This window comes from Nuphar pumila, chromosome 5 (assembly GCF_984573655.1).
Source record: "Nuphar pumila chromosome 5, dmNupPumi1.hap1.1, whole genome shotgun sequence".
Lineage (NCBI taxonomy): Eukaryota > Viridiplantae > Streptophyta > Magnoliopsida > Nymphaeales > Nymphaeaceae > Nuphar > Nuphar pumila.
The window spans coordinates 113690748-113742316 of record NC_143253.1 but is presented as its reverse complement, the minus strand read 5'-3'; the positions used below and the strand labels follow the sequence as shown (position 1 = coordinate 113742316).

The window sequence follows — 51569 nt, the reverse complement described above, 5'->3', positions numbered from 1 at the left end:
CTAACAAGAATATGATTTTTCTTGTTCTTTTTTCTCTTAATTTTTAGGGTTTTATATTGAATCTCACTACGAGGGTTAACACACAGTAGATTTTTTTTTGGGATCAAGTTGAGCTAAAATTTGATGCTCTACCTTCTAATTTTAGGTCATTTTCATGAGATTTTGATCTATCCTTTGTAATATTTTCGTATTTAATATTGTTGTTGATGTGGTTTTCTTTATTAATTTACTTTATTTATTAAAATAAGAGAAGTTTATGAGATATTATTGTTTTTTAATTATATACCTCTTGCTTTCATGCCTTTGTGTGTAAATTTTCTTCCTTTCTGCTGTGTATGGTCGTGGTATTTCTTTCTGTCCTAGTTTGTGTGTGCTTCACTCATTTGCATCATTTTCTTATTGGAGCTGCTTTTGTTGCTATGATGACATTTTTACATCTTATTTGCATGTTGTCTTGTGTAATCCTTCTTTATTTTTTGGTAGTATATGATTATGGTGTCTGTAGCAATGAATGTAGTAAAAATTAGGGTTGTCAACGGTCGAGTTTGGTTCGGATCCAGTGAAACCAGATTTGGATCAGATTTTTGGGTATGGTATCAGGTTCAGATCTGGGTCTACAATAAGAGAAACCATACCCAGACCCGATTAAACTACATGAATCAGACTCGGATCATACCCGATTAAATAATAATTTTTATCATTTTTACATTGAAAATTTGCGGGTCTCAATCGAAACTCCGGTCGGACCTTAATCTGGTATAAAATTTCACAAACTATACCCGGGTCCGAGTAAAAAAAATATATAAACCCTTCCTCTCGCCTCTCGCAGGCCGCCGCCCTCGCCCACTCGCCGCCGCCGTCGTCGCCTTCCGCTTCCAGGTACGCCTTCTCACTCCCTTCCTCCGTCCTCTCTGTCTCTTTTTCTCTCTTCCCTTCCACTGCATCTTCTTCTCTCCCCATTCCTTCTTCTCTCCCCCTTCCTTCTTCTTCTTTTCTGTCTCTCTTTCTCTCTCCCTTCCTCTTCCTCTTCTCTCTCCCTTCCTCCGCTTCTTCTTCTGCTTATAGATCAAGTGTCACTGAGGCTTTTATCACCTTCTCTTTTGTGAGATTTCTTCTTTTATTCAATTTTGTATGTATAGTTGTTCCTGACAGGGGTTCTATTAAGCATACTGCTCTGCTTATTCCTAAATTATTGTTTAAGCACGCTCTGTTATGTGGAAAATTAATTGCTATTCTCTATTTCTTATATCTCTATATCAATGATAGTAATCAAATGCATAATTTTCTATAAGTCAGCTCCTATATGTACCTAATATTATATCATGAACCACATGTTAATGTGTTTCTTTCTCTCTGATGCATATGCAAATTTATTCTTCTTTTTATGTGAATATGCAGATGGATTCACCAATCTCAACTTGAGTTTTCCTAACGCAATACAAATGCAATATATATATATATATATAATTCTTTGATTCTAATATATTTTAGGTTCTTTGATTATTTCATTTCTGTACATTTTATTCTTTCGTTCTTTCATATATATACATTTATGGTAGACATTTTTTTTAATCTTTTGCTTATTGTTGATTGATTTTATTTTCCATACATGTTTGTTATTTCATTTGTATATTTTTTATTTTTTAATTAAGATACTGACTAGTCCGCCTAGTCTCTGACTAATCCTTTTAGGGGTCCACCGACTAGGCACCGCGTAGCGCTTTTGACTACATACCGAGTTAGCAGTTCTGCATCAATTTTCTAGAGCTGCTTTTGTTATTCTTGATTTAACATCTTCGTTTGTAACTTTGTATATCTTCTCCTTTTTCTATTGTGTTTCTTGCAACCTTAGTTGGGCTGTTTTTGGATTTTAAGGGGTTGGTTTCAGTTCAGATGTGGGTGTTACTGAGTCTAACGTAATGGGATATGCCATATTTAGATTCGGATATGGAAAAACATAAGCAGACTCCGAAGCTGATTCTTGAAATCTGAACCAAATCCTGCTTAAAGAGGTTATTTTCGGTCGCAGTCGTGTTTATCATAAATAACTTTCCATTTACTTAGAGCAAACTTCTACGCAGTCAGGTGGTTAGGTTGTACATTTAAGGCATATATGCTGGAACATCTCAGGGTCAACTTGTGTGGATAACTTTTTTGATGTATTAACAAGAACCCAATGGGATCATCTTGGCAACCTGAATCCGTCACCGAATCTGATCGGATTCTAAAGTGCAAAACCGAATCCAACCCTGCTATTGGATTAGATTTTTCTTACCAAACCTGAGTAAACGGATTCAGTCTGTCGGATATCTGTCCCAAATCATAATTTACATCCCTAGATGGATCCACTTAAACAACTCACATTTGCATCAATTCCTTAGTGCTGTTGGATCTTTGGGGTTTAGCTAACAGTCTTTTATGGTTTTTGTGTATACGTTTTGTATATCTCACAATATACTTTTGACGGAGAGATAAATGTCATTTTGATCCAGTTGATTGTATGCAGAGTGTGCTGCTGGCAATGGAATACGGATCAGTTGCTGAACCAAGATCATCCACGTTTTCTTTAACTAATGAAGATCATACTCTGGGGAATTCTATCAGATTTGTCCTGAATCAAGAGTAATTGCCTTCAACTTTTACCTAGTTGTTAGCTACACGTCACTTGTTTATTTTGTTGAGATTTGCTGCTGAAATCTGTGGTCTGTGTTTATTTTTTTTAACTTTGCATTTGTTCTGCAACCTCTATATTTTTTTCTATATGCTAAAATCGGTGCCACATGAATCTTCAGGCTACCCATGAATGCTGCTTCACATTTGTTTTGCTTTATATGTCTCTCGACTTTGTGCATATGGATGCCTATCTGATCAAAATTTTAAAATAATAAGTCTTTGGACTGTTTGCTTCATGGAAGTGAAAGCTGTGGAATTGAAGTTTTGTTTTAACCATGTCATGCACATTCATAAAGGAACTTTGAAATAGGCATTGCCAGCCATACCTTAAGAATGACCATCTGTTGTTTTCTGTGAACATGTTTCATATAGTTCTCATTTTCCTGGTCTGTGATTTCAATTTCACACCGAACATGCGATTTATTGATAGAAATTTGGAATTTGAACTGCTATCCATTTGTTGTTTCTATAATTGGAAATATTATAGGAAATTTTGGTCTAAGCCATATTTACTGCTGTGATTCTTTTGATAATATCAACAATGATTTTTATTTAGATAGTCTAAAAACAAGTGAATTTTATTAATTAAATATCAGTATTAAAAACCGAATAAGCTGTTTTTTTTTTAATTCTTAGGAAAGCAGTGTGATATTATTGCAATGGGTTAACTTGGGATTTCTTTTTTCCTATGGCATTTTGCAGTTTTTCTTAAGAACCCCCCTTAGAATGAAATGAATTAAAACAAAATCAGCTGATGTTGGTCACTATAGCCTAAACTCATGTGTCTTGTATTTTGTTAGCCGAAGAACTTCTCAATCATGGTGGATGACAATCTTAGAATCTGCTTGTGTTTAATGCACTGCACGCCATTTGTTTATTGTTATACCATTTTATGTTAATATCTGAAGTTTTTTTTTCTCTGTAAACTGAAACTGATGCATGGTTTTTGTTTTTCATGGTGTTCAGTAAGTTTGCATTTAATCATGAGGATGTTTATGTGCGGTCAGATTATCAAGTATCTCAAGAAGGGCCATTAATATTTTGCTTTGAGGAACAAATATATTTCAATGAAACTATGAAAGAATGTGTGCAAGTAGTAATTCATGATTCTACTATGTATGCAGTTTTCTTTCTCTATCAAGTTGGACTCCCAAACCCTTCTTCTATTTCTTTCATCATGGTTTAGTTTGTTGTTGTCAATCTTATGAACAAACGGCTCGAGTTCAATCATGGCAGGCTGACATAAGGTTTTTTGGTAGCCTGAACTAGTCTAGGCCTCGATCCAATTTTCCCAAGGATACTTTAGATTAGTAGTAGCCATGACTAAGGTTGAGTCATTAAACTGATTTGGTTGTGTAAGACCTGTTGACACTGTACTGAACTAATCTAACCATCAACTTTTCCTACTCTACTCGGGCCACTAAAATGCTGGACTAGTCTTTTTCAATAATGCTTTCTCCTACCAAGTGGATCTAATTTATAGAGTTGACACGATTAGCTGAGTTGAATGGAGAAGTGAATCTTTACTTGATCTTATGCAGAGATCCGCAAGTTACCACTTGATAAGTTGTTAGCCAGATTTTGGAGTAATAGTTCTGATTGCTTGCACTCTATGTCACACGGACTCTTCTAACAGGGCACTGCACCCACGTCGCACCTGCACCCATGTGGGTGCGACACTTGGACACAAGTTCCTTTGTGTTAGGTGAAGTCATCCACACTGAGGTCCACTTCTATCCAAAAGTAGATTCAGTTAACCCTAATCAATCTATATTATTTATATAAATACATAAATGCACATAAATACACGTAATGTTAACTTAAAACTGTTAAAAATTATATATATCCTCCCCACACCCCCGCACCCAAGTTTTTTTAAAGTGCCGCATCCGCACCCATGTGACATAGCTTGCACTCTGCTGCACTTGAATACATGGTAGCTTGCTGTTGTTGATACTTCACTTGGTTTGTATATGTGAGCTAATCCAAACATAAAATTAGTCTTAGTCACACAGGCTGCCAGCTAATTCTCTGGTTCTTCAAGAGGTCCTTAGGGTGGTGAGCCTTTATTGACATTCCCTTCTTGTCTGTATTTCTATTTGAGCTATCTCACCTTTTCTAGTGCCTTGGCTGAAGTGCCTTCAGATAGTATGTAATATGTACCCTTCTGTTTATTTGCTTTATGTTTCTAGTGCCTTCAGATAGTATGTAATATGTAACCTTGTGTTTATTTGATTTATGTTTCTAAATTTTTGTAATTTAGTCAAAGCAATCTATTTTATATGTGACCAGCGATCCTTGAAACTGAAGTGCATGTATTGTACTGTTTGTTAGATCTCTTTCTATAATTGTAAGTTTCTCTCCTTTTTGCTCTTTTTGCTTTTTGCAGTCCAAGGGTGGAATTTTGTGGTTACAGCATTCCTCATCCATCAGAAAACCGTGTGAATATAAGGGTTCAAACAACTGGTAGGCTTTATATTTTTAATCTCATTGGTCCAGGCTGAATCACTTATGTGAGGGCGTAATCGATTGGGAAGGACTTACACCAGCCATCTGTTCCAAACAGATCGGAGAGTCCTCTCTCTCTCTCTCTATATATATATATATATATATATATGGGTAATACATCCATGCTAAATGGGCATGGTGCTAAATGAAACATGCTATTGGATTTTTGAGTTTTTTTTCAAAATTCTGACCGTACAGATGTGATCTATATGATTGTTTTTATAGGAATCAGTTCTTGGAGCATTTGATTTCGATGCATGGATAGGTTTTCATAAAGTTTCAAAAATCAATGGCCTACAATTTTCATAAATTTCTGAGGCTCCAAATACCATTTTTTCCATCCAAAATGCATGATCCAAGTGTCAATTTCTAGTAAATCAATCATGTTGAACACATCTGTATGGTCAGAATTTCGAAAAAACACCAGAAATCCAATAAAATGATTTATTTAGCACCGTGCCATATTTAGCACGGATATATATATATATATATATATATATATATATATATATATATATATATATATATATATATATAGTGTGTGTGTGTGTGTGTGTGTGTGTGTGTGTGCACATTTGGGTACGTTTGGTTATCACATGAGATTCACTTCCTCATGCACTTTAGAAAGTGATTCTCATTTGCCTTTATAAATGAGAGTCGTTTTAGAAAGTGAATCTCATTTGTGTGAGAACTTGAATCTCATGATACCTCATGAGATTTAGAAAATGAATCTCATTTGCACAGTACCCCACAAGCAACCAAACTTACTTTTGAAAACACTAGCTATCTAAATCAATAATACATGTGGTCTTATTAAAACTAGAAATTCATGGAGAATAATTCTAACTGTTATGATTAATAAACATAAAAAAAACAGACAAAATTGAAAGTAAATATTACATAGTCATTTAACAATATATATATATATATATATATATATAACCAAAATCACTAAGAAAAAGTTATGAATGTGGTGTTTGTGTCCAATGTGTTTAATTTTGTCTGTGACATGTTTTGGCTTGTCTAGGGTTAGTTTGACATCATGTTGTTAAAATGTATACTCAAAAACATTATTGTAAGTATAAATATATATACTTATATACATAGAGATACGTATACATATATTATATGTATACGTATCTCTATATATAAGTATATATATTTATATATTTTCCCCTTTTTCTCTTACCCAAAAAGGATATTCCTGTCATTTCACATTTTGCGCATATTCCATTTGGAATACGCTGTATTTCTTTTTTATTTTTTTGTAATTCTTTCTTTAATTTTTATTTTTATTTTTATTTTATAAAAGGTGCATTGGGGGTCCCCCCAATAGAGTCGTTGGGGGGCCCCCAACGACTCCTTTGGGGAGCACCCCTTTGCTCTTGTATAAATAGGGGTGTTCCCCCTTGTTGTAAAACAAGCTTGAGAGTCTCAAGCATTTGCTGTTTTATGAAATACATGCCTTAGTGCATGTTTGCTACATTTATCCTTTTTTGCGTATTTTGTTCAAGTGCCTTCGTGCAAAGTATTTGTGCTTGTATGCGTATTGTCTCTTTGTAGACATTTTCACATGGTATCAGAGCTCGGTTGGTGATTGAGGATCGTGAGATTCTCCTTTTTTCGAGTGCCTCGAAAACCGTGCCTTCAGATCTTTAGAGGTTGAAATGGTGGATCTTGCTTCTCAAATATTTTAGAAGGATCTTGTGCAAGCTAGACGTTGAAACATTGTGTTGGTACGCCATTTTTCTCCTTTTCTTTACTCCTTAATGGGTGAGAAAGAGTCTCACTTTGCTCTTGGCTTCAAGTTAAATGGGTCCAACTATCATATTTGGGCCGGGAACATGGAGACTCACATAAAAGGAAAAGGATTATGGGGTTATGTGCAAGGCACAATTCCGGAACCGGAACTCAAAATAACCGTGATAGACGGAAGTGAAATCAAGATTCTTGAGGGAGAGGAAAGGATCAAAGCTCTTGAAGAATACTCCAAGAAGCACGACGAATGGGAAATGAAGAACTTCAAGATTCTTTCTTGGTTCTTCGCATCCGTTGAAACAAAGATTAATGCCAACATTGTCAAGTTCAAAAGAGCATCGGAAGCTTGGCATTATCTCGAGAAAATGTATACATCAAGAGATCTATCCCATAAGTATTACCTTCAAAAGAAGGCCCTCTCCCTTACTCAAGGTGAAATGTCTATTATCAAATATTTTGCCGACCTTTCCTCCATTTGGGATGAGTTTTCCATGCTTGAACCAAAATGGAGTGGAGAGACAATTGAACTCCGCCACAAGCAACTTAAAGAAGATCGGTTCTTCAATTTTTTGAATGGGTTAAGACCGAAATTTGAGCAAATAAGGTCATCACTTCTATCATCGTTTACTCCTCCCTCTCTTGAAGATGTTCTCACCAAATTAAGTGGTGAGGAGACTCGTATGAGTTTATGTAAACAAGGATCAAATGTTCTTGCAGTTCCTTGTAATTATGAAGAAAACAATGAGGTCAATGCCGTATCAAGACCCGGAAATAATGTAAAGACCTATCGTCCTCCTCATTTCAAATCACAAAATCAAGGAGGTGATGGTGGACAAAGAGGAAAGAGAGACTATAGCAAGATTATTTGTCATTTTTGTAAAGAACCGGGGCATATCAAGCCCATATGTCCCAAATGGAAGAAGTTTCTCGCCATGGCTACCACCGGTGTACCACAAAAGGAAGAGGCATCATCAAGTGGGTCACTGTCTTTAAATCAAATAATGGAAGCCCTTCAACCTCTCTCCTCAAGGGAGCTACCTCCGGTGCCGCCATGTCTACTTCTTCCTTTCCAGGTAAAGTCTCTTGGCTTTTGGACTCAGGTGCATCTTTTCATATGTCCCAAAACATGTTTTCGCTTTCCGATTATTCAAAAAATGTTTCTCCATCCTTTGTTTCCACTGCGGATGAAACCTCTCTTGAAATTAAAGGAATAGGTAATTTTGAAACTCAAGATTTTTTCATTCCAAAAATTAGATTTATACATAAACTAAACTTAAACCTTCTCTCTGTTTCTCAACTCTCGGACCATGGTTGCGATATTAAATTTTCGTGTGATAAATGTTTAATACAGGATCGCCGGTCTGGAAAATTGATTGGGGAAGACTTTAGAAAAGGAGACTTATACTATATGGAATCTCTTCAGGTTCCAAAATCTTTTTGTAATGTTGCTCGAAACAAAGATATAAATATATGGCACAAAAGACTTGGTCATCCTAATATCACCAAGTTATCTTATTTACATTTTGCGAAGGACCTATGTAAAAGTTTATTTTCTTGTAATGATTGTATTCTAGAAAAAAATGCAAAGTTTACCTTTTGAGCAAAGAACTATGTTCTCATCTAAAACCTTCGAAATTGTTCATTCCGATGTTTGGGGACCCGCACATGTTGTTTCAAAAGGAGGCTTTTCTTATTATGTCATTTTTGTGGATGATTTCTCCAGATATTCATGGATCTATTTTCTTAAGTTCAAACATGAAGTTTTTACGTGTTTTAAAACCTTTCATTCAATGATCAAGAATCAATTCAACAGTAATATAAAGATTTTTAGAAGTCATTCTGGAGGAGAATATCTCTCCAACCAATTTAAAGTATATCTTGAGGATCACAGAATTATTCACCAAAGGTCTTGTCCTAAAACCCCTCAACAGAATGGGTTGGCTGAAAGAAAACATAGACACATCATTGAGATCACTAGGACCCTTCTTATTTCCCAAAACATTCCTAAAATTTTTTGGGCTGAAGCAGCTCTTGCTTATGTTTATCTGATAAATCGCTTACCATCTAGGATATTAGGGAAAATATCCTCTTTTAAGATTTTATATAAGCTTGAACCTGATTATAATAGGTTACGAGTTTTTGGGTGTAAGTGTTTTATACTTACAGATAAAAATGACAAGCTCTCTCCCAAAGCTATCCCCTGCGCCTTTCTTGGATATTCTGAAACTCAAAAAGGGTTTCGTTGTTATGATCTTCGAGATGATAAGTTATATGTCTCTAGAAATGTAACTTTTTTAGAAAATGAAAGTGGATTTGAAAAAAATGTTTCTCAACAAGAAAATTTTGATTACTCCTTTTTTGACTTATTGTCTAGTAATGATGATATATCTAGTGATGACAAACCATGATGAGGAAATTGATGGTGATGTTGAAGAACATAACCCACTCAATGAACAAGAAAACAGAATTTCAAGTGATCCAACAACCTACTTAAGTAGAAATCAAGACACCTTTAGAAGTGCTATTGATCAATATAGTGAGCTTGTTCCTGCTCTCGATCACCGAAGATCTGAGAGGAATAGGAGACCTCCAACTCGTTTTGTCTCTTTTGATTCATTTTCACCCCGATATAGGGCTTGTCTTAGTGTCATTCACTATTATTTTGAACCAAGAAATTTTAAAGAAGCTAAAAAATGTATGATTTTCAAACTCTACCCATAGGAACGAAAACTATAGGTTGTCGATGGGTTTTTAAGGTTAAGACTAAGAGCGACGGATCTTTGGAAAGGTATAAAGCTCGCTTAGTCGCAAAAGGTTATGGGCAAGAATATGGAATTGATTATGAAGAAACCTTTGCTCCTGTAGCTCGAATGGTTACAGTTAGATGTCTTATTATTATTATATCTATTAAAAATTGGAACATTTTTCAAATGGATGTGAAAAATGTTTTTTTTAATGGTGATCTTAACGAAGAAGTGTACATGGATGCCCCACCAGGCATGAAGATTCCTAAAGACAAAGTTCTTCGCCTTCGCAAGGCCCTCTATGACTTGAAACAGGCCCTCAAAGCTTGGTATGACAGGTTTACAAGTGTAATGATGGAAAATGGTTTTTCCTCATGTTATACTGATACTGCTCTATTTACTATAAAATCTAATGCAGGAATTGTGATTCTATTACTCTATGTTGATGACATGCTAATTACAGGTGATGATGTTCAAAGAGTCAAGGGTATTAAGTCCGTCTTGACTTCAAAATTTGAGATGTCAGACTTGGGTTTTCTGACATATTTTCTTGGAATTGAGGTTGCCTATTCGCAACGTGGTTATTTTCTATCTCAATCTAAACTTGCTTGTGAGATTATTGACAGATCAGGAATTTCTGATGACAAAGTATGCGAAACTCCTGAAGTCGTGAGATAAAAAATGAAGATTGACGACGGAGTTCCTCTAACTGATCCTACTCCTTACAGGCAGTTGGTAGGTTCTTTAATGTACCTTAGCATTACTCGACCTGATTTGTCTCATGCTATACACATCGCCAACGAGTTTCAGCACGCTCCTACAACCGTTCATATGAGTGTTGTCCTTCGCATCATCAGATATCTGAAGGGAACAATGAACAAGGGAGTATTTCTATCCTCCTCCTCTGAATTAAAATTACTTGCTTATACTGACTCAGATTGGGGAGGTGACCCTAGTAACCGTGACTCCACCACTGGCTTTTGTGTTTTCTTAGGTGAGTCCTTGATCTCATGGCGATGTAAAAAGCAACAGAAGGTCTCTCTGTCATCCACCGAAGCCGAATACAGAGCCATGGCATCCACTACCATGGAAATTGTATGGATTCGACGCCTTTTGGAAGATATGGGAGGTGCTTATCAGAGAGCCAACAAAGCTATGCTGTGACAATAAAAGTGCAATCTATATTGCCAAAAATCACACCTTTCACGAGCGAACAAAGCATATAGAGATGGACTGCCATTATATCAGGGAAGAATACTTGAAGAAGGTCATTGATTTACCATACGTGACGTCTGAGTATCAACTTGCGGACTTCTTCACAAAAGCTCTTTGTTCGCCCAGATTTCATTTCCTTCTTGACAAACTTGTGGTTATCGCACCGTAAGTTTGAGGGGGGGTGTTAAAATGTATACTAAAAAACATTATTATAAGTATAAATATATATACTTATATACATAGAGATACATACACATATATTATATGTATACGTATCTCTATATATAAGTATATATATTTATATATTTTTCCCTTTTTCTCTTACCCAAAAAGGGTATTCATGTCATTTCATATTTTGAGCATATTCCATTTGGAATACGCTGTATTTCTTTTTTATTTTTTTGTAATTCTTTCTTTAATTTTTAATTTTTCCTTTTTGTAAAAGGTGCATTGGGGGTCCCCCCAATAGAGTCGTTGGGGGCTCCCCAACGACTCCTTTGGGGAGCCCCCCTTTGCACCCCTTTGCTCTTGTATAAATAGGGGTGTTCCCCCTTGTTGTAAAATAAGCTTGAGAGTTTCAAGCATTTGCTATTTTATGAAATACATGCCTTAGTGCAAAATATTTGTGCTTGTATGCGTATTGTCTCTTTGTAGACATTTTCACAGCCATAATATGCCAAGTTCAATAAACGCCTACGTGAACATTTGAAATAATGGGTATGATATATTGGGTTCATCAAAAGTCCTAAGTTCAAGATTTAATTCACTCTGAAACCTTGGTAAACTTTGATGTATTTACATTAAATGAATGTTCAAACTCACAAGGCACCTTCAATTATTTTTATTATTTCATGATTAACCTTGAATGATTTGTATATTTAGATTATTTTGAAACTATGGAGAATGTTGTAAAAATTAGTTTCAAAATAATTTATGGTTGTTTTGAAGTGAACTTTCCTTGTCTTTTTTGTGAACTTTATATGCTATGCAATTTTAACTTTTGCTTTGGTTAGTTGAAATCAACTATTACCTTTTCCATCTTGATTGAGTTTGGACACTCATGACTGTTGGAATCCATGAGAGGTGACTATTCTTAATGAGTGCAAGGTTGACCATTGAGGGTTGAGATCATCCTATTTTAATGATGAATTAGTTAGAGGGTTGATTGGTGTGTCAAAAAGGCTTCTCTTGTGACCATTTGAAAAGAGAACTATTGCCTTTTAAGGGGTGCATATAAAAGGTGATGTCTTTTGATAGTTATATCCTTACACATTTATAAAAAGGGTCATTCGAGTGCACAAATCTCATCTAATACAAAATCCTCTGCCTATAACTTATTTTATTATATTTTTTAAATATGATTTTTGCATCATGTTTTCAAGTACTCTGTCTCTCAAGTAAAGAGATACAATTATTGGTTGCAAATACTTATTCAAATTCAAGGCTAATCGAGTATTCCGTGGCGTATGCACTTAGTCTTCGAACAATCTTGCAAGCCAATTAGAAGTGCAACAAAGTTGTTGGCTCGTTGTATCCCTAAGGTAGGCGACATAACCCTTTGGATCTAAAAGTGGGTTTTGGGCGTCATCCAAACAATACCTAAGTGAGAGACATGCTACTTTGAAGAAAGTGACCAATGTAATACGCCTTGTACCATTATCTTTGTTGGTGAATTATCTCTCCATAATTCCACCTTTTATCAAGTACACGTGTATCTAGATTATGATCATCTATGAAGGTTATGAAATAATTATTACTTCCACATTATGGTGTACTTTGTGTTTTCATGATCAAAGTTACTGACATTACTAAGCAACAAACCATCATTTCCTAATTTATTAATAAATCCATAATTCACATGTCATAATCTTGTAATGAAATATGCGAAAATACAAAATGAGGGCCTTTAAGGGCTTACAAGATCATAAGCACAAAGTGCACATGCACATACATAAGTCCAACAAGGGGACAATACTAGAGCACAAAGGCACAACACAAGCACTAGGTGCATTCAAGACATTGAAGAATTAAAGGGAAGAACACAAAATATAAAAAATATTGATACTATTGAGCATGAAAGCTTAAGAGAAGCATTAACATAAATGGGGACAAGTAGTCCATTTATATACAAAAAGGCCCAAGGCTTAAAGCCATTGGGCATTCCCATAGGAGTCATTGAGAGTTCTCAGCGGTCATAAATGTGACCGTTGGGAGCCCCAACGGTCGACTCTATGGTCCCAATGGCCATAAAGCCCCTACAATATAAAAAAGGACAGAAAAATAAGAAAAACAAAAATACAAAGTTGTTCCTAGTGGACATCATCTATTACAATAAGAGGAGAAGATGAAAATACCCCTAGAGAGTATTTGCCTATTACAATGGTAAATAAGTATATATATATATATAATGTATTTATACATTATATATATACATACCTCTTAAACCCCTCCCCTCAAACTTATGGTGTGATATACCGAAAGTTTGAAAATACAAAAAAAAATCAATGGGAAGGGTCTGATTCTTCAAGTGTCGTTAATGAAAATCTCAATTTTTATGACATATTAGAGAATTTTGCAAATACAAGTCTTCAAATGTTGTTATTGGTGATCATTCCCAAACTCCTTCATCGGCTATCTCCATCTTCATGATGCATCAAAGATATTCCTTTCTCAATCCATCACATATTTAAGAACCTGTAGAGAGAAAAAAAACAAATGTCCCATCTACACAAAGAAAGTATTCTAACCAAATAGTTATGAAGTTTCAAAACAAATATATATATTTAGAACAAGAATATCAGTCAAGTAAAATTTTTCAAACAAGGTAGCTATAATTTTTAGAAACATTTAGACAATCATTAAGAAAGATAGAGGAGCATACCTCAAAGGAATTTGTTTTTATGAAATCAAATTTAAACAATCATAAACTCAAAACCACCATATTTTTTAAGAAAACATAAGTATTTATCATAAGGAAATTTAATCACTAAAGAACATATAAATTATCAATAAGCGATAAACAATCATGCATTAATAATGTTCCAAATGATTTTTGAAAAAACATTTCAAATGAAATAACAGATCATTTAATAACATGCAAATAAAATATAACAATTCAAAATAGCCCTCAAGAAAAGAGGAGCTAATTAATTCATGCATACAACAATGTGAACAAGATAATCAATATGAAACACATATATATCCAACATTCATTTAAAGCATATTTAATGCACATGAAATGATAATAAAAAAATAACTATTTTTTATCAATTCATGTACATAAAATGCATGAATATAATATAAAGAATCAAGTAGCCTTCAATTACTAACCAAAGTGTCCACCAATATCAAGTGGACAATACAAGTGTTCTCTTAAGGAGCACATTCACAAAACCCACAAAGGGGCACACACAAGTCTCACGATATGAAGAATAAGATTTTTATATCAATAACCGTTTTTCCATATAGGAAACACAAGTAGAAAAAAAATAGAATTTTCATGGAGATTCTTTTAAAAAATCCCACATAACAAAGGAAATGATATTTGCAAATAGAAAGTAATAAGCAACAATTAAAGTAGAAAAAAACATATATAAGAGTAGAAGAAATTTTACCTTTTTAACTGAAATACCTGTCATATATGCTTGGTTTAAGATGCAACTCTTTTTAATATTAAAGGCCATTTCCTACATTAAAAAAAAAGGGTTCAAAGTTGTATTAAGAGAAAACAAGCTTCAAAAGCGAGCTTGCAAGCATTCAAGGTTTTCCAGTGCGCCCAGTGGCTATGCTCTGTCTACCGACTGATTGTTTATGATGGTACTTATCTCTTGAAACCTGAACAGTTCTCAGGTGAATCAGATCAGGTCCAGCTGGCCCCTCTGTATTGCTTGGGCAACTTGCTTTGCCATAGTGGGGATTTTTAGGTGAATTTCCTTGGATTCCCAGGTCCTTTGAGCTTATATCTGTTGGAGCCGATTCCTGATGCATTGATTTCATACATGCTGTCTCATAATGGTTTATTTGTTGGTGATTTACTATTTACTACATATGGTTTCATAATTTGTCCTATTTCAGAATCAATTGTTTATCCACGCATCTTTCTGTAATTATTTGTTTCTTGCTGGATAATTTAATGAGGCTACTTACCATATATTAAAATTTCATGATTTGTCTTGTTTAAGATTTATCCTGAATTCACATTTGATTAGGTTGACGTTCATGTATTATTTGGCGTTTGCTTTTCATTGTTTTGCCAGGTGAGCCTGCTAAGGATGTCTTCAAGGACGCGTTACAGGATTTGATGATAATGTGTGAGCATGTAAGGAACACATTTGACAAGGCAGTTGCTGAGCACAAGATGAAATTGGATACTGATTAACTCTCTCTCTCTTTCTCCCTGATTGGAAAGTCCTTGGCAACGTTTGAAATTTAGAAAATAGTTCAGAGTTTAAATTAGGAAAAAAAATTCTGTTGGTTTTTTCAAGTATTGGAAAAAAAATCTCCATCTCTGTTTCTAAGGTTAAGGAACCTTTTAACGCAAAGCCTGATGCATCTCCCTGAGCCTTAAAAAAAGAAGATTCTTGAGAACCATTGTTCTTATGGAAAAAATTCTGACTTGTTCCAGTTGCATGAACTTTCGAGGATTGCGTTCTTATTTTTCCTTTTTCTTGATTTATTTTGGTCTTCACACTTTGCGGAAGACACTATTCAGACCTAGAAATCACTGAGCAAACCAAAGAACTTGACAACGCAATGTGGTTGCCCAACAGGTTGAGAGACATGATCGGATCTGTCGGCTCATGCATGTTTTATACCTATTAGTTTCTATTTGTTATTACATACATACATACAGGTATCTGTTGCGATACTGAACCATCATGGCTTATGGTGGTACACTCTTGATCGGCACAGATCTAATCTATAAAATCTAAAACTAACATTTGGATCATGTTTTGCATGTTTTATTGACTGGTTTCATGTGCTAAAGTTCAATCCAGCATGATGTTTTGGATCAAATTTAAATAATTCCCATCTTGGTGAATTGTGAGTTTATTGGTTTTTCATCATCTTGAAAACCGAATATTATCATATATTGGTGATGGTTAAACATACTTGGTAATATTGTACACATCTAAACAGTTGAATCCATATCCAACATTTGCTGGCTAGATCTACCTAAACCAGAGTGCGCATTGAGGATGTACTCTCTCTCTCTCTCTCTCTCTCTCTCTCTCTTTCTATATATATATACTGTACAAACCACCTTATAAAAATCAATTTTATAGGCTATTTTTTGGCAAATCTAAATGCACAGATTTTTTTTTTAAGGCCAGCAGGGATTAGGCAGACCCCCACCAGTTATACAATTATACCGTTAGGCTTTGAACCTGCAACGTCCCAACACAAGGTGACGTGCACTAGCTGCTCTTACCAGACAAGGAGAGCCCCGTTGGTTAAATGCACAGATGTTAATGTCATAGTTAGGAACCTAGGAATCGATTCTGGGATTAAAACTTTTTGGTGTAAAACTAAGATAATAATGTGAAAAATCAGGGGCTTGAAAATTTTCAAAATTTCTACATTAGAAAAATCCAATAGTGGCTTAGAAATGGGATGAGCTGCTGGTGGTTTGGCTCAAGTTACGGCTCTAAAAAGTTTTTTTTTTTTGAAAAAAGTGATGGAAAATAGTCTTCCTCCATGTATTAAAGAAGATCGAACTCTTAAAATAAGCTCGGCAAGCCAAACATGAAAAACTAGTGTTCGGATCATAGTATATATTTTTCATATATTTTATATCATAAAATATAGATGGTTGAAGTGTTCAGCTTTCAAGCAATAAGTATAGAGTTAAAATGTTATTGCTTACAGCATTTAAATATTGGTTTATTTTGTAAATAAACCATTTTAAGCTTCCTTCTATAGGTTTCAAGTTCAATTTCCACAATTTTAAAAACTTTTTGGTTAACAAGCCAGCTCAAGCTCGATTCATTTAACTCAGGCTAGCCATGAGCACAAGCTCGGTTTGGCTCGCCGTAAGAAACTTACCCAATTTTAACATGCTTTGTTCAGTTCATTTAACAAACCTACGAGAGACCAACGTTGAAAGGAGATGAAATAATTTAGGATCATTATTTTGTGAAAAAATGGAAACATTTTTCAGACTAAAAAGACTTTCAAAACGTCGACAGCAGGATTCGAACCTGCGCAGGCAAAGCCCAACAGATTTTGAGCCTTATCTCCTTAACCACTTGGACACATCGATGCTTGCGAAAAGCATTCCGGATCCTAAGCGTTTTCCAATTGGTAAAAGATTTGGTCGACAGAATAAAACATAGATCGAGTCCAGCCCTGATATATGGCTGACTCGGCTAGAATCGCCTCGAATACTATGATCAGGTCGGAAATGGCGCCAACAAGGTCTGATCAGTTTTATGGTTTTGAGAAATGGCCACATCATCAGTGATGTTGTAGGTGCTCATAAATGATCTTTGCCATGTTTGAGACCCATATAGATTCTCAACACTCTTAAGGTAAAAACCAGAAGTCATTCAGAGGTGTGTTGCACCTGAAAAAGCTCTTCAGTTGTCGGATTCCCTCGCAGTTGTGGGAAGAACATCAATGACAGTAATTTATCGGTATTAAAAGGATAATTTTCATTTTGGCATACTTGTTCTTATTAAAGAATTCAATAAAGGGTATGATGGATTTTGTGCCGCCTAAAGACCCAAGGGATTTGACAGGGTTTGACGTAGTGCGATGGGGCCTAGACCGTTTGACGGGCAGTCTAGGTTCAAATCCCATGGGTGTCAACCCCCTACATAAGCCAAAGCTTGGCAACTCCCTAAGGTCGAGGGGTAAGCCCTTGGAGTTTTACACCGGACTGAGCCAGAGCAGCTATGTTTCTGCGCCTGGGGCAGTTTCTCCGAGTAAAAATAAAAAAAAAACTCATGAGTAGCTGCTTTTATAAGCTGTTGTAATGAAACAAAAAGCCAACTTTAAAGTAAAAAAATTAAACCGACTCTGAATTGAAGCATGAAAGTTGCAAGGCTTTTGCAGGCACAACAATTGTTTGTGTGTCAGACAGAATCTGAAGTTTGAACCCTTTGGCCAGGTCCTGTAGAGACCCAAATAATAGTCTTGATACGAGGTTCACATCCGAATAAGAGTGACTGATCTGAATCCAATTATGTAATCCAATCAGCCATTCAGCTAGTGGGCTCGGATCACGAATGAACTTTTTCCATCTGATTCCAATCCCGTTTAGGCATTATATGAGTAGGTAGGGTTTCAGTAGGTACTATATCAGAATCAAACAGAACCTCTGCATTCAAAGGATCTAGGATTTTTCCTTTTAGACAAAAGGGGATACAAAATTGGGGATTCCACATGGAAGCAGCATGCCATTTTAACCAAAATCACTGAGTAAACCCATGCAACGTACAAATGCCATCTACAAAAGAATCCCTTGGCAAGACATCCCGATTCAAATCCCTATTTTAACATTGAGCAATTTGTTTTGAATTTTCCAGAAACCCACCAATCAAAAGCACCTCTAGCCAATCAGAATTTTAGTTGAAAACAAATTCCTAAAGTTATAAGAACTCCATCTCAGGCACCAACTACATGGTTCGATATCCATCGCAAGTTAACTCCACGTTCTTCCGGGTCAAATAAGATAGTTAGACCGACCACTGGGGGCTCCCCTTGTCTGGTAGGAGCAGCTAGTGCATGTCATCTTCTGTTTGGACGTTGCAAGTTCAAATCCCAATGGTATCGTTGTATAACTGGTAGTGGTCTGCCTAACCACAGCTTGTCTTACAAAAAGAAAAAGATATACTGGTTACAGCGGCACTCTCCTAACCAAAGGTTTTCAGGTTGGGACCCTATTGGGGAATAGATAGGTATAAAATGTATCAATACCACAACTCAAGACACCAACAACATTGTAATGCAGTTAGCCCACATCCCTGGGGCCTTGTCTACAAGATTGGAATAAAAACCTCCACATAAAACCTCCACTGAAGCTCTGGCAATGCAGACCATGCTCTACAGCGAATTCCTGCTCAGCTGCATCAACTCATAAAATTTCAAGCATATATTTCTCTACGACGAGTATTAGACTCCAAATTAGCCGTTCAAGATTGACAGTATATTTTGAGTCGTGAGTGTCTAACATCAAGCTTGTTGCCAACAGTTCTCTACACAAGCAAATAGAACAAAAAAAAAGAGTGTTTTTAGGTTCGATCCAGGCAAGAACTACCCTAAAATCACTCTCAAGTTCTCAACCAGTCTTGCTACATATTCCATCAGAATAGTTACATATCAAAACCCGCACATAGAGGCCAGCCTCACAATCCCATTCACCATGATCACACGTTTTAATACCGGAAGTCCCATTTTCTATATGGCGCCGTCTCAAAGGTTCTGTCATGAGAGAGACAGAGAGAGAGTTTGACTTACCTGTTGGACCATAGATCCATATTTAATTGGGCTTAGGGGAAGGGGAACCACTGCTGCTGCTGTTGCTACTGCTCTTTCCTCTGCCCAACCTTCACAACAAGAATGGTGAACAAACATCTCAAGCATTAGCTGATGTGGTGTTTCATTAAATGGTAATAGCAGTGATCAATCAAGCACATAACCAAGACCATAACAACCCCACATGGAAACCCATAGGAAGCAACTCATCAGGGTACAAGGCAATCACAGGAGAGTTCAACACAAAAATTCTGAATAGGCGACCAGAAATATAACCTCTGTACCACCGTACAGCACATCCCCCCCCATCTAGGGATGGCAGTGGGGCGGGGCGGGGCGGGGCGGGGTGGGGGACAAGGTCTCCACCCCCACCCCGCCTCAAGATTTTATCCTCCACCCCCACCTCCATCCCCAGCGGGGAATAGATTTTATCCTCCATCCCCGCCTTCATCCCCGTTTCATGTCCTCCATCCCCGGTTCAAACGGGGATGAGGCGGGGCGGGGATATTGCGGGGAAAAGTGGTCGGGGCGGGGTTGGGGTGGGGATGAGGCGGGGATGAGGCATAAAATGGTTGGAAAATCTGCTAAGCTACCAAGAACCATAGATTGGAAAACACTACCTTCTAGGACTCCGACTTCTTGATATCCTTCTGTTTCCCTGAAGTGGAAAATGATATTTAAGAAAAGTAGTTATGCCAGAGACAGGAAATGAAGCCAAGTAATTATGAACCAAGAAAAGAATACAGGTTGCAACAACCTTGCGAGGGCTTGGGGATCTGGAAGAGGATGAGTTGGACCTCCCACGTCTCGGAGGAGCAGCTCTGCCCCTGGTTATGTTTCATGAAAAAAAAAGGTTAGCAACGGTACAATGCAAAGCAACCAATAGAAAATCACCTTCATTTCTTTGCATGCTAGCCTTAATCACACACACACAGAGAACAGAGAGAGAGGTTGTATAGAAAAATCATATTAACAAAGCAGAAATTAACCTCAATAGAATGGACAAGAAATAAATGAATTGGGGTTGCAGAAGCAAGGAGATTCCTTGTATTCAGTAGCACATCCAAAATGCATGAAAATACAGGCATAAAATGGTTGCCTACACAATCAGAATCCATGAAAATATGCATTTTGCAACAATAACATTGCAGAAAACAAAATTGTCGGGCGGGGTCTAAAATACATGCGAGCACAGGACCTTGACAAGAGCAATATATTAATGCATATGTATTTGAAAGAAGTCGTCCAATACTACCTTAATCAACACCAAAATATTAACAATAATAAAAGGATGATAGTTGTTTGGTTGCCAGCAGGAATAGATTAATGAACACCGCTCTCTCTCTCTCTCTCACACACACACTGGCACACATGTAGGTGCTGTGGCACAGAACCAAATAATTCACGGTACTTTTAATTTGCATAGTTTTAATATCCAAAAGCTAAAAACTAGCCTTTATATCATGTTTGGCATGTTTTATTTACTATTTTCATGTGTTAAGATGTTGTGGGACATAATTACACAATCCTTATGTTAATTAATTGCGAGAAGCGATCTTTCAACATCTTAAATTTTGAATCTTATGGCACATTGGTGATTATTAACCCTGCTAACATAGTAAATAAACCATGCTACATAATTTTGTACAGTTAGATCTAACATTTGGTGGCTACACTCATGGAAACAATAGTATACCATCATATGATATCGTGGTTGAGAACCACAAATAGATATTCTCATATATAATGGTGAAAACAAGTAGGACATGATATAAAAGTATAGTAAAAAACTTGTGCTTTTGATTTTTAAAATGAATTTAAGCCTTTCCATCAAAATATTCTTTACTTGTATAGATTTATAATAAAAAATACATTTTTGAAAAGCACAAATCATTCAACATTAAAAGGGCTCCAATATAAGAAAGGTTTATTTACAATTTTACAAGATTTCCATTTTCCTGAAACAAGCTTCTCATAAAGATTAGGAAGTATCAAAGAAATGTTTAGCCTCATGCCTCCAGAGGTGAGCTTCTTAGGTAGCGAGCTTATGAGGTTTTAAAATGCCGCCAGTAACTATGGATTATATTCTCCAATCTGACTCTTCAAAAGAAAGGCCGTTAAATTCTTATGAACCCTTTTAGCAATGGTCCTATGCATCAAGAAGAGTGAAGATATGTTAATCAGCTGATAAGATGAATTTCACCAGAGGTTTTCCTGGACACCACAAATGACAGCACAAAAGGCTTAAACTGATCTCATTTATCTTTCACCAAAATCACCTAAGAATGCTCTCTCATAATGACTGAAAAAATAGACAAGCCAGGTTCTTGACTAGTAGCACACCAACTATCACGGGTATATTGGAACACTAGATGCCCATAATTGATTGGCTGACTTGGTTATAGGAGAGGAGTTAATAAACTACCACTGATTTTTAGCTCTGTTACATCAAAAACTTAAAGATCCAAATGAGTTCTCCATGATTGAGAAATAGAGCCATTACTAAAGATCAACATACCATCCACATACTGAACTCGGAAGGATTTGTGCACGTTAACACCCTTGATAAAGGAGAAAACATGGTACTCTTGAATAAGATAATTGATGATCACCCACCAATTCAGGTAGAAGTGGAGATAATGCGTCATGTTTGAAGCCACATGCTTTGTGAAAGAATTTCTTACAATTGATGCAAAGCCACAATCAAGGTCCATTTAGGATCCAAGCTTTACTGTTTCCAATAGCAATATGGGGTATCCTGAATATTTTGTAAAGCTTTTTTTCTGAATAACACTTCTGGCTTTGACGAGGTACACCATGTTATGGGCCAGCAAACTACTAATACAATTCTTCCAAAAGAAAAAAAATCAATTGTTGTTTCATAATAATGATGGCCGATCTTTTCTATGCCTTTGGGGCCAACACTTCTGACTCATGCAATAATTCATAAATTAGCCAAACTGAGGATATTGGTCTAAATCTTGTTTTTTTTTTGAAAGAAATGGCATTTCATTGATAATAAATAGCACAGAATCAGAAGGGGCAGTGACGAGTGATGATAGTCTAAATCTTGTTATGTCACCTCTTTTTCTAGGATAAGCGTGACGGGGCACATATTTGCAAGTCCCTTAGACCTTGATCGAAAAGGACAATGACAGACTTTCCCCCTTACTGAAGTGCCCTCCAACAAGTGAGGTGAAGTCAAAAGCAAAAACACTATCTTAGATTTGTTTAAACTTTAATCCCAAAAGGAACAAAAAACAGAGCATCAAGTTAGCTTCGGACTATATCAGAAGAAGACCTACTATCTAAGGTTTTACATTTTAGTATCTACAAGACATAACCTGCTCTATTTTAACCTCAAAAGCTAACACTGAATACATGTGTAGTGCAACAAAATTAATATGGAAACTGGAGAAAAAGTTTCCACACAGAAAAAAGGAAACTTTCCTTGTTGTCACTGTCCAAAAAAAAGTCCATAATGGTTGAAAGATACCCCCACATGAACGAAGTAGAAAACAACTAGAACAGCAAAATGAAGCTTCTTGCATATTGTCTATTGAGAATAAAAATAATTACACTGTTCAATTCTTTAGGTTTATTCATAAGCACTTCCAAAATCTTCACTAAGTTACAGCTTTGCAATATTTCTTTCTTTCATCACCTTAGTTATCAAAGGCACCGCCTAGGCGACCTAGGCGCAGCCCCACCGCTTGGGCGACCAGGTTTAGGCGGTGGGGCTCTATATTAAGGCGTGGGCACTGCCTAGGCTTCTTTTTTAAAGTTTTTTTTAAGACATCATTTGTTTTCTTCTTCGAGGAGGAGAAGAAGCAAAAGACATGTTATTTGTCTATTGCTTTTATTATGTCTATTGTTGAGAAAAAGAAGAAGACATATTATTTGTCTATTGCTTGTATTATGTCTATTGTTGTTAAATTTTTTTGTATAGATGATTTTATTTTTTGTGTATTGTTCATTCACATTGTTAGTTGTATGGTTTGTTTATTCAATTGTTAATTTATTCTTAATTTATTTGAGTAGGTTAATGTTATGTAATATAATTGTTTTGCAGTGTTCAACGACATTATTTGTCTACTGCTTATTGTTGATTGATTTTATATTGTATACATGTTTCTTATTATGTTTTTTATGTTTTTTCAACTTTTTTTTATTTGGGGTACCGCCTGGCTTTCTTAGGGGGCTCACCGCTTAGGATCCGCCTGGCACCTATGACAACTAAGTTCATCACCACTCTAACTTCCAAGTAATAGAAACTGTTTTAGCTACCTACTTAAATACGGGCTAGCATCAATATTAGGGCACTGTGCATTTCTTACTCAGATACCCAGTCCCCATGTGACAAAGTCAATGTTCACATTGTTTTGTTTTCATCATGTTTTACTTGAAGAATGAAAGTATGTATTCTGCTTGAAATTAACAAGCAACTAAAATATGAATTATTTCAGAAGTATACTACAAGTTTATTATATGCCAAAAAAACAGTGTGTAAAGAACAGCATAACAGAATACCTGCGAGGAAGAGAAGATGATCTTGAGCGAGAATGAAGAGGCCTGCGAATAGGGGAGCGGCTGCGACGACGTCCAACAGGTGATCTCCTTGGAGGACTTCGAGCTCGCCTAGGGGGTGAACTGCATGACAAGATACTTTCCCAAATTAAATGATATACTACAGGTATAATAAGAAAGCATAAATACCACGAATGAAGGACTGGATGCACAAATTGGAATCTAGATACATGAATATATGAGAAGCAAAATAACTTCAGGTGATAATAGCTAAGAAATTAGCACTTCTCACATGATTTCTAGTTTTCCGGATAAGTACTTAGAATAATAGTTTTCATGATTAACAAGCCATTTTTATTCAACCAGTATCAAATGGAATATGATCAAAACAAGAAAAAGATCATTCCCCCATTAGCCAGTGATGTCTATTTATGAAGCCAACATATTGCAGAACCTCAATAAAAAACAGATGTCCTCTGGGGTACAGTGTATGTCAATGATGAAGGATTTAAGGTCATTTGACTGTCAAGTGTCAACATTCGTAAAATAAACAATTGTTTCTTCAAAAAAGTTTGCTAAGCTCCACAATGCTCCTAAACCAGAAACCAAGTTGCTATTAGCGGCAAGATAGGACTTCAATTTTCAACAAAAGGCGAAGGAATAACAATTCGGTTAGGCTACAGTTTCTGTGTAACTGTCTACATAGGACTAACTACTAAGACCGGGCAGCCAATATAAGCACTCGCTATCAAAGCATCTCCCTGTTCCTTGCTGAATGCTGATATAGCCATAACACTTGTCCCTTTCACTGGTATACAATTAGCTGGATGGCAACAATCAAAGGTTAAGCCCCAAGAGAGACTGAAGGTCATCCATAAAAACATCAAAGGAGCAAATAAGATCAAAGCTAAAAATCACAGCCAGTACCAAGTACCAACAACCACAATGACCAAAAAGCTCTTCTCAAGTAAAAGCTCTCTGCTTTTAACACTTCTCTATCTTTCATTTCCTATCTTCTTTTTAACCAAAATCACGTGCATGCTCACACATGTGAGCGTGCAGACACAAATTTACGTCAAAACTCAAAAGTATTATGATGTAGAAGAAGCACATTCACCAATAACACTCACAATAATGTTGACAAGGGCTCCTTGTGGGGAAATTTGAAAACCAGCACTTTTCTCAAGGAGTTTTTTAAATAAACAAAATAAAATTGATTTATTTTAAGGCTTAAAATATCTAAATGTTATGGAACTGTGAGAACGAGCAAATATGACACAGAAACACTGCTTGGTCCCACCACACTGTTCATCACAGATATAACCGGCAAACACTTTATATTGTGAAATAAATATCATGCCATAAAAAAATTTTGTTGACATATCAGTGCTGCATTCCCCAATAATGTCGATCTCAAATATGGATGATATGCAGCTTGACCAACAGCCAAAAAATGCTAGCAGTGTCCATCTTTGAGATCCGAATATACATGGTATTAAACAAGGAGAGATGGTTTCAAACAAACAAATCAATTAAAGAATAGTGCACCCTAGTCAGAAAGAGGCCTCCTCACATCACATAAGACCCTACTAGATCCTATTCACCAACTAGTCACTGGAAGTGATTTTGATAAACATTTTCAGCTTTTAGCACATTTACACATTTGATTAAACCATTCAACTCCATATCATCTATGTCACATAAGTGCGGGTGCGACATGGCAGTTTCAAAAAACTTGGGTGTACATAATATATATATATATATGTGTGTGTGTGTGTGTGTGTGTGTGTGTGTGTGTGTGTGTATTTATCTACAGTACTACTAAAGTTGGATGCCCCCAGCATGGGACGTCTTTTTGGCGAATTCTGCACCAGGGCAGGAATGGATATCCAGATAAAAATTGTAATGTTTTAGTGAATCAGTGAATGACGATTCATCACCACCACAACCTCAATGTGTGACACACACTCTTTATAAATAGGGCACGCGGATCAAGTTTTTTTCGTAGTGATGATTCATCTGCCTTCACTGCCCCAAGTGTGCCAGGCACTCTCCCCATATATGTATCTATCTACAATACTACTAAGGTTGGATGCCCCCTACGTGGGATGCCTTTTTTGGTGTATTCTACGCCAGGGCAGGAATGGACATCCAGATAAAAATTGTAATGTTTTAGTGAATGACGATTTATCACCACCACAACCTCAATGTGTGCCACACACTCTTTATAAATATGGCACGTGGATCGAGTTTTTTAGTGATGATTCATCTGCCTTCACTGCCCTAAGTGTGCCACACACTCTCCCCATGTGGCCGTGTGCATCAGGCTCTCTTTTTCTTATAAGAGAAGTGGCCAGGGAACCATGACAATGAGCACAATGTATGAAACTCTTGTTGGTGTGGCTTTACCACCCCTGCAAATCCTCCATTCGGCACCATCACCTACATGAGCCTTGAGCGCATCAACATCGACCTCAACGAGGGAAACTACGACGACTACGCCGGCGATAAATGAAGCCTAGGATTCAGCATCCATGAGTGCTATGAGGGAAGGCTCCCGCTGGCCATGCAGAAAATCGACTGGGTGATGCTCATGAACGCCATCTGTCATGCACTGCCACTAGAGGCGCTGCTCGAGGCATCATCGGAGTTCCGGGACTTCATCCGAAGGTGCCTCCAGACTGATCCCACGCAGTGCTGGCCCGACAACAAGTTGTGACACCCCTTCATCAACCACCACCAGATGATGCCCTCTCACCCGCTCATGGCGGAGATATTGATGTCTTGTCCACCGCTCCTGGCAGAGGTGTTGATGCTCACTCCATGCTCATGAAAGCTATCAGGTGTTGATGCGCCGTTCCCGCACCCGCACCACCAGCGGTGAAGGCGATTACTAAATCAGTCTGAATTGTTGGTGGTGCTGATAAACGCCATGTATATGCCCAAAATCGAGGTGAAAGTATAGATGGTGTCCTTCTTTCTCTTGCTTTGTTCCTTTTTCCTTTTATTTTCCATTTTGGGGTTTTTGGTTTTGTTTTTTGGGTAGGGTTGATCGAGGAAAGACAATTTAACTCGACAATTGGATTCAATTTCTCTCTCTCTCTCTCTCTCTCTCTCTCTCTCTCTCTCTCTCTCTCTCTCTCTCTCTCTCTCTCTCTCTCCATGAAATTCAATAGATGTTCTACCTCATATCAATGAAATGAATCTATTCATGAAGAAAGAGTTTGTTTTTTTGTGTTTGTGATTTTTTTTGTGAGGTTGTTGCTTCTTATTCTAGCACACTGTGTTTCCCTTTCTAATTGGGGTTGTGCCTTGTGCTTTCATGGTGGCAACGCACAGCAGCCTTCATAACCTAGCCGAGTTTCTTGCCATGGTTAGACTTATAACCTTGAATCATGGTCCACTATGTCACACAAAATTTCCATTTTGATTGTTGTATTGTGCTCTCTTACATAATAATCATATTGAAAGATTCATAAAAATGGCCTTTGCTCATATTCACAGCCATTAGTTCAGTTCCATATTGAACTAGAGCACCATATGGTCCTTGGAAAGATAATGATCCTTTGCAAGAGAAGATAAAGTTTATGAGGACAATGTGGATATCATTCTAAACACCATAGTGTATATGGATGGATGAAATGAATGGTATTCCAATTTTTTCCAATTTTGAAGTAGATGGGGCTTAGTTGTTAAAAGTGGCGCCTAGGCGCAGCCCCACCGCCTGGGCGACTAGGCTTGGGTGGTGGGCCCTAATTTAGCGCCTAGGCTTGGACCGACTAGGCGTAGGCCTAAATAGATCCTATTTGTTTTTTTTTACCCACATGGGTCACATAAAAGGGGGCCCTACTTGCCCCCTTTTCGCACCGTCTCCCTCTCTCCTCTCTCGGCTGCCCCCTTTTCGCACCCTCTCCACCTCTCCTCTCTCGGTTTTTGCAAGAAGAAACGACGATCCGAACCCAGGTACGGCCCCCTCTCTATTTTTATCTCTCTCTTGTTCTCTCTATCTCATTTTCGTTCTCTTACTCTAGTTTATGTCTTTTTGGCACTCATTGAGTGTGTTTGAAGACCTAAATATAAAGGACCACATAAAGGCATTCATTGATCAGTCCATTCTTCCCTTATGGTTTTGTGTTTGATATGTTATTCATTGCTATGAAGGATCATTGGCTCTGGTCACTATATTTTCCAAAGGCTATCTTAAGTATTTTATTTTGCTTACATGCAGGACCAATGAGGGAGGCTCATCTGGGTTCTCACACCATAAGATCTCATGGGGTTCAAGTGGCTAGAGTTCATATGCATGACTGGCTTATACTTCTTATCATAACAAAGCCCATCTTAAATATTATACATCCATTTTACCGTTTTGTAGGGAAGGACATGATGTATGACCTTAAGTACCCACTGAAAAGCAATACTATTCCATTTTGGACCGTTCCAGTAAGTCCTTTCTTTCATTTTTGTATAACATTTATGGAATAGTGCTATTTGGATGGATTCATTCATTGATGTCTTTTGTTAACAATAATAATGTCAGATAATAGCAATTCTATTGCCCATGGACATCTTTCTTCTATACTATGTCTACCGGAAGGATGTTTATGATTTCCATCATGCCATTCTAGGTAACGGCTCATTTCTTGTTTATCTCGTTGTCTAGAAATATAAAGGGCTTCGTCTGTCAAATTGTTCAATGATTTCACGAATATAACTGATCTTTTGGTTCCATCTGCAAATAAATGCCTTCTGTTCTCAGTCTTAGTGACAGCAGTTATAACAGATGCAATCAAGGATGCAGTAGGCCGCCCTTGACCAGACTTTTTCTGGCATTGTTTCCCGGATGGAACGGATGTAAGTGTCTGAGGTCTCATTTTCTGATTCAACGTGCCTTTGAAATTATTAGTGTATGTAGTCGATTTCATTACTTTCCCTTAAATGTTAGTTGTTTATCACTTCTTCTCATACTTTTGTGGTCCTTTACGTTTAGGTCTATCATCTATGATTCTGTTTATCGCTTCCCATATTTTTGTGGTCCTTGATGTATTTTCCATTGGCAGCACTGATTAATATGTAGTGATTGTGGACATCATTGCTTTCTTCATCTTTCATTTTTTGTATATTGTTCATTCACATTGTTAGTTGTATGGTATGTTTATTCAATTGTTAATTTATTCTTAATTTGTTTGAGCAGGTTATGTAATATAATTGCTTTATAGTGTTCGACAACATATTATTTGTCTATTGCCTATTGCTGATTGATTTTATGTTGTATTCATGTTTCTTATAAATTTTGGTTGTTTGTTTACATATTTTGTATGTTTTTTTTTTGTTTTTTTATTTGAGGTAACGCCTAGTCCACCTAGGCCTTTTTAGGGGCTCACCACCTAGGCTCTGCCTAGCGCCAATGACAACTAAGAGATGGGGACAAATGGTTGATCATTGTGGACCTAAAGACTAGGAAGATTAGGTTCTTAAATTTTTTTACTTGTATCTTAATTTGAAGGGATTGTGGTTTAACAGGGTTATGGAATAAGATTTGCAATTACAGAGATAAGTTGTATCCATGCACAACAGGGGTAGTTTGGTAACTTTTTTAACTAATCTTTCCAAGACAGAATGTTTATCGTTATCTCAGAAGTGTTTGAAGTATTTGGATTGACTTGTTAAACCGCTGGTGTGTGTTTAAGGATACAAGTAAAATAGCCAAAAAATTGACCCCCCCCCCCCAAAAAAAAAAGAATCAGATTTAGCGGTTTATATGAAAGCCCAATTGGATAAGGGTATCATTTGGGTCAAATTGGATGATGTTGTTTCGATTCGGATATAGGACCTGATCCATATTAGGTCTTAATTCAAACTGCATTTTATGTATAACATACTTTGGAATGTACTGAAAGCGAAGGCGGATGTTTGAGACCTACAACCTCAAAAGTTGCCCTAAAACACTTTATATGAAGGATACAATTACCAGATCTTAACTACAAAACACTAACCACCATTACATATGAAAGAGCATCACCTACTTATAAACAAAGTGAGACCTGCACACACCTTCAAGCAATGCCAAGACGAAAAAAAAAAAAAGAAACAAGCAACCACCCTGTACAGATATTGTTCAGATAAATTTCATATATAGTTTTTTTCATGTAATAACTTTCTAATTGTTAATGACAATGTAGTTAAAATATATTTATTCAATATCTAAATGCAATCTTGAATTTAAATAAAATGAAAAGTCTAAACAAAAAAAAAAGGATCGTATGAACCTCAATCACATAAAAAAAAACAAATACCACATAAACAAAAAAATCATTTTCAATTACCCAACAGCCAAACAGCTATGTTTGGGAGCCTTGAATCAGCGGTTGTGTTGTGGTTTCCGCCATTCTCCTGTACTCTCTTGTTGTTTGAGAGCAGTGGCGTTGCTGAAACAATGCATTGGGACAGGTGTTGGCAGGCCCAACACCACATTTCAACACCTTTTATGAGAGGATGTCTTTGGCAACTCCTCTCTCAACATCACAGATTGGCAAAACAATATTTTGCCAACACACTGAAACCGTGTTTGCATCCCATTGCAAGGCTCCCAAACATGGCCTAAACAATCAAGTCTTCCCTTATCCATGCATGTGTAATTTTAATGCTTTTTTTATATTTTCTTCAGTTTGCATGCTGCTTTAAACTCTTTCTATATGGACTCTGCAGCAACTTCTTCATCTGAATCCATCCAATGTGAATTCACGCAATCTTTTTTCATCTTTATTGAATATGACCAAAAAGTGTTTGCACAGGATTGGTCGATCATCAAGCCATGTTAGATAAACCAAGTACTTTACCAAAATTTCATATTTTAGTTTCTGTTTAAATCATCAAATATAGACTTATATATAGCACTAAATACAATTAGCATTCTATCACAAACAGTGTTTGTCTCTATCGCTAATAGTGTTCGTCTTTATGTGCAAGTCAACGGTTATTTAAATGGGTAAAAATATGTTGCATCGTGTTCCATAGGCATGAACCCCGAATTAATTAGCTTGTGGATACACTACCATTCTATGCATGCATGGGAAGACTTTCCATGCACATCCTCAAAGTGAGAGAGTTATAAGGCCAGGCTTGCTTAAAAAAATAGTGAAGTGCAATTTCTCCTAAATTTTATGCAGTATATCCAAATTTGAGTCCATATTGAAGTACTTGTTAATTTCCCTTTTATTCATAAATTGCTTCTTTCTGCTCAGCCTTTTCCGTTCCTGCATCTGCGTGTGTTGGGTGTGGGCTCCACTAGTGTATATACTATAGATAAAACTGGACTTAGTTAGGGTTAACTGAATCCAGTTTTGGACAGAAATGGTCCCCGGTGCAGTTGACTGCACCTGACGCTGCAGAAGCCCTGTCCAAGTGTCGCACCCGTGCAGACGCAGGTGCGAATGGGTGTGTTGGCCTTTTAGAAGAGTCCGTGTTACATAGCATATCATCTATTTTCAGATTCAATTCAAGTAAAATGTCATTATGCACTAACAGATCTGGAAATAGTTGCTTCCTCAACTTGGTGAATAAAAAACGATCTTCCAAAAAACTTATATAGAAAATAAAATTCAAGACAACCATCTCCCACTGAACCCCACACAGTTCCTGGCTTCATAGCTAGTTCCCCAGAAAAGATGCACTAAATGCACACAAGGCCACCAAACTCCTTAAGATTTTCTTACATTTCATTAAAAAAATACATTATCTTGAATAGACTACTTTACCAACAGTAAGCAAATGTCTAGACCATTTTCCCAACAGTAAGCAAATCTAAAAGGACCCAATGAAGATTAAAAGGTTTTAACCAAAAAGGCGAAGGATTCGAAAAGTGCAGTTTTCTTTTACAAGCATATTGACTCTTAACCACAAAGCAGAAGACACAAAATCTAGGATAGGAGTTGCACTGCAATACCTCTCAATCTCAACAAAATATTTAAGATTCAAGCTATTCAAAATCATATTCAACTATTAAGAAATCATATAACTCGGTGACTGAGAGGTACCAACACAAAAGAAATTCTGAAAATTTTCTTTACATCAGAACTACATATCCTTGGCAAATCTTACACATATTTTCATGTCACAGCTGGCACTAGGACTCCACTAAGATGCAATCTAAAGGTTGATTTGATTCTCCATTTACCCAATACACACACACTGATGCTGCAGCTAAGCTAATTAAGTCCAGTCCACACACACACTTTACTGTCCACAGTTGGCACTAGGACTCCACTAAGATGAAATCTAAAGGCTGATTCGATTATCCATTTACCCAATACACACACACTGATGCTGCAGCAAAGCTAATTAAGTCCAGTCCACACACACACTTTGCTGTCACACAGTTGGCACTAGGACTCCAATAAGACTGCAATCTAAGGTTGAGCTAATCTTTTCCTCTCCCACAACACACATGTACACGATCACACATGTGAACACATACAGACATGCACATGCACCCCCACAAAGAGAGCTCTACAATTACATGAAGCAATAAGCAATTGCATCATTTGGTAAACACACACACAAGATAGAAGACATGGATTCATGCAGTTTATGTCCACTCACTAGAAGACAAATAAACTTCATGAAATAAGATAAAGCAACATTTTTTAAACATTTAATTCACAAAAGGTAGCATGGTCAATCCAAACCACCACAACTTCTAACATATTATCTCCAAATTTTCCATTTTTTAATAACTTATGTCTTTTAGTGCAGATGTCTTACCGGCGTCTTGGTGGTAATGGGGAGCGCTTGCGGGCCACTGGGCTGCCACGTGCCCTTCTTGGGGAAACCCTGTTGAGTAAGAGATTATCTCAGTCAGGATGTAATGTAAACCAGAGAAGGCAAGTAGACACAAAGCTAACCGTGCTGGTGGTGATCTCTGTCTCCTATGAGCAGGGGATGGAGAACGTCTTCTTGATGGTGAAGCAGGTCGCCTTCTGGGCGGTGATTCACCACGTCGATAAGGTGGGGACTCCACTCGGCGTCGTGGAGGAGAGTCAGCCCGCCGTCTGGGTGGAGAATCTGGGCGCCTTCTTGGTGGAGAATCTGGGCGTCTTCTTGGTGGAGAATCACCTCTTCGAACCGGAGATTTTTTTCGTGGTGGAGAAAGTGGTTTTCTCCGAGGAGATGCTAATGAAACCAAAAGCAGTAAAAGGATGATGATGAAACCATGCTCTTCAATTTGTTGATGACAATATGAAGTGATAGTAATGGAAAAGATTATGGGAACCACACTAGTTCAGTATAAAGAATAAATAAAGGGACTGTATAAAAGACCAACTATAGAAGATGTAAAACAAAACTGTGATGGTGCGACCAGAAACTTACGTTCCCTCTGACGTGGTGGTGCATCTTTGACCGCATCAGTGGTGATGCTATCCTTCGATGGAGGTTCTCTCTTAGGAGCTGACGGTGCAACTTTTGGTGGAGAAGAAGCTTTTTGACGTTGGGGTAGTGTAAAGCGCACATGGACAACATTACCATCAATTTGACCCTATTTGGGAGCATAAAAACATCACAAGAAAATCAGGCAGACTTTACCATTATTCCATCAAAGTTATGAAGAAATTAAGAATTGACACATACCCCATCCATGTAAAGAAGGGCTTTCTCAGCATCAGTTCTTGCTTTGAATTCCACATAACCATATCCTCGTGGTAACTGAACCTGAAACAAGAGAAAGATAAAAATTTACTCCTATTCAATGTCATTCAAAATCTTGGTCAAAGAATGGCATGTTGAACAATAATTCATAGACTTACACTTCGGTCCATTGCCAATTCCGCATTAACAACTTCTCCAAAATTACCTGCACGATTAAATTAGCAAGTTAATCATAAACCACAAACAGGCCAATGTCACATAAAACTCACATTGCAAGGAACAGAGTACTGAAAATGAAAAGAATGGAGAACTTGTATGTCAAAAACAAACACTAGTGTTGACCATGGAAAAACTGGATATTGAGAGAAGCTAAAGATTAAGCCATGAAGAGTTAGAAGAAATCCAAAACCCTTACAGCATAACAGTAAGCAGAGAATGAGACAACTGTGACATCAATAAATTTACGCAAGTAGTTAAGCCAGCTTGTTCATGACATCACAATCATATTAGTTGAAAGTTGAAACACATGAAAGAAACCAAGCCAATCTCCCAACACTACAACAACCAACAAATCATATAGCACACTGCATGCCATTCAAATCTAGTTCTAAATCAATCAGACTCACAATATTCATCCAACCAAGCTTACCCAACTCAAATCATAGCCTCCAGCTAAGCCATCATATGATGCCATAACAGGAGACCTAAATCAATACCATATATAAAGATGTTAGTGAATCAGATTGAGTTGGCTTGTGGACAACTCCAATTGACCATGGTAATGAGGAAGATTGAGGTTCATGTTCAGGTAAAATCAGGCTGGCAATCTACCTCACAATTTAGAATCCATACCTTCAGTAAGGTTACCATATGCAATGCGCATATATATATATATATATATATATATATATATATATATATATATATATATATATATATATATATATATAAAATGGATTATGGGGGTTAATATTTGCCACAATCAACTTAGCAAAACCTTTTTTTTCTTTTTTTGTTAAACCTAACCTCATAGATGCGATCTACATGCTCCATTTAGTAGGAATCAGCTTTTGAATCACTGAAAATTTGAAAATCCTGTGTACAGGTTTTTCCAGCAAAGCAAAAATAAGTGGCCACCTATGTATAACATAGACACGGCACATGACCCACCGTACCCGTGTCTGTTAGAGCTTGAGTTTTGATTTAACCTGATCTGCAACAAGAAAAGGTGAGAAGAAAAGGTAGAAGAAGAAGAATACGCTGAGTCGTTTTGGAGCTGCACAGGCTCACGTCTTACCCAATGCTTACCTGTCCTGATTTCTTATATTTATGTATTAGGTTACAAAGGAATTTGTTTATGGACATGACTGTCCTACAACAAGGGTAATATCACAAGTGTGCCCTAGTAAGCATGTCAATCACGCAATCCCAGTTTGGGTTTGGATCAGAGCCAAACTGGTCCAGCCCATTTCACGACACTTAATACCCTCCCTCAAGTTGTGCATGATCTTGTACCATGGACAACTTGTTCTTCAAGAACAAGAATCTGCTTTTCGTCAAACCCTTTGTAAATAAATCTGCCACCTGGTCTTCCGTATGGATGAAATGAGGCTCAATCTCTTTGTCTTCAACCTTGTGTCGAATGAAGTGATGATCTATCTCAATATGTTTTGTCTTACTGTGGAAAATACGATTAAAGGATATTTTAATGGCACTTTGATTATCACACAATAAGATAGATTTCGAGATCCGTTCCTCCAATTCATTCAGCAAATGCCTTGTCAAAGTGGCTTCAGCAGTTGCAACAGCCATTGATCGGTATTCAGCATCAGTACTTGATCTAGCTACTACCTTTTGTTTTTTACTGCTTCAGGATACTAAGTTTTCCCCAAGAAACATGCAATACCCGAAAACCGACCTCCTTTCATCAGGATCTCCTGCCCAGTCCGCATCACTGTAGACCGTGACATCATGCATGCCTCATCCTTTTCAACTTTTCTTATATATCAACCCATCTTCAATGGTACCTTTTAAATACCTCAATACTCTCTTGACTGCATCCATGTGTCATGTTCGCGGCTCATGCATAAACTGTGACACTTGATTGACAGAATAAACAATGTCAGGGCGAGTAAAAGTAAGATATTGAAGCATGCCGACTACACTTAGATATCTTGTAGGATCTGGGTACAAATCTACATTCTGTGAGCTAAGCTTTTGATGTAAGACACTCGGTGTAGACAAAGGCTTGCAATCTTGCATACCAAATTTCTTTAACAAATCTAGTGTGTATTTATGTTGTGTCAATGTCAGGAGACCATCCTTCCTGTCTACCTCGACTCCAAGAAAATAACGCAAATCTCTTTGTTTCTTCAATGTGGTTCATCGAGTTCCCTGTAACAATAATATCAACATATATCAACAACAGGGTGGTGAAACCTTTACCCTTGAATATAAACAATGAGTGGTCCAAGAGAGATAGACAGAATCCATGTTTCTGTATTTCTAAGGAGAAACTTTCAAACCACGAGCGTGAGGCCTGCTTCAAACCATATATGGCTCTTTTTAGTCTGCATACATGTGTGCTTGGGTCTCCCTCATCATATCCTGGAGAATGTTCCATGTAAACTTCTTCCTTCAAGTCTCCATGAAGGAATGCATTTTTGACATTTAACTAACTTAATGTCCATTCATGCTTGACAGCTAAAGACAGTATAATTCTTATTGTCCCCATTTTGACCAGGGGACTAAAAGTCTCATCATAATCCTGGCCATACTCATGTGTAAAACCCTTTGCAACAAGCCTCGCTTTGTATCGTTCTATGGTGCCATCGAGTTTGTACTTAATTTTATAATCTCACTTGGAATCAACAACATTTTTGTTAGGAGATCTAGAAACAATTTCCCACGTCTGGCATTCATGAAGCGCTTCAACTTCTTCATTCATGGCCTCAATCCATTTGTTTGATTTCAGAGCTTGATGAAACCCCACGGGTTCATCGTGCTTATCAACCTGAGATAAAAAGAGTTGAAGATCCATAGATAATTTGTTGTAGCTGACCCACCTGTCAATAGGGTGTCTGATTCTATTTGAACTCCTCAGGTTTCCATCGAGCACATAAGTGTCTGGTTCAATGTGAGGAACAAGAGGAGCACATTTTTTCTTTTCGCACATACACATACCCTTTAAATTTATCAATAGGATGAGGTTCTGGATCTGCCCCTTCTTCAGCATATGAATCTCTATTGGCCTGATCTCCAGATTGAGGTAAGCATGTTTGGCCTGAGTCAATGTCATCTTGGTCAGCCGATTGTGTTTCCAGAGTACATTGAGGTGAGCAATCACCATAAACACTTGCAAATAATTTTGCCCTCATCCATGGATGATAAACCTCTTCTCTGAGAATTCTTTGACAGGTATTAAACGATACATCTCCAAAATTATTCTCATCAAACACAACATTCCTGAAAATTGTAACACGTTTAGTCATAGGGTCATAACACCGATAACCTTTGTAATCATCGGCATATCCCACGAATCTACACTTGGAAGCCTTTGGTTGGAATTTATTCCTGAGAGAATCATCAATATGAACATTGCAAGTGCATCCAAACACATGCAGAGCATCATAATTAGGCTGAATGCCGAAAAGAGAAAAATATGGTGAACTATTTTGAAAAACTGTCATAGGCAGATGATTTATAATATAGATTGTCGAATGGAATGCTTTTGTCTACAGACTAATGGGAAGATTACTATCATGCATCATACTCATGGCCGTTTCAACAATATGCCTATGCTTTTTCTCAGTAATTCCATTTTGTTGTGGCGTATGTGGACAAGACACTCTACGCTTTATTCCATTACTTTGGAAAAAATTAATAAAATCCTTCGATGTATACTCACCACCTCCATCACAACGAAAATGCAGAATATTGGTAGAGAAATGGTTTCGAATAAAGGCATGAAAGTTGCAAAATATATGAAAAGTTTCAAATTTATGCTTCATAAAGAATATCCAAGTATAACGAGAATAACTGTCAATAAAGATGAGATGATATCTGCTGCCAGAAGAAGAACAGAAAGGTGCAGGACCCTGAACATTTGAATGAACAATTTCAAAAGGTTTTGAAGCTCTTTTATTTATAGAATCAAAAGGAATAACATGACTCTTACGCATTTGACAACTGAAACACTTTTTATTATTTTTCTCCAGAGTTAAATTTGATTTAGGAATTAATTTATTTGATACAAGTTTCTCAAGAAAAGAATAACTGCAGTGACCAAGACGATCATGTCAAAGACTTGGCTTATTACATTTAGAAAAGCTAAAAACAGACTCAGGATCTGACATAGATAACTTAGACTGAAAAAACTTAGACTTCAATAAGGGCTTCAAGACGAAACTAGTATGCGCAAATGGATCTTCCTTGAAGATGTACATATTTCCTTTTCGTTCTCCTTCAACGAACGTCTCCCTCGTTTGAAGATCCTTGACATACACAGAAGAGGGTGTGAATTTAACATAAGAATGTGTATCATCAACAAGTTTAGACAATGATTTTGACAAAGGAATGATTGCATCACCAATGTGAGAAATATGATGGTGAGATCCATCTCAAGTAACAATACTATTTTTACCAAAGTAAGGAACCGAACTCGAGAGCTTACCAACATCTCTCGTAACATGGGTCGCTGCTCCTAAATCAACATACCATAATCCTTGATCATTTTGCTTCAAGTGCAGCCCAGACAATGAAGCCAACAAAAGTTGTTTCACCTCCCCCATCAGTTTTGGTAACATTATCTTCCTTCTTGCTCTCAGTGTTTTGCAACCTTTCTTTATTTTGAGGATTAAACCAACAATTTGACTTAATATGCCCCTTTTTATTGCACAAGTAACATGTCGGGACCGCTCTTTGATTTTGGTTCTTCACATTGGAGTTGAACGGCATATTGGGTGTGGGAAGCAAACCTGGACCTGCAAATCTACCACGACCTCTTCCTCCTCTGAAGCTATTTCCTCCACTAGCTAAAACATCTTGGGAATCAGATTGAGCACCAGAATCGTTAGTAATGCCTTTCAACGACATTTCGCATTGTAGAAGTTTTGCCTGGAGGTCCTCAAATGAGGGAAGCATGGGCAAGCACAACAATGATGTTACCAATACATGGTAATCTGGTCCCAAACCATTCAATGTCTATTGCACTTTATCCTTGTCTGGCACTTTACATCCAATAATGACAAGTTGATCTGTAACAGTCTTCACCTTATTCAAATAATTCATGATAGATAGGTTGCCTTGCTTGAGAAGCTGAAATTCATGCTTGAGGAACAAAACTCTGGCTTCAGATATCTGAGAGTATGTTTGTGTCAACCGGCTCCACAATTCCATCGTTGTGCAGTCGTCGGGAATAGCAACTAGAACTTCCAGAGACAAGGTAGATGTGATGTAAGCAATTAATGCCTGGTCTTTTCTCATCCAAGAGGCATAATCCGAGTTTCGAACAAGCTTGTTTCCTCCTTTGCAATGAACTCTGGTGGGGCTGGAATTGATCCATCCAGATGACCAAAGACATCCTGGCTCCAGATAAAAGGAACTATTTGTCTCTTCCAAGTCAGGAAATTGGAATTATTCAATTTCTTAGAAACAAGTTGGTTAAGGAAGTTTGATGACAAACTGGTCTGAGTTGAAGAAGAATCCATGATTATGAGATACGTGAATATAAAGTGGAAAATATTCTAAGAAAGGAGCAATCGAATGACTAAAAAATCTTTGAAATAATGTGACTGCTTAAATTCAGTCCAGAAGTGAACTGGCTATAACAGAATTCGGATCTGTTGTTTTTTTAACAGATATAAGATCACGAGAATAGTCAAAATATCTATTCAATATTCATGAATCAAGCCACCAGAACATGCCGTGTTCGGATAGCATTAATAGGCTAAAAAAAATTTGTTGTACCAAGATCATGATGAATCGTGTTTTAAGATTAATCAAGGATCAGTTTTCATATGAGAGAATAAGAAAACAGATTCTAGGATAAAAAAACCACGAGTTTTGCTTGGAATATAGTAGCGATTCAAGAAGGGTTTCAAGAAAGGGTTTTGGTGGGTGACGATGAAAATTTAAAACCAGAATTCATGAGTTTCAAGAAAAGGGTTTCAACAAGATGAGAATGCAATAGATAACAGGCTTTTAAGAAGAAGGGACGTGTTTTTATGGAAACACGAAAATACTTTCAAGAAAAAAAAGAAGACGTGAAGAAGGAATCGTATTTTTGGGAGAAAATACGATAGCACAGATTGTGGGAGAGAAGAAAGATTAAGAAACAGAGAAAGAAGAATATTTTCCTGGCCGAAAACAGATATTCTCAATGGTCATACCTTTTTGGAAGCAATACCGAGCCCTAGAACCAACCTTGCTCCGATACCATGTTAGAGCTTGAGTTTTGATCTAACCTGATCTGCAACAAGAAGAAAAGGTAGAAGAAGAAGAATACACTGAGTCGTTTTGGGGCTGCACAGGCTCATGTCTTACCCAATGCTTACGTGACCTGATTTCTTATATTTATGTATTAGGTTACAAATGAATTTGTTTATGGACATGATTGTCCTACAATAAGGGTAATATTACAAGCGTGCCCTAATAAGCACGTCAATCACGCAATCCCAGTTTGGGTCTGGATCAGACCCAAACTGGTCGAGCCCATTTCACGACACTTAATAGTGTCAACACGCCTGGGTACGGTTACGGGTACCGGGTGCGTCATTTGGGTCAGGTCCAACTATGACCCAACCCAAAACCCAGTTTTTGAAACTCGTTTTTCTTTGATAAAAAAAAATGAGAGAAGAAGAAGAAACAGGAGAGGAAGAAAGCGGTGGACATCGAGAGAGAGAAGGGGGGAGGTGTACGTGGGCCTTCGTTTTCTTCTTCCTCTTCTTCTTCTTCTTCTTCTTCTTCTTCTTCTTCTTCTTCTTCTTCTTCTGTTGAAGGTGTGAGAGAGAGATAGACGGCACAAGGCCCAAACCCTCCCTTTTTGCATTTTATTTTATAAACCAAAATATTAAACTGCCCCATCTACTTTAAAAAAAAAAATCGTCCAACTCTCCAATCTCCATAAAATAGCATCCTCTCATATATGTATATATACACGATGGATTGGATTCATCCCAATCCAAAATCCAAACAATATATATATAGTTGTATCCCCGTACCCACATTTTTTGAAATCACTGTGTTGTACCCTATGTACCCGTACACGTGACATAGGTGGCCACCTATACAATCATGATCAATCCAACACCACCAAGCATCAGGGAAATAACATAGAAAGCAAGCTAATGCAAATAATGCCTAGTTAAAAAATCATCCAAGCAACTAATGGAGTAATATATCTGTTAGGCCTTCAAGTTCTCGTGGAGACCTTGGGTTACCGACATTAAAACAGGGAATGATGAAAAGGATAGAAATGTATATCTTTTTAGGTCCAATAATCCATCACAACAGTTGACATAGGCAATCTACAGTAATCTTTCAGATAGTCTTGGCGCTGCAAATGAATAATTATGTGCATTATCCAAAGCTCATATCCAAAGCTCAAGCAGTTCATTCGAAATCAAACAAAGCAGCAAGTGACAACATTTTTTTTCAGGAAAGCGACAACTATAAAACTCAAATTGCTGTCATACCAAGATTTGTTTCATCTGAGAGAAGGTAGAAGGCTACTTTAGATAGCTCAAACTATTAGCATGTTCATAAGTGGAAAATCTTAAATGCAAGGGCTTGGTAGAAAATAAACACCAGGTCTAGGACCCTAAGAAGAACCAAAAAATGAAATCAGCAGAAAGAATGGCCAAGATCACCATAATCAAACTTATAATTGCAAAAGAAGGGCAGATGGACTATTAAGATTCAATTCAACCTGAGATTCATGTAGTGCCTTGCTGGTTATGTACTCTAACTGTCTTTGCAAGTTACGCCACAGGTGACTCATGCACTTTTAATCTCGAGAGTAGACTACACACTGATTGGATCAAATGGGTCTAGTTAAGTTTGAAACTTTGTTGGCCCATGCCCAAAAGTACCCAATACCAGTACTGATATGACAATCGTATACGGGTCTGGTAAAAGTACCCACGTCACGTAGATGAAAAGAAAAAGTTAAATGAATATTTGCAACAAAAAATATTTTTTATAGACAAAAAAGGCCGTGAAGTCAATGGAAATAACTAAGACAATAAACCAAAAATCGCAACAAAAGATGAAAAAAGATTTTAGACTTTTAGTGAAGATATATGAAAATAAATGAGAAGCAAGTGCACAACCTGCTCCAGAAGCCACTACTTGATAGCACCAACATTTACAATGCAAACTGGGAAATAGCTCAATTGATGAGATAAATCTTAAATGAGTACTTGTAAATAATACACAAATTCACTAAAAGAATAATGTACAAATTACACAAAACCTTCAGAACCTTAAGCCAAAGGCTTTTAATACTGCAGCACTCATAATGCAATAATGCAGGAATCGACTGATATGGGAAATACAAAAATTAAGAATCACCATTGAAGCCAAACCTTCAGCCAACCAAATGTGCAAATAACAACAGCCCTTGTCAACAGATTTGTATGTCCAAAGATGGCATAAGAATCACCTTTCCATAAGCATGTGAGGAACGCAAGAAGCAAATCATGAACAAGCAATCTTAAACAAAATTAAAACTTTTGTGCTGCTAGTTTGGTTAATAAGATTTAGTTTTTCCAAAATCTTTGTAAAACAGATTAATTCAAACTTGACGCTTCACTTAGGATGAACATCCTCAAAAGAATATTGACACCAGATTGAAAGATAGGTAGGCCTATGAACAGATAACACAGCATAAAGTTATAATAACAGAAAGTAATGCAACTACATGAAACTATAACAGAAATAAATAAATATGAGAAATCCAAGAATCCTTCCCTTAAAGCTCCATAGTACCCAAAACACTAAAATATACATAATTTCATTTGAAACTTACTAAATATTTCTTTCAGATGAGCTTCATTCACATTTCTTGTGAGTTGGTCAATATGTAGAACCACCGACTCAAGAACTGGAGATGCCTTCCTGTAATAGGAACAGTGGCAGTCTTGCAGATCATAAGATGGTTCACACCAGTAGAGAGAAATTAAAAAGTAAGTAGCTTATTAATCCAACGGAAGTTGTACAAGTATCAATTTTTTTCATTCTTGTAAGTATAATGAATCAAGGCAATCACCACTAACTACAAAAACATCCTTCTATGACATGTCACATAAGTCTACCAATCATGCAATAAGAGAATGAAGATTAGATGGCTGAAAAAGGTGAGAAACTAGTTATAAACTAGGAACAACATCAACGACTCACAAAGAAACCATAGGAAATCATTTTTGTGTCTTCTGCTCATGACTCTCGTGAAATCTTACAGATTTCTTAGTCTGTGCTTCACTATAAACACACCCTCTAGTGACATCTCCCATTATCCTGTTACGTCAAGCATTACCAAATAATTCACCAGAAGACGGGTAACTGGGCCACATATGGTTCAGATTTGCATTACCAAATCCAACCTCATCAGATCTGTCTTATCCGGAGTCAGATTCAGGTTTGGAGACAAAATATGATACAACTAATTGAACCTATATCCAGATAGAGTCCAAAATCAATTCCAAGCCTGATTCACTAATACCTTACTATTTAATGAGAACACTGAATCACAAGTTTTAAAGTGGTGATGCACAGGTACTGAGAAATCTGGTGATAGTTGTTCTTGACACAATGCCAGCAGCCAGGTTCAAAGTCAAGAAAAGTTACTTTCAAGGTGCAAGAAAAATCCAATCAGATTGAGGCAAAAAACTGAATCTGAATACAGAACTGATGAGTGGCTATTGTACAATACTAAACACAACCTGATTAAGCAACCAGATATGGAGGGCCTCATCAAACCAGAGTAAAAGCATTCAATTCTGTTGGATACTCGACAAAAACCCCATGCTGTTAATGTCCCTATTTATTTGGCTGCAGTTTTGTCAACCAAAGTTTTCTCGTGTGAAGTGTATACCCATGAGCCAGGTTCAAAGTCAAAGACAGTTCACTTTCAAGGCACCACAAGAATCCAAGCAGATTATGGTAAAAAATGGACCAGAATCCAATTCCAACGGGTATCTATTATATATTACCAAATATGACCTAAGTCATCAGATCTGGAGGGTACCAAACCTGACTTATACTGCTGACATACCTAACCATTGTGAACTGCAATTTTGCCTACACTACAGTAGCTTTCTCATGTCAAATGCACAATTGCACATTCCACCTCTACAATGTTTACACACTGAAGAATATATAGTTTATTACTTTTGTAAGAATTTAAGATTATACATCATAGGACTAGAATCTAGCTATAAGTGCATCCACTATAAACATTATTCAGAAAATGGTAACAGAATAATTATCAAGTTAATTTAGCATGCAAAACATTGTGGTGGTTTCATAGTTTACCCCATTGGTTTGTCATAATTCATACCCTAACCTACCAGTGTAGAAATGCTATATTGTTATATCAGGTCAGGTATGCACTAGGCTGAATAAGAGATAAAAGGGGGATGCAAATATCACCAGAAAAGGAGGGATTCACCAGTGACTTAGTTGATGGTCACCAAATGAGAAAGGTAAAAAGAAAAGGTGACCAATTAGAGAGATCAAGATGGGTGAAAGGGACGGAACGGAGAACCAAAGGCCACCAAGAAGGAGGCCACAAGTCAGAGAGAGAGAGAGAGAGCTAATATGAGGCCTTGTGTTGGCATTCCCTTCCCAAGGCCAATCCATTAATTCACAATTCACAATTCAATTTGTTTTAATGTAGACTCTTTAACCACGAGAACGAGGTTTAGGGACACAAGATGCTGCACGCCCTAATTCTCAGACCTTCATAAAGTTAACTCTTAACCCTCACCAAGTAGGCAAAAGAAGATAATTTTTCATAATAGAAGATTTCTTCTATGTAAATTTCTATTCTTTAAGCATACAAAAAGAAAGAAAGGTGCTTATAAACTTGGATGTTAGGAAGTACTGATTTGAATTATTTCATAAGTGTTGAGTGCCTATTAAAGAAGGATGCATTCTTTTGAAGAGAATATTTGCTTTTTTGATCTATTTGTTATTCTTACCACTGCTTAAATACAAAACAAAAAGTCCAAATGATGACTATGTATTCTACAATCCATGTTAGAATTTTGCTGATTATTGGTACCATAAATTCAAAATGTGAACCTCCTTAAGCTCAAAAAAGCATCAAAATGTGAACAGCAGCTGCAGGATATTCCCAAATGAGTAGATTTTGCAAACTTGGAGAGAGTAAGATTAAGGTAATACATATCTTACTTTATGCTAGCACCCAATACATTGATTAACTATATTATGTTCATGATCCACAATAATGTACAAAACAAAGTAAGACAATACATAAAAATGACACAACAAGAACATCACCCCCTAGATTACAAATTGTACTCAAACTTCTTTCTTTCTAATTTTTTAATGCATAACATTGAGTTTCCAATAATGTCATATAATTTTCCGTACGCATGACGTGTCTTCTGCAAAAATGATATACATGTGTATCTGAGCAATAACAGAGGAAGTCAATAGATATTCAGATCTCTCTTTTCCTTTCTTTAAGTGCCATTGGCTCACAGATATTGAAGACTTGACAAAACTGACAAAGGAGCACACCTAGAATCATAATCAAACAGCAACATACCTAAATATTCTTATGGTGAAGCAACAAAGAATAAGCCGCAGCAGGTTTTATAGGGCAGATGTTTTCCGAAGACTCCACAGATGAAGGAAGAAACTAGTAGTATATATTTTGGCATCACAAAACGTGCCAATCCAGGTAGCATCAACAACTTTATGACTGGTCCCTTTGAAGAATTCAATTTTGTGTGTATGGTGAAACAAGCCAAAATTCAAATTGATGGCATACAAAGCAATCTAATCAGTGTTGTGAAAAGTGCATCTCGCCTCAAGGAGGGCCTTCCTGCCTTGAGGCAACGATGGCATACAAAGCAATCTAATCAGTGTTGTGAAAAGCATGTCTTGCCTCAAGGAGGGCCTCCCTGCCTTGAGGCAGTGCTGGTATAGCGCAAAATATATGAGGTGTACGCCTCATCTTACTTGGGTCAAATGGGGGTCAAAGCCCCCCTTTGACCCAAATTTAAAAGGCTTAAAATGGAGTGAGGCCCGATGGATTAGGTATCTCTCTCTCATTCTTCTTTTTCTTCTTACATTCTTCTTCTTCCTTCCTTCCTTTTCTTCTTCTTCTTCTTTTTCTTCTTTTTCTTCTTAATGGCTGTTTTTTTTTGCATTTAATTGACTGTGTATATAAAATTGTATATGTCAAATTAATTGTTAAGTTTGTTTAAGCTTCAGTTTTTTCCAATTAATTGGGTGGGTTTAGTTTGTTTTTAAATTTGTTTCTTCATCTTCAGTTTGTTTATATAAAAATCCTATATGTCAAATTGTTACTTTCAGTTTGTGTGATTATTTGCAAATATGCATGTGGCTGTGTATGTACATGTAATTGACTGTTAGATCATGGAAATTAAAAATAATTTTTTGATAAATGAAAAACAAGTTTAAACTCTTTTGTTTGTGAGATTAAATGTAGATATGGATTCTTATGTGTGATTTTAGTAGTTTAATAAAGTTAATTTTTCAAGCAAGCATGCATTAAAAACTAGCTTGATGTTTGTTTAGAACTTTAGATGAATTTTGTGTGTAGGACTGAGAAATTTGTCGTAGAATTTACTCTTTACGTGCCCTAGTAAAAGTTACAATTTGTCGTATTTGCACATTAAAATTGCACTTGTTGTGTGCATTAATGTTACATTTACATGTTATTCTCATAATGTTCTGCATTTCTTTGAGATTTCCTAATTCTTATTAGATGTTGCTTCATCAATAAAGCATTTTTTATTTTTAGATATTTTTTAAAGTTTTTTTAAGTTTTTAAAAAAGTATTTTTGAGGCTTACACGAGCTGACCAATTCAAAGGACAAATCCCACACAAGAATCATTTCATGTGTAGGAAACCAGTCCAGAGGTCTCCATTAATCGCCACAAAGGTTTTCAGTCCTTGTGTCCCAGTGGCACTACAATTTCCCTTGATGGTGATAAGAAATTACACTCAGAGCCCTTCAAATTTGTCCACGTACAGATTGACTTGTAAATCAACGACCCTTGTATCGTATAATTTCCAGTCAATGATTTTGATAGTTTGTCTCTTGTTTTGCTGCTTTCGGAGGCAAGTCTTTGTTTTTTTTTTAAGGAAGCCCGCAAAAAGCAAGCCAATTTATATTTCACAATATAGGCAATAAGATTTGAGATACTTTATCACTACAAATCATAATTTGGTGGAGTGCTTCGCTATGCCTCAACGCATTTCACAACACTGAATCTAATATTGATAAACTAAACAGAGGAAACAGTGAGCACAATTTTAGTTATATAAAGGACAAGCTAGAACCTTACCTTGCAGGGGATGCTGGTTTGGGTGGGGGAGGTGGGGAGCGTCCACGTCTACCAGCTCCAGCAGGACTGAAGGTTGAGAAAAAAAATGATTTGTTGTTAGTAAGAAACAAACACATCGCCACCAATCGCATGTAGGCCGCTTTACTGCTTAATCAAACAAAAGCTAATAACTCAACCAGTGGATCATTGTCCAGAAGCTCATTTAGATGGAGGCCGTGAACTACTGATTACAGTTATTAACGGATAGCAGATATCTAGCCCCTGTAATAGGAGGTGGTGTGCTTTGAGGCTAAGCAATTCAAGAAAAAATACTGTTTACGTTCACATTGAAACTTGAAAGGCAAGCAAAAGTTTGCTTGTATATTATTGACAGAAATTACAAGTATTCTTGTTGTCCTCCCCTAAATAGCACAATCTATTCATTGAAGAAAAAATTTGGATTAAAATCCTAGTCCTTTCTTCATGCAGAATGCTTGGGAGATGTTCAACAATAGCCAATGAAGGAGATCTCAACGGAGGCTCACAACCTAGAAAAAGGTATTCATCAAAAAGTTGGACCTCAACAGACCAGGGTCAATTCAAAATCCAAATCCCATATGAACAACACACAAGCTCAGATCCTTGCATCCATGGCCACATCAAAATCTGAAAATTCACATGAATCCTATATAATATATTTTATGTGATGCACTTTTTAATTGGTTTAACGTTATACATATGGTGCATTACTCTTTCTGTGACACGGAATACGTGAGATCACACACCATTTACTACAACATGCAGTGTGCAGCTGGGTGGAACATGCCGGGTCATGTCAAGAATCTAATCCATATTGGACTGATCATAACAGAGCCAGATTAACATATTCTAAACCAAGTTTGGTCTGTTCTCTATCCGGGTCTGCATTATGACATCATATCTGATTAATATATAATCAAGATGGATCAGGACCCCAACCTGTTTCCAGCCTTAGTTATTCGACTGTTGCAGGCAGGGTCATTTTAATGAGTCCTGTGTTGCATAACAATATAGTGTTTAAATATTTCAACCTTACATGTACACAAAAATCCACTGGATTAAAAGATCTTGAGAGGAAGTTAATGACTGTACGGTGATCATATACGCCTACTCGTGTCAGAGAAGACGGTAACCCACTTGGCATGAAAAGAATCAAAATGTAAAAAAACAAGCTTGTCAACCAGAAACTATGGAGACTAAATGGATATCCCAATGTAACTAAGGGTGAAAAGATAAAATATGGGTTCAATAACCACGTAAGCATTGAACCAGGAAATCCTATCAATAGGTGATATAGTTTCAGCTTTTCAAAACATTTATTATGCAATTCAATTGTATCATGATCAAGAGGCGTTATCTTTTGGGGAGTCAAAAGCGCTAGGCGTTGGGACTAGTAGGACTAGTCGGTACCCCAGTTAAAATATAAAAAAAGTACACAAAATATACATAAAAATATGTTTAATTCATTTACTAATAAGATTTTTTTACACAAGTACAAAATTACACATGCTTTCACAAAATATATTAATATACATAATCAGAATATACATATATATAATTGTACACATGCACAAACATATATATATATATATATATATTTCAATTATTCATAACATATTCAGTATAATAAAAAAATATTCTTTCAACCTTTCACAAAAGCACAACAACACATACATATATAAATAACATATTACATAATTCATAATACTAACCATGCTTTCAGGATTTTATATAAAAATCCATCATAAATAAACGCACACATATATAAAAAACACAATCAATTAAAATTAACTGTGCATGCTTTCAATGTTTCACAGAAAAAATCCCAAAAACAAAGTAGCACACACACACACATATAATAACTAAGCATGTTTTCATGATTTCACAGGATCGTGCAAACCGCAAACACACACACATATAATTGTATATATACAAAAAATAACAATATATATAAGAATAATAAATGGCTAAACTGCCATAGTGCCTAGGCGGAGGCAGCTTAGTCGCAGACTAGTCTGCGCCTTAGTCTGTGCCTAGTCGGCAACATTGGCACCTTTTAATTTCGGATAGTCAACAACGAAAGGCTATCGTATCGGCCATTGATGACCGCTTATTGTAGTAATCCCTAAATTGTGAACCATTTTTTTCTTCTGATAGTAACCCCTAAAATACATTGGTCATAGCAGACCCAAAAAACTGAAGTAACTTAAATTATGATAGTAAACCCCCAAAGAAAACCCTAGCCGCAGTAAACCCTAAAACTACATTCAATTTCTGATGGAAAACCGAACAAATTATTAAAATAACAGCAAATTAACCGTCATTACCAAACAAGACAAGCGAGAAGACTGCAATAACGTGCAATTAGAACTCCTTTCTCAAACACAAAGAAGAATGCCGATAGAAGAAGCGTATATGCATTAGGGGAAAAACTTTTCGATCTATTTTTTGCGCACATTTGAGAAAAAAATTCCACCCTTCAGCAGCACAAAAAAGGAACGAAACCAAAAACCCTAACCTTAGAGACCTGCAATCGCCTCGAAGATAACCCGAAAATGAAAGAGGGGGAAACAGCACCTTCTCTTCGGAGGGACGGGGCTGCGGCTCCTCGAGCTGTCGCTCAGCGAGGGAGAGGAGGAGAACGACTTCGATCGGGAGCGAGAGCGCGAGCCGGAGCGGGAGGAGGAGCCGGAGAAGGAGGAGGAGGCAGAGTTGGAAGGAGTCGCGGGACGAGCTCTGCTGGGTTTCGCCATCTGTGGAAACGGCGACGCTCTCGAGGGAAAGGGGATGGGACGAAAACCCTAGAAATCGCGGCCCCGCCAAATCTCGCTTCCCCTCGAACTCTTCTTCTTCTTCAATCTCTATTTAGACGAATGAAAAGCGAAAGGGTGCGAGGGTTTTGGGTTTTGTATTTATAAAAGAGGTCTGACAGCGGGTCGGGTCGAGACAAATATGGATCAGCCTCGACCTAACCAGGACCGAATCGGTTACTTTGGGCTTAACCGCTTAAGTTAGGGTAGGCAATAAATATCTACCTCTAGCGTTTTGAATTTTTTTTGTCGCGATATTTTCAGCACCAAAATGGCGCCGGTTTTGAAAATATCAGGACATTAACCTGATAAACCCCCCTTTTATTTTTAAAAATTTATATTATCTATTTCTGTTTTTTAGGCACAATAGTTAATCACGTGATAAAATCATTTCTTAATTTTTTTCATTTTTTATATTACTTGTTTTTTTTTTTTTGCGTTTTGTGTATTTTATATTTGCTGATATGATTTTCCTACAAACAAAAAACTTTTATGTATCATGAGATCTTTCGCATTGAACGGGTCAGATATAGTTCGGGTCGTGTTTGAGAAAGATATCTCATGCATTATTCCTTTTTAACGATGTCACAAAGACACGTGGACATGAAGACGCGCATTGCATGTTCAACTAGCAAGTTTGAACATTTCTCGAAAAATAAGACACGCCGACACTAAAATTTTTTAATCAACAAAAAACTAATTTTTTTGCTAAAATTGTATTTTTATTGAAATAAAAAATTAAAACTTTAAAAATAATAAAACAATATTAAAATATTGTTCATATGGGGGTAGTGTCCGTGTCCCAGTGTGTCCGCTTGCATCACCAGGGTGTGTCCCTGTGACAGCTTTTTAAAGCCATCATCTTTACTAATCATTTCATGATCTTAATGTTGAACTTTGTTAGCTTTATCGCATTCTTTAGAATTAAAGCAGAGTCGCAATTAGCTACAATAACCTCTTATAAATTATGAACAATAATTGATAGAGAAAGAGAACTCACCTATGGCCATTGGTTGTATATTTTGGACCTTTTGTTTGTTTGAAGGTCTCTCTTTTGCACTAAATATATATTACAATGGATTATACCTACAATCTAGTTGGGATCTCAAGATGCATGTCATTTTAACTCAATATGACCTTGTAGTTGTGTTCAACATGGTAAACATGGTTGCTATAGTAAGAATCTACCCTCTTGGATTGTGTTTTCTCAATAAAGAAAAAAGTGTTTTTTTAGTTGAAATTTGTTGTGCATTTATGACCATCAAATTTGCATCACCTGGAGAACCTGTATATACATCAGATTTTGACATCCAAAATTTGATTCATACTGAGCAGAGTATGTAATCACATCTATACGGTTAGATTTACCAAAGAAACACAAAAAGGAAAAAAAATGGTTTTGCTAAGTTGATTGTAGCAAATATTAACCATCTCTCTCTCTATTATATATATATATATATATATATATATATATGTGTGTGTGTGTGTGTTGTGTCAAAAAAATGACCCTCATGTTCTCTTAAAATGGTGTGATTTGGAAAATGCCTCATAAATTGCCAAAATCCTGTTCATACTCAATTTTTCATTCATGATTTTTAAAAGATATTTTGACCCTTCGCACAAGCGA

General features: G+C 36.8%; 2 protein-coding genes across 5 annotated transcripts; one reads left to right on the top strand and one right to left on the bottom strand.

Annotated features, from left to right (window-relative positions):
• Window positions 1–810: 810 nt before the first annotated feature.
• RPC14 (RNApolymerase 14 kDa subunit) lies at window positions 811–15412 on the top strand. Its single transcript, XM_090007623.1, has 4 exons — window positions 811–879; window positions 2507–2622; window positions 5063–5139; window positions 15155–15412. Exons 2-4 carry the CDS (start codon window positions 2522–2524, stop codon window positions 15274–15276), a joined length of 300 nt encoding a protein of 99 aa, XP_089863749.1. The 5' UTR covers window positions 811–879; window positions 2507–2521; the 3' UTR covers window positions 15277–15412.
• A 3613-nt stretch (window positions 15413–19025) lies between these two features.
• LOC149838201 (uncharacterized) lies at window positions 19026–50022 on the bottom strand. 4 transcript variants are annotated; one of them, XM_090006447.1, is made up of 13 exons: window positions 49710–50022; window positions 47115–47180; window positions 42577–42665; window positions 33707–33753; window positions 33531–33611; window positions 33273–33438; window positions 32807–33074; window positions 32667–32735; window positions 23907–24026; window positions 20134–20203; window positions 19997–20034; window positions 19359–19447; window positions 19026–19096 (listed from the first exon to the last, which is right to left on the bottom strand). In XM_090006447.1, exons 1-12 carry the CDS (start codon window positions 49883–49885, stop codon window positions 19381–19383), a joined length of 1257 nt encoding a protein of 418 aa, XP_089862573.1. In that variant the 5' UTR covers window positions 49886–50022; the 3' UTR covers window positions 19026–19096; window positions 19359–19380. The 4 variants fall into 4 exon arrangements, with proteins under 4 accessions (XP_089862573.1, XP_089862572.1, XP_089862575.1 ...); XM_090006446.1 differs by having other exon boundaries at window positions 19026–19447; XM_090006449.1 differs by lacking the exons at window positions 19997–20034; window positions 20134–20203.
• Between the last annotated feature and the right edge of the window lie 1547 nt (window positions 50023–51569).

Excerpts from the sequence above, each read along its gene's own strand:
- RPC14 (XM_090007623.1), top strand. The coding sequence starts at position 2,522 with ATGGAATACGGATCAGTTGCTGAACCAAGATCATCCACGTTTTCTTTA. Across the intron at positions 2,623-5,062 it reads AGATTTGTCCTGAATCAAGA|TCCAAGGGTGGAATTTTGTG; the intron begins GTAATTGCCTTC and ends TGCTTTTTGCAG. Across the intron at positions 5,140-15,154 it reads TATAAGGGTTCAAACAACTG|GTGAGCCTGCTAAGGATGTC; the intron begins GTAGGCTTTATA and ends TTGTTTTGCCAG.
- LOC149838201 (XM_090006446.1), bottom strand. The coding sequence starts at position 49,885 with ATGGCGAAACCCAGCAGAGCTCGTCCCGCGACTCCTTCCAACTCTGCC. Across the intron at positions 33,754-42,576 it reads TCATCTGAAAGAAATATTTA|GTAATTTTGGAGAAGTTGTT; the intron begins GTAAGTTTCAAA and ends TTAATCGTGCAG. Across the intron at positions 33,612-33,706 it reads AATTGGCAATGGACCGAAGT|GTTCAGTTACCACGAGGATA; the intron begins GTAAGTCTATGA and ends CTCTTGTTTCAG.